Genomic DNA, 72,089 nt, shown 5'->3' on the forward strand with positions numbered 1-72,089 from the left:
TTCTCAAAGGAACAGGTTGTACATATTGTTATCTATGAAATATAACCAGTAGTTTAGTTTACTGCATTGTTGTATCGTATTATTTGGCTTTCTATCACTTGGGTCCATAAACCCTGGTTAAATAGAATCTCTGCACAATAGAACTACTTCAAAGTGTACAAATTTTGTTTTTCTTGTTCCATTATTTATTATCTCACATTAAAATAATCTATCATTAATTGGCCCATTTGCTGAATTAGTCCAGCTCCCTTTGAATGCTATCAATCTCCGTTATTCACTATTTGGCACATTTTTGTGACCTTCTTCAAACTTTTTATGATTAGTTTGAACAGTAGGGGACCCAGATAGATCCCTGCAGAACTTGACTAATGACTGCTCCCTTGCCAGAGCTATTTCCAGTTTTATAACTTTTGCCGTTGTATTGTTAAGCCAATCCAGCTAGTTAATGGTAGCGCATCCAAAACCTGGGGAAGCAGAAGTCCGGCCGAATATAACGGCAGGACCTCATTAGAATTTTCTTCTTCCATTTCCTGCCCGGCCACTGGTCAAATTGACAGGGTGACCGGCTGCTGGGCAGGAAAACCAGCCCAGCAATCGAGAGGGAGGGAGGGATCAGGGCTTGAGTGGGGGGAGGTCGCCGTTTGCGGCAGCGAGGAGAGGCTGCGATCAGCAGAAGAGAGGCTGTAGGCTTCCATGAGGGGCTGGGGGGAGCATTCCAGCTCCTCCTGGTCCACCAGGTGGGCTATAAATGGCACTAATCTACTGGAGCCGGCAGCTCCCACCTCCATTTCACTGCCGGGTTTCTCCCGGGAAATTTAAAGCAGGCTCTCAATTGCACTGTGGGAGCCTGATTTAAATATGTTAATGAAGTGTCCCGCCTCTCCAAGACGGGACTCTTGCACATCACGCAACCCACCACCGTAAAAATGGCGGCAGGCTCGTATGCAGCGGGATGGGGTCGCGTTCCTTGATTTAAAATCTTTAATCACCCCCCTGACCCTCTCCAGCCTGTATTGGTGGACAAATGTAAGGAATCTTACAACACCAGGTTATAGTCCAACAAATTTATTTTAAAATCACAAGCTTTCGGAGATTATCCCCTTCGTCAGATGAATGAGTGAAAAGGTTCTCAAATCGCATATCTTATACTAGGCTGGGACAGCATCACACCAATCAAAAGGTGTCGTTGTTATTCAAACAGGCCAGTCACGGAGAACAGCACGTCCCAGTACACTGGATATACATTGTGTCAATTACTCAGACAGGCAGAAAGAAACCCAAAATGGCAGAGAGAGAGAATATTAAAAAACATATTTTTTCCCCCCCTTTTTTTTGCATATAGACTTGCATAGACTTGCATATAGTAGTCAAATCTACATTCAGTCAACTGGCCTTAGCAGCTTTGGCCTGCACTGAACCCAAGAGAAAAGGCCCAAAGCCGGTAACAGCAGTCAGAGTCCAGTATTGGGGGGGGGGTTACTATCGAGGCCAACGATTTTAAATCTTCTTTCAAAGCCTTACTTGCAGAATTTTATTAAACACCTTCTGAAAATCAAAGTAATTTATATCAATTGAATAGCCCTCATTCACTAATTTCGGATTTGCTGGCTACTTTTAGAGAAAAAAGTAGACTTGGCTACAATGCCCTTTATACTTATGCCTACTTTAGCCTGAAGTTAGCTTTTAGTTATATCCATAAAGAGTTTCTATGTATTAATGAGGCACACATCCTGGCTACTCCTCATAATCGCTGTATTTATTAGCTGAACACTGATAGCATCCCTTATAATGCTCAAGCATTTTTCCAACCACAAATGTTAGGCTAACTGATCTATTATTCTCAAGGCCATGTCTCACTGCATTTTTTTGAATATCATGGTAACATTCACTACCCTATAATCCTCAGGTACAGCTCCTTATGAGATACTTAAAAATATAAACCAGATGCTCACCAATTTCATCATTCATAACAAAAGCTGGAGGCAACTATAGTCACATCAGATGTCTTATGAAATTGACCTTGATGGTTGCTGAGGGCGCAGAAAGATTTGAAGGCTTTGCAGTGGTGTGCCAAGGGCAAGCCTGGGGCTCTGCTGTGTTCATCATGAACGCATCAGTAACTCTGCTTCAGAAACTGATGGTTAACTCTATGTTCGAACTTCTGCACACAAGGTACAAAGTTTCAGACAACGACACTTTCCTCAGGCAGGAGAAGTGGTGTGAAGCTCTGCTGATGTCCTGTGCAAGTTTTGCTGGGTTGTTGAGGTATAGCCTGGCAATTCTTGTTTTCTCGAGAGAAATATAAAGGCCTGGTCCAAGCACTATCAACTCTTGTGCTGCTGTTCTGATTGTGGGTTTATTGCAGGCTAGACTAGTTGACTGAATGTGGATTTGGCGAGGACCTGGCTACATCTCTCAATGTATAGGCAGTAGACTTGCATATAGTAGTCAAATCTACATTCAGTCAACTGGCCTTAGCAGCTTTGGCCTGCACTGAACCCAAGAGAAAAGGCCTAAAGCCGGTAACAGCAGTCAGAGTCCAGTTTCTAACCCTGTTCTTCAAAATATTGATGTGGAGATGCCGATGATGGACTGGGGTGGACAAATGTAAGGAGTCGTACAACACCAGATTATAGTCCTCCTCCTGACGAAGGAGGAAAGCTCCGAAAGCTTGTGATTTCAAATAAAGCTGTTGGACTATAACCTGGTGTTGTACGACTCCTTCAAAATATTGAAAGACGTGACAATGCAAATATTGACATACCAATAAATCTAAACAATAATCATAGAACTAGAGGACACAAATACAATGCCAACAAGCTTTAATAAGTCCAAAAATAAGAAGAACGTTTCCCCCCCCCCCCAAATATATCGATTAGACTCTCAGTAGAGTCCAATGTACTCCTTTAAGGCAAGTTCAGAGCGGACTGGGGCGAGCGGCAGCTGCAGGAATCTGCTTGCATCCAACAGAACACAGAGGTCTTGAGGCAAGTCATCATCTCCACACATGCAGGCTTTGAATGGTGGTGTTCACGCCCTGGATGACAGAATGGAGAGCACAACTTCTACTGGAATCTGAGTTCTCCACTGCACCATCTCAGAGGGTTTGCAGGGTATTCCATAAACTCCCTCTCAGAAATATTAGTCATTCCATAATGTCTGTTCTCCCACAGATCAGTGGCAACCAGTATCCTGATCCCATGCCTCATGGGAGAGCAAGAGATTGCTCTCAGGATTATGCCTTCCCCCAGTACAGCAGCACAGAGTGTTCTCTGCTCAGTCCCCTGAAATTCCTTAACGGGTGGAAGAAAAATAGCAAGGCAAGGCTATGGGGACTCCAAATCTAGAGAAGCATGACTCAGTGATATGGAATATCTTTAAAGAAAGAAAAAGAAAGAACTTGCATTTATATAGCGCTTTTCATGACCTCAGGATGTCCCAAAGCGCTTTACAGCCAATGAAGTATTTTTTTGAAGTGTAGTCACTTTCTTTCTCTCTTTTTCTTTCATTTTCTCTTTCTCTCCCTCTCTCCAGAGGATAGTAGACCTATGGAACAAGGTGCTGATTCATTACATATCTTCAAAAGAGAGCTGGACCAGTTTCTGGCTGGGGCAGAGATCACAGCATACAAAACGTAGGTGGAATACTAAGCAAAATATTCATGGTCAATGTGGACTCCTGGATTAGTTTTGATCGCCTAGTAGGGGTCGGAGAGGAATTTTCCAGATTTATTTCTCCCCAAATTGGACTTGGGTCTTTTATCTGGTTTTCCGCCTCTCTGAGGAGATTACATGACTGCTGGTGGGTGGGGGTGTTGTGAATCATGCATCACTGTGTGTGGGAGGCTCAATGGACCAACTGGTCTTTTCCTGCCCATCATTTTATATGCTGTATGCGAGGAGGGCCACTTCCATCCCGAGAAGTTCACAGTCGTATACAGGAGCCTCATTTCAGACAACACCTCAGATGGCACTTAGAAGAAGTGTTAGAAAAAGATTTTTGTTGTCAGAATGTCGTTATGATGTTCATGATTATTTTGTTATAAAACATAAAGTTGGACTGAAACTGAAAAACGCATTTGTGGCTTTCTGATTTTAATGGTGAACAGAGTGTTCTGAAGGGTATAGACTTAAATTATGCAGAGCAGCCTGGTTATTACAGATGTTGTATAGCTATAACACCAAGAGACATTACTGAAAGTCTCTCTGATGAGTTTGCCTTGCAGCTCTCTCCCAGCAGCAGTCTGTGACCTCCTCATATCCAAGTTCCTCTGTCCCAGGGGGTTCAGCTTCGGACTTGTGGCTGACACAGCAGACCACCACAGTTCATGGTACTATATTGGGAGTATACTGGAGGGAGCCCCCGCACCTATTGAGGCCTCTGAATCTTTTCTTCAGTACGCCAAAAGCCTGTTCAAGTTTAATTTACTACAAAATGCTGTGGTACAGAGGGATCTGGGTGTCCTTGTACATGAAACACAAGAAGTCAACATACAGGTGCAGCAGGTAATCCAGAAGGTAAACGGAATATTGGCCTTTATTTCTAGGGGGATGGAGTATAAAAGCAGGGAAGTCATGCTACAACTGTACAGGGTGCTGGTGAGACCACACCACACAGTTCTGGTGCCCTTATTTAAAGAAAGACATACTTGCATTGGAGGCAGTTCAGAGAAGGTTCACTAGGTTGATTCTGGGTATGGAAGGGTTGTCTTATGAGGAAAGATTGAACAGGTTGGGTCCATACTCATTGGAGTTTAGAAGAATGAGAGGAGATCTTATTGAAACATACAAGATTCTGAGGGGACTCGATAGGGTAGATGCTGAGAGGATGTTACCACTCATGGGGGAATCTAAAACTAGGGGGCATAGTCTCAGAATAAGGGGTCGCCCGTTTAAGACTGAAATGAGGGGGAATTTCTTCTCCCAGAGGGTCGTGAATCTTTGGAATTCTTTACCCCAAAAAGCTGTGGAGGCTGAGTCATTGAATACATTCAAGGCTGAGTTAGACAAATTTTTGATCAGCAAGGGAGTCAAAGGATATGGGGAAAAGGCGGGAAAGTGGAGTTGAGGTAAAAATCAGATCAGCCATGATCTCATTGAATGGCGGAGCAGGCTCGAGGGGCTGAATGGCCTACTCCTGCTCCTCTCTCTTATGGTCTTTATGTCTTATAATTTGATTGTGGATGTGAACCTCCTTGTAGCATTCCTTTGCTTCACTAGAGGTCCTTCCCAATTGCATCAGAAGCCAAGGTAGTATCAGATTCCCCTTATTGGGAATTTTAACCCCCGAGAACGAAAGTTTAAAATAATTGAATTTTACAGTGCGACCGCAACCCAGCTCCAATGCGCCCACTTCCGGGTTTAACGGAGGTGCGTTTGGATGTGTGCAAGTAACTTACTCGACGCAGTCGGGTCCCTAATTAGTGCAAGTGGGTGGGTAGTTATCAGAGAAATTAACGTCATTATGAGACTTTAATTAGGTTTTTTTAATTGATTTTCACAGACCTTTAAATTTAACACCTCCAGCACGGGTTTCCCGGGCCTTGGGAAACTCGCCAGTGAAACAGTGGCGAGATTGAGCCGCAATTCATGGGGGTATTTAAAGTTCTGATTGCCCGATGTGAATAAAAGTTCAGTGATTACAGCTGGTCTCTCAGTTCCCTCTGGCAAACATTTGGCAGAGAGTTCTTGTGGGGAAAAAGAACCATTAAAACACTCCCACCACCACGAACCCCCACCCCTTTGCACAAAACAGTCCTTCAACCACTCATACACCCATTGCACATCTGCCCAATCGGTCCAGTCATGTATTGGCATTCATCATGAAGCAAATGAAAGAGCGAGTTGGCACTCGACGCAGTAATGGGCAAGACCATGGAAATAGTGCTAATCAATAAATTTTATGTGCTGATATAAAACAAGGAAGTTTCACAACGTAACACAATACTCCAGGTGTGGTCTCACCAAGGCCCTGTATAACTGTAGTAAGACATCCTTGCTCCTGTACTCAAATCCTCTTGCAATGAAGGCCAACATACCATTTGCCATCCTAACTGCTTGCTGCACCAGCATGTTTGCTTTCAGTGACTGGTGTACAAGGATACCCAGGTCCCTTTGTACATCAACATTTCCCAATCTATCACCATTTAAATAATACCCTGCCTTTCTGTTTTTCCTTCCGAAGTGGATAACTTCACATTTATCTACATTATACTGAATCTGCCATGTATTTGCCCACTCACTCAGCTTGTCTAAATCGTCTTGAAGCCTCTTTGCATCCTCTTCACAACTCACGATCCCACCTAGTTTTGTGTTGTCAACAAACTTGGAAATGTAACAGTTGGTTCCCTCATCCAAATCATTGATATATATTGTGAATAGCTGGGGCCCAAGCACTGATCCCTGCGGTACCCCATTAGTCACTGCCTGCCACCCCGAAAAAGATCCATTTATTCCTACTCTCTGTTTCCTGTCTGTTAACCAATTTTCAATCCATGCCAGTATATTACCACCAATCCCATGTGCTTTAATTTTGCACACTAACCTCTTATGTGGGACTTTATCAAAGGCCTTCTGAAAATCCAAATAAACCACATGCACTGGTTCTCCCTTATCTATTCTACCAGTTACATCCTCAAAAAACTCCAGTAGGTTTGTCAAACATGATTTCCCTTTCATAAATCCATGTTGACTTAGTCTAATCCCGTTGATATTTTCTAAGTGTCCTGTTATGACATCCTTTATAATAGACTCTAGCATTTCCCTACTACTGACGACTGGTTTGTAGTTTCCTATTTTCTCTCTCCCTCCTTTTTTAAATAGTAGGGTTACATTTGCCACCCTTCAAGCTGCAGGAACTGTTCCATAATCTATAGGATTTTGGAAGATGACAACTAATGAATCTATTATTTCCATGGCTACCTCTTTTAGTACTCTGGGATGCAGATTATCAGGCCCTGGGGATTTATCGGCTTTCAGTCCCATTAATTTCTCCAGCACTATTTTTTTTTACTAATACTAATTTCCTTTAATCCCTCCTTCTCACTAGACCCTTGGTTCCCTAGCATTTCTGGGAAGTTATTTGTGTCCTCTTCCGTGAAGACAGATGTTTAATTGCTCTGCCATTTCCTTGTTCCCCATTGTAAATTCTCCTGTTTCTGACTGTAAGGTACCTACATTTGTCTTTACTGATCTTTTTCTTTTTACATACTTTTAGAAGCTTTTACAGTCCACTTTTATGTTCCTTGCAAGTTTACTCTCATACTCTATTTTTCCCCTCTTAACCCATGTCTTGGTCCATTTTTGCTGAATTCTAAACTGCTCCCAATCCTCAGGCTTGCTACTTTTTCTGGCAACTTTACATGACTCCTCTTTGGATCTAATACTATCCTTCATTTCTTTTGTCAGCCATGGTTGGGCCGCTTTTCCTTTTGTGTTTTTGCGCCAGAAAGGAATGTATAATTGTTGCAATTAATTCATCTGTTCCTTAAATGTTAGCCATTGCCTATCTATCATCATGCCTTTTAATGAAGCTTCCCAGTCTATCATAGACAACTCACTCCTCATACCTTCGTAATTTCCTTTATTTAGAATTAGGACCCTAGTTTCGGATTGGACTACTTCACTTTCCATCTTAATGAAGAATTCTATCATGTTATGGTCACTCTTCCCTAAAGGACCCCGCACAACAAGATTATTAATTAACCCCTTCTCATTGCACAATACCCAATTTAGGATAACCTGTTCCCTGGTTGACTCCTCAAAATACTGGTCTAAAAAACCATCTCGGACACACTCCAGGAATTCATCCTCCACAGTATTATTGCTAATTTGATTTGGCCAGTCTATATGTAGATTAAAGTCACCCATGATTACTGTAGTACAATTGTTACATGCATCTCTAATTTCCTGTTTGATGCCGTCCCCTGCATTACCACCACTGTTTGGAGGCCAATAGACAACTCCCGCCAGAGTTTTCTGCCCCTTGGTGCTTCTTAACTACATCCAGACTGATTCTACATTCAGGAAAATCAGACAGGGAGGAGTGAATGCCTCAAGAGAGTGTGCCCGCTCCTTCATCTATTTAAATTGACGTGCATAAAATTGGGCAGGCCCCATCAAAGGCCCTCTGGCCCAACTAATCCAAGACGCCCATACCAGAACAGGAAAATCTACTACAGTCTCTTTTAAGAAAGATTGTGAAGAATATGCCCATTAGAAAGAAAATACCCATAACCGTGCCAGTCAGGGATAAGCATGACAGCTTACCTTCACTGTCTTCACAGAAGAGGATGCAAATAACTTCACAGAATTGCTTGGGAACCAAGGGACTAATGAGAAGGAGGAATTAGAGAAAATAAGTATTAGTAAAAAAAATAGTGCTGGAGAAATTAATAGGACTGAAAGCCGATAAATCCCCAATCTGCATCCCAGAGTACTAAAAGAGGTGGCCATGGAAATAGTGGATGCATTAGTTGTCATCTTCCAAAATCCTATAGATTATGGAACAGTTCCTGCAGATTGGAGGGTGGCAAATGTAACCCCACTATTTTAAAAAGGAGGGAGAGAGAAAACAGGGAACGACAGACCAGTTAGCCTAATATCAGTAGTAGGGAAAATGCAAAGAGTCTATGATAAAGGATGTCATAACAGGACATTTAGAAAATATCAACGGGATTAGACAAAGTCAACATGGATTTATGAAAGGGTAATCATGTTTGACAAACCTACTGGAGTTTTTTGAGGCTGTAACTGGTAGAATAGATAAGGGAGAACCAGTGGATATGGTTTATTTGGATTTTCAGAAGACCTTTGATAAAGTCCCACATAAGAGGTTAGTATGCAAAATTAAAGCACATGGGATTGGTGGTAATATACTGGCATGGATTGAAAATTGGTTAACAAAGAGTAGGAACAAATGGGTCTTTTTCGGGGTGGCAGGCAGTGACTAGTGGGGTACCACAGGGATCAGTGCTTGGGCCCCAGCTATTCACAATATATATCAATGATTTAGATGAGGGAACCAAATGTAATATTTCCAAGTTTGTTGACGACACAAAACTAGGTGGGATCATGAGTTGTGAGGAGGATGCAAAGAGGCTTCAAGGCAATTTAACCAAGTTGAGTGGGTGGGCAAATACATGGCAGATTCAGTATAATGTGGATGAATGTGAAATTATCCACTTCGGAAGGAAAAACAGAAAGGCAGAGTATTATTTAAATGGTGATAGATTGGGAAATGGTGATGTACAAAGGGACCTGGGTGTCCTTGTACACCAGTAACTGAAAGCAAACATGCAGGTGCAGCAAGCAGTTAGGAAGGCAAATGGTATGTTGGCCTTCATTGCAAGAGGATTTGATACAGGAGCAAGGATGTCTTACTGCAGTTATACAGGGCCTTGGTGAGACCACACCTGGAGTATTGTGTGCAGTTTTGGTCTCCTTACCTAAGAAAGGATATACCTGCCATAGAGGGAGTGCAGCGAAGGTTCATCAGACTGATTCCTGGGTTGGTAGGACTGTCGTATGAGGAGAGATTGGGTCGACTCGGCCTGTATTCACTCAAGTTTAGAAGAATGAGACGGGATCTCATTGAAACATATAAAATTCTGATAGGGCTAGACAGACTGGATGCAGGGAGGATGTTTCCCCTGGCTGGGGGGGTCCAGACGAGGGGTCACAGTCTCAGGATACGGGGTAGGACATTTAGGACTGAGATGAGGAGAAATTTCTTCACTCAGAGGATGGTGAACCTGTGGAATTCTCTACCACAGAAGGCTGTGGAGGCCAAGTCACTGAATATATTTAAGAAGGAACTAGATAGATTTCTAGACACAAAAGGCATCAAGGGGTATGGGGAGAGAGCGGAATATGGTATTGAGAAAGAGGATCAGCCATGATCATATTGAATGGCGGAGCAAGCTCAAAGGGCCGAATGGCCTACTCCTGCTCCTATTTTCTATGTTTGTATCCCTGGATCACACAAACGGAAAAGTTGTTGTCAGAAATGTTTCATTATTTCAATGCCCAGCCGAACATATTCCATTTCCTTTTACAGTCTAATATTTTTGAAGAATGCAGTGAGTGTGGCACTCTCATTGTATATAGTATCTAAGTACTTTTATAATTCCTAGTCACGGACAGGATGATTTATAATGAGTTCATGTATATGCTGAATTGTTTAACTTAGACAGTTTAGAGTAAGAAAATGTTTGAAATGCATTATGAATTCAATGATTAAGTACCACTAAAGCATTCAGCTGCCAGTGACAACAAAGATTGAACCCAATATCGTTCACAGTAAATCAGCCACAAAATTCACAATGGCTGTGCCCAAAGAATTTACTGGTGACTTCCATTAGTTATTCCATGGAGTGCCCTGACCTCTCTCTCAGTCATCTAACCGAATATATACTGCATTGAAAATAAACACACACTTCCATAGCTTCACAACACAGTCTCATTTTAGGTTTGATGTGGAGATGCCGGTGATGGACTGGGGTTAACAATTGTAAACAATTTTACAACACCAAGTTATAGTCCAACGATTTTATTTTTAATCCCACAAGCTTTCGGGGGCTTTCCCCTTCCTCAGACCTTTTCCACACTGCCCCCGAAAGCTTGTGGGATTAAAAATAAAATCGTTGGACTATAACTTGGTGTTGTAAAATTGTTTACAATCATTTTAGGTTGGTTGAAAGAGACATTGAACAGTTAATAGTCCATCTCAAACACTGGCTTTTGAAAGAATCCTGACAAATTGGGCTTGTAAGTTCAAAGGAGACTACAATATACACCATTTTTGAACGTTCTTACCTCTCCCCACTCATTGCCACTTTCTCCATTATTTTAATTGATTCACCATTCATTTTTTGGTTTGTATCTGTGACCATTTTTCTACACATACTTTCCATGCAAAAGCACTTTTCTTTGACATTTGCAAGTTACATGTCATTTGCAAGTTACATCCCAATGTAAGCTCACTCTAACTGGCTGGTGCAATGTTAATCAGAATCTCCATACGACTGCAGGATAACTAATATTTTATTTCATGGAGAATTTATCATATGGATAGTTTCTATGAGGAAGGCTGTGCAAAATTGACTTGAAATCTTCTTAATGCCATTTCACAATTAGAACTTCTGGGCTGCCAAAACCGAAAGAGATGAGAACCAGAGCCTGATGTGTAGCAGGCCTTGGATAAAATTAAAATCTGCAAAGCCTTTTTTCCCATGAGAAGGTGCAATTGCAGATTACTGAGCTGAGTGGGAAATTGCCAATGCAATGAGGCTAATACTTAACCCTTCAAGTGTCAAGTGCAACATTCAAATTTCAAGGTATACATAGGTTTCTAAGTATAATATCTTCAACACTGATCATTCTAAAAATGGCTGATGCTGAATATAATAAAACAACAGGGGAGACATGTAAAATTAGCCCGATTCTTCACTCAGCAAATTTGTGAATAAACTGAACATAACCGGGCAGAGTAAACTTTCTTTCTGGCAGATGTTTCCTTATCATTCAATCTATAACTGCATCATTAAATTTGGACATGTTCATCCTGTGGATTTTTCATGTTACTATGACAGCAGCACCCTCCCCTGTGACCTCTACCACCGAGAAGGAGGAGAACAGCAACGGTGTGGGAACACCATCACCTCCAAGTTCCCCTCCAACACACATACACCATCCTGACTTGGTCATATATCACCATTCTTTTATTGTCCCTGGGTCAGTATAATGGGAATCCCTACCTAACAAAGACTGCAGTGAATAAAAGAGAAGGCCCACCACCATCTACTCAAGGCAACAAGGGATGGGCAATAAATGCAGCCTTGCCAGTGTGGATCGCATCCTGAGAACAAATAAATAAATCATAGACTATTGCTGGAGGAATGAATGGGCAGTAAGTCAACTAAGCTGCTTACCTTCTTACAACTCAATCATGGAAGGCACCAAACACTGGATATAGGAGTGTGTGTTCTCATGCTCAGATTCTAGGTAATGCCTTCTCGCAACTGGTGTCCCAAGTATCAGAATTTCTTTAGCAACTATACAGTGAACATCTGTCTCCACTGTGGTGGAAGGACTTACACAGGGCAGCTTGCATCGTACCAAACACCTTGATGTTCTAAATATCCAAATCTAATGCTACATTCCTTAACCAATTGCTTAATTAAGGGGTAATCTAATTAAGGGGGTTAGGCTGATTAAAGGATTTGATAGGGTAGATAGAGAGAATCTATTTCCTCTGGTGGGGGAGTCGAGAACAAGGGGCACAACCTTAAAATTAGATTCAGGGGTGATGTCAGAATGCATTTCCTCACACAAAGGGTAGTGGAAATCTGGAACTCTCTCCCCCAAAAGGCTGTTGAGGATGGGGGTCAATTGAAAATTTCAAAACTGAGATTGACAAATTTTTGTTAGGGAAGAGTATAAAGGGTTAGGGAATCAAGGCGGGTAAATGGAGTTAAGATACATATCAGTCATGATCTAATTGAATGGCGGAACAGACTTGAGGGGCTGAATGGCCTACTCCTGTTCCTAAGTTCCTAATCCAGGCCTTTGGCAGATAGATGTGCCCACCACAAGATTACTGGCCCTCAGAATACTCACTGACAGGTCAGTGAAGGCTGAAGCTTTCCCTCCCTGCAACTGCTTCTCCCTTCTTGTCACACGTTGGTACTGGATCTCACCCATGGGACAAAAGAAGTCCTTCTGCTGCATGCCTAGGAGCTCTGAACCATGAAGGAGAATTGTTTGGAATTATGCACCAAAAGCTTAATCCCCATCGGTATTTTGCTGTCGTTAACAAAAAAAAAGAAAGACCATGGCACCTTTGCCCCTTCTTAGCGCAGTCCCGGAGGACTGTGACTAGGCTAAAATAGGCATTGACCAATGACTCCCAGGATCTGACTTAAATCAACAGTTTCAACAAATGTCCTTTGGTGCAATCACTACCATGGAGATCCCCCCTTGCACCTTGCAAGATCAAAATCCTGCATTTGGGGGCTAACCAGCACCATATACCACTGGTTAGTCCATTATTCAAAATAGTGAGTAGGGCACACCAGACCCCAGGTGAGTCCACCAATGTCAGAATATTATCTGCAAAAAGGAGAACCATAATACATTCAGAAATGCTTGGAACAGACGCTCCAGGTCTATTCATTATGATGCCATCCAACACATCATTGGTGAAGACATCGAATAGGGTGGGTGACATTGGACAACCTTGCCTCACTTTTCTTTTGGGGCAGGTGGGGTCAATGAATCTCACATCTACCTTTACAAAGATCTTGAAGCTGGAATACTTATCCTGCATCAACTCTAGAATTTGGCCATGTACTCCTATAGCTTCTAGGTTCTTCATTTGGGTTGAATGACGAACTCGGATGAAATCCTTATGAAAGGTGATTACAGCAACTTAAGTAAAAGAGAAGGAAAGACTTGCATTTACATGGCACCTATCGCGACCTCAGAACATCCCAAAGCACTTTACAGCTAATGAAGTAATTTTGAAATGTAGTCACTGTTGTAATGTAGAAAACGCAGTAGCAAATTTGCACACAGTTCTCCCAAGCCTTTTTGATGCCGACTTTCCTTGCTTAACTCTGGAATTATATTATATGTACTGTTTACTATTTCATATACATTGATGAGGCATTCCCTACACCTTCCTTTCTGTAGATTGTAGAGATTGAGTTTCTCTAACATTTCCTCATAGCTCACCCTCTTTAAACTTGAGATCACTTTTGTTGCATTTCTCAGCAACCACCCTGTGTACATGTTTTTTTCTGACTTGGGTGAACAGAATTGAACGCAGTTATCCAAGAATGCTCTGCTCAGTGCATCATAAAGTTCCAGAATAACCACTAGAGACTTGGGGGCAGAAATTCCTGGGCTCGGGGAGGGTAACGAACCCTGATCTGGCGGGCTTATGCTCTCTGTAAACAGTGCTGGAAATTCCAGACTGGGAGTGGGGGGGAGTGGGAGGAATAGCTGAGTCCTATGCCTGTCCCCCTTCACCAAGTTGGCATATCTAGGGGAATTCCTGGGAATTACTCCACTTATGAAGAAGTCACCATGTTAGTGGATGAGGGTAACCCAGTAGACCTTGTCTACCTGGACTTTCAGAAAGCCTTTGATAAGGTTCCTCACAAGAGGCTTCTCTACCAGATAGAACTTTGGGGAATTAGTGGCAATCTTCTGCAGTAAATTAAAAATTGGCTGAATCACTGTAGGCAGAAAGTTGTTGTCAATGGATTTGGATCTGCTTGGAGATCAGTTACCAGTGGGATCGGTGTTATGACCTATGCTCTTTACTATTTTCAGTAACGATCTAGATATAAGTGTTAGGGTAATGATCCTGCAGGCGATAAGAACATAAGAAATAGGAGCAGGCATAGGCCAGATGGCCCCTCGAGCCTGCTCCGCCATTCAACAAGATCATGGCTGACCTTCTACCTCAACTCCATTTTTCCACGACACCAAGATATGTGTGAGTGGTAGGACAGTAGAGGATGCTCAACCACTGCAAGCAGATCTCGCGGTGTTGGAGGAATGGTCCTGTGTTTGCTAAATAATGTTTAACTTAGAAAAGTGTGGTGTTATGCACAGGTCTAATGCTAAATATCCATACACCTTACAGGGAAAAGAATTAAAGTCTGGTGAAAGAAAGAGATCTGGGTATTTTATTACATCAATCTTTAATAGTTCATAGAAACATAGAAAATAGGAGCAAGAGTAGACCATTCGGCCCTTTGGGCCTGCTCCGCCAATCAAAATGATCATAGCTGATCATCTAATTCAGTATCCTGTTCCCGCTTTTTCCCCATATCCCTTGATCCCTTTAGCATTAAGAAATATATCTGTCTCCTTCTTGAAAATATCTAATGACACCACTGCCTTCTGTGGTAGAGAATTCCAGAGGTTCACCACCCTCTGAGTGAAGAAATTTCTCCTCATCTCGGTTCTAAATGGCATACCCCGTATCCTGAGACTGTGACTCTTGGTTCTGGACTCCCCAGCCATCAGGAACATCCTCCCTGCATCTAGTCTGTCTAGTCCTGTTAGAATTTTATATGTTTCGATGAGATCACCTCTCATTCTTCTAAACTCTAGTGAATATAAGCCTAGTCGACCCAATCTCTCCTCATTCGTCAGTCCTGCCATCCCAGGAATCAGTCTGGTAAACCTTCGTTGCACTCCCTCCATGGCAAGGACATCCTTCCTCAGATAAGGAGACCAAAACTGCACACAATACTCCAGATGTGGTCTCACCAAGGCCCTGCATAACTGCAGTAAGACATCCCTGTTCCTGTACTCAAATCCTCTTGCAATGAAGGCCAACATACCATTCGCCTTCCTAACTGCTTGATGCACCTGAATGCTCGCTTTCAGCGACTGGTGTACAAGGACACCCAGGTCTTGTTGCACCTCCCATTTTCCCAATCTATCACCATTCAGATAATAATCTGCTTTTCTGTTTTTACAACCAAAGTGGATAACCTCACATTTATCCACGTTATATTGCATCTGCCATGTTCTTGCCCACTCACCCAACTTGTCTAAATCACATTGGAGCCTCTTTGCATCCTCCTCACAGCTCACATTCCACCCCAGCTTTGTGTCGTCTGCAAACTTAGAAATGTTACATTTAGTTCCCTCATCCAAATCATTGATATATATTGTGAATAGCTGGGGCCCAAGCACTGATCCCTGCGGTACCCCACTAGTCACTGCCTGCCACCCGGAAAAAGACCCGTTTATTCCTACTCTCTGTTTCCTGTCTGTCAACCAATTCTCAATCCATGCCAGTATATTACCACCAATACCATGTGCTTTAATTTTGCACACTAACCTCTTGTGTGGGGCCTCATCAAAAGCCTTCTGAAAATCCAAGTACACCACATCCACTGGTTCTGCCCTATCGATTCTACTAGTTACTTCCTCAAAAAACTCCAGTAGATTTGTTAAGCATGATTTCCCTCCCATAAACCCATGCTGACTTTGTCCAATCCCGTTAATGCCCTCCAAGTGTTCTGTTGTCACAGCTTTTATAATAGACACTAGCATTTTCCCCACTACTGATGTTAAGCTAACTGGTGTGTAATTCCCTGTTCTTTTCTCCCTCCTTTTTTAAATAGTGGGGTTACATTTGCCACCCTCCAATCTGTGTGAACTGTTCCAGAGTCTATAGAATTTTGGAAGGTGATCACCAATGCATCCACTATTTCCAGGACCACTTCCTTTAGTACTCTGGGATGTAGATTATCAGGCCCTGGGGGTTTGTCAGCCTTTAGCCCCATTAATTTCCCTAGCACTATTTTTTTACGAATACTGGTTTCCTTCAGTTCCTCCCTCTCACTAGATCGTTGGTTCCCTAACATTTCTGCCAGGTTATTTGTGTCCTCCTTTGTGAAGACAGAACCAAAGTATGTGTTTAATTGTTCTGTCATTTCTTTGTTCCCCATTATAATTTCCCCCATTTCTGACTGTAAGCGACCTACATTTGTCTTCACTAATCTTTTTCTCTTGACATATTTATAGAAGCTTTTACAGTCAGTTTTTATGTTCCCTGCTAGTTTACTCTCATACTCTATTTTTCCCCTCTTAATCAATCTCTTTGTCCTCCTTTGCTGAATTCTGAACTGCTCCCAATCCTCAGGCTTGCTGCTTTATCTGGCAATTTTATATGTCTCCTCTTTGGATCTAATACTATTCCTAATTTCTTTTGTAAGCCACAGTTGATCCACCTTTCCTGTTTTATTTTTGCGCCAGACAGGAAGGAATAATTGTTGTAATTCCTGCACACGTTCTTTAAATATTAGCCATTGCCTATCCACCGTCATCCCTTTTAGTAAAGTTCCCCAATCTATCATAGCCAACTCGCACCTCATGCTTTCGTAATTTCCTTTATTTAGATTCAGGACCCTAGTTTTGGATTCAACTACTTCACTTTCCATCTTAATGAGGAATTCTATCATATTATGGTCGCTCTTCCCTAAGGGACCCCGCACAACAAGATTGTTAATTAATCCTTTCTCATTGCACAATAACCAGTCTAGGATCGCCTGTTCTCTAGTTGGTTCCTCAACGTATTGGTCTAGAAAACCATCACGTACACACTCCAGGAATTCCTCCCTCACAGTATTATTGCTAATTTGGTTTGACCAATCTATATGTAGATTAAAGTCACCCATGATTATAGTTCTACCTTTCTTGCATGCATCTCTAATTTCCTGTTTAATGCCCTCCCCTACATCTCCACTACTGTTTGGGGGCCTTTGGAGAACCCCCACCAACGATTTCTGCCCCTTGGTGTTTCTTAGCTCCACCCATACAGATTCCACATCGTGATTTTCTGAGCCAATATCCTTCTTCACTATTGCATTGATTTCCTCCTTTACCATTAACGCTACCCCACCTCCTTTCCCTTTTGGTCTGTCCTTCCTAAATATTGAATACTCTTGGATGTTCAGTTCCCATCCTTGGTCACCCTGCAGCCATGTCTCCGTAATCGCAACTATATCATAACCGTTAATTCTATCTGCGCTGTTAATTCATCTAGCTTATTGGGAATGCTCCGCGCATTAAGACACAATGCCTTTAGACTTGTCTTTTTAAGATTTCTAGTCATCTTAGTTTTATTTTGCACTATGGCCCTATTTGTTTTTCGCCCTTATTTTCTCTAACTTCCACTATTGCTTCTTCCCTTTCTTTCTTTTGTTTCTATCCTTGTTTCCCCCTCCTCTGTCTCCCTGCTCAGGTTCCCATTCCTCTGCGATAACCAATGCTGTGAAGCGATAGCCAAAGCAAACATGGTACTAGGTTGTATACATGAGGACTATTCACTATAAAACAAAACATACCATTTTGTCCTTGTACAAGACCACGGTTAAGCCTCGGTTAAAATACTGTGTCCAATTTTGGTCTCCTCATCTGGTGGTGGATATTGAGGCTTTGGAAAGGGTGCAGAGAAGGGCCACAGGATTGATTACCATTTGAAACACCTTAGCTACCCAGATAGGCTCAAAGAGCTGGGTCTCTATACTTTAGAGAAGCGTAGACCCGGGTGATTTGATCAAAGTTTATAAAATAATGAAGGGACTACATTGTGTTTACTTGGACGAATTATTTCAATGGGACAGGTTAAGGAGGACCAGGGGTTATGCTTACAAGTTATGTAAGGGCAGAACCAGGTTGGATGTTGGGCAGTTTTTCTTTTCCCTGAGAATAGTGAGCGGTGGAACAGGCTGCCAGTTCGTGCGGTGAACACTGTTTCGCTGTATTCCTTCAAGCGAGAGCTGAATCTGATACTAACTGGGGTGCAGATCATCTCGTACGAGAGGTAGAAATCCTGTGACATAAATCAGGATCAATGTTGCCTCCTGGACTAGTTTCGATCGCCTATAGATGACGAAGTCTTTTTTCCTAATTGGCCTGTGTTTTAAACAGTTTTTTTCGCCTCTCCCAGGAGATTCCATAGCTCCTGGTGGGTGGGGAGTGTCTGAGAGCTGGTGAGAAGTCCATTCAAGGCCTAACAAAGGACTCAAAAATTACTAGAACAAAAGTAACTGATTCATGAAGAAAAGGCCCATTTTCTCATCTTCCTTCAGCCCATCCCGGGCACGATGCAGCTCTGGTATTCCTACCAGCTGTCAGGGTAGGTGCCTCTGACGTTTCTTTACAGGCATTGGCCAACCACCCCAATTATGGACGGGGCCTATGACCTACTCCGTAGCCTAGGCCTATGGCAGTTCCACTCCCCTCCCTCCGCATTTCTCCTGGAACTTTTGGCCCTTGTACAGTACTTTGGCTGTTTTCTTTACAGATCTAGGAGACTTGCGTATAAACATGAGATTAAAAACATCGGTTAGCAATATAATAAAGCACTAAGAAAAATGCTATGAAATCTGTCGTGTAAAATCGCATCCTCAGACAATTTTTTTATGTCTTTTAAATGTAGAGGAATAATTGGGTAAAATAGAATGATTTATACCCCACTATAAATAATTTACAATGTGTATCTCACAATACCACGAACAGATAGCAGTGTTTTTTTCAAGGCAGGAGTAGCAGAAATATTCTATTGTAGCAAAATGAAAGATTGTTTTCCAATACAGACAACTTAATGAAAATCGGTTGTCCAAATTTTACTAAACTCTGCATTTAATTTCCAAGCATACTATATATCATAGGAACAGTGAAGGATTTCATGGTCTCGGTTCAGTGAATTTTAAACAGTTCAAGAAAATGGCAATCATTTTTCCTTGATTTGTTGGCCCATTCCCTTGTCTTTTTCTCGTGCATTTGCCGCTGTATTGGATGTCTTCTTACGGTTTTTGGTTACAAGTAAAACGCTATTTGAGCTTGCAGCTATTTTCATTTACTTCATATCCAGAATGTTGAATGCTCACCCTCTGGGTGCAGCTGAAATTGGAAAAAATTATATGAACGATAAGAGTTATTCGTACAAATTTGAAAGGTGCAGAGCCCTGATCTGCGGAGGACCCATAAAAAAAAAAGAGCAATTGCCCTTTTAAATCCAGTCACTAAACAAAAGCAGTTTAAAAAACAATGAAACGATAGGCTTGAGCGAAGGAACCAAGTGGTGTCATTTATTCAGTTAAATACAGGACACCCTGTAGATATCGAGTCAATTGTGAAAAATCCAAACAAGCCACAGCAATCAGTGAAAGGATAGTTGGATCTGTTCATGGAGTTAGCAGAAGATATCTAAACAATTGGGAAACTGTGCTGGAAAAGACAAGATGGACTAATTAGCTCCAGTAGGCAGAAAGAATCTAAAAAGTGAGATGTTTATAAAAGGTTTCTACAAAAGAATAGTTTAGTATTACTATTTTGTCTACTGGAGGAGTTAGATACAAGATTTCCTAGTGTAATTATATAACTGTAGTCTATGGCCGACAAGTTGGTTTCGTGCCGGAAACCAGCGCGAAGTGAGCAGCGGGTCTGAAGATATCGGCCCGAGGCTCGGTCTAAATTGGGCCGCAGGTCTCGTTTCCGTCAAATCGGTGAGCTGTGGACATCAATTGGGCATTCTATCAGAGTATTTCTGAGCTGAGGTCTCCAGAGTCTGCTCACGTTTATTGCTTGGAAAATTTCATTCTAGAGGATTGGTTTGGAGATTATTACCTTGCAACCTTTCCATGAGGAACTTTTATCCAGTAAAACAAGATACAATTACAACAATATAGAATTTAAACCATGATAACATGTTATGAGCGCTATTATCATGATTTAGACCTTTATTATAGAAAAAAATGAAAGACTTGCACTTATATAGCGTTTTTCATGATTTCAGGATGTCCCAAAGCGCTTTACAGCCAATGAAGTATTTTAAAGTGTAGTCACTGCTGTAATGTAGGAAATGCGGCAGCCAATTTGCAAGGTCCCACAAACAGCAATATGATAATGACCTGATAATCTTTTAGTTGATGTTGGTTGAGAGATAAATATTGGCCAGGACACTGGGGAGAACTTCCCTGCTCTTCTTCAAAATAGTGTCATGGAAGGGATAGTTCCACCTGAGAGAGCAAACGGGACCTCAGTTTAACGTCTCATCCGAAAGAAAGCACTGCCTAAAATGCAGCTCTCCCTCAGTACTGCACTGGAGTGTGAGCCTAGATTTTGTGCTCAAGTCTCTGGAATGGGAGTTAAACCCTCAACCTTCCGATTCAGAGGTCAGAGTGCTACCTACAGCTAACACACAAGATGAACTAGTTTCTGTAACAATCGAAAAGACGTGTGTCACCTTGTAGAGCCCAAATGTTCCTATTAAAAGTACTGATAAAATTATTTGGACAATCTTAATTCAATTTAATTTCCAAATAGTGCACATTATGTATTTCCAGTCTGTCACACTTTTCTGTCACAGTTTCAGTGTCACACACCACTATCTGCCTCACATCTATAAATGAAAGAACTCTCCAGCAACACAAATAACCACAGTGAAGAGAAATGGCCCCAGACCTGAACCCTGTAGGACACCACCATCCACTTCCAAATACTCTGAAAAACTGCCCTTAACTACTACTTTCTGTTTTCTCCCTTTTAACCAATTTTTAATCCAGGTTTGATATCCTCCCCATAATTCCTTACCCCTTAATCTTCTCTTGCAATCTCCTTATCAAAGGCTTTCCTAAAGTCCATGTACACTACATCCACTCCATTTCCCCCATCTACCATGTCTGTTACCTCGAAGAATTCCATGAGGTTTGTCCAGCACGATCATATCTTTTAAATCCTTGCTCGCTACGTCAAACTATTTTCTCTTTATCTCGACGTGATAATTCTATCCTTAAAGTCTCTAAGATCCATTTACTAGGTCATTTAAAGTATTTGACACAGAGCAATTAATTACGCCATTATATTCAATTCAAACATCCTATGTTATTGACAATTTGTCCATCTTATGTAGTTGAGAGAAATACAATTTTAGTGAGCTTTGTTTCAAAATACCTTTGAAGGATTTGAACATTATATTGATGGCTGCTTTTTTCCCCAGTCAGCATTCAATTTGAGGAAGTCAGGGCCACGAAGCTAAAGAGTTTTACCACATAAAAAGCAATTGACCAATTTGATGTTGAGGGCTAATCCAAAACCTGACTTTGTTGTTTTGATACTTTGAGGAGAATAATAGCAAACAGCAATGTTTTTAAAATGACTACATAATCTAGGCTAACATTCCAGTGCAGTACTGAGGGAGTGCTGCACAGACAGAGGTGCCGTCTTTTGGATGGGACGTTAAACCGAAGCCCCGTCTGCCCTCTCAGGTGGACATAAATGATCCCATGGCACTAATTCGAAGAGGATATCCCCAGTGTCTTGGCCTATATTTATTCCCTAACCAACATCACTGAAAAAGATTATCTGGTCATTATCAGCCAATTTGCAGGCAGCAAGCTTCCACAAACAGCAAATAAATAAATGACCAGAATATCTGTTTTAGGTGTCGGTTGAGGGATAAATGTTTGCCAGGACACCAGGGTGTATTCCCTATCTCTTCTTCGAAATAGTGCCATGGGATCTTTTACATCCACCTGAGAAGGCAGATGGGGCCTCGGTTTAACATCTCATCGGAAAAACGGCACCTCCGACAGTGCAGTACTGCACCGAAGTGTCAGCCTAGATTATGTGCTCAAGTCTCTGCAGTGGGGCCTGAAACCCATTCTGACTCAGAGGCGAGAGTGCTACCAACTGAGCCAAGGCTGATACAGTTCAGTTTTCGATTTAGCAGTTTACAGGTTAGTCATCCCCAATTACTCCCTTTCTATAATTACTGTATATGTTGATTCTCTTTTCTCTCTCTCCTTCCTCTTTTCCTCTCGATTTTTTCCAACCTCCCTGGTGTGCTGCCCAGCTGGAAAGGCTCCCCCCTAAAATCAGATCGGTCAGGTTTACTGGCCTGTACTTCACTTTTTTACAAACTGATGCTCCTATTGTCTTCCGATTACCAATACAATTCCTCAAAATGCCCAGCAGGTTGTGATTGATTTTATAGCCAGTTGTCTTTGATTTGTTGTACACTACAGCACAGGGAAACTGTGGAGAAAGGTTCTTCTACCCTTCGTAGAGTGTTATGAGCTGCCAATGAAACAAGGTTCAGAAATCATAAAACTAATATGAATTTAAAAGCCTACATAGAAAGCATGTATAATAGAATTGTTCTAAGTGAATGTAATTATCTTTCTGCCAAATGTGCACTTTGTATATTTATTCCTACCTTCTAACATTGCCACAAATATATAGGGGATGAAATTGGCCAGTACCAGCCTATCGTGTTGTGGTATTACTGGAGGCACAAAGATCACCTCTCACAATAGAAATGTCTTGAGAGGTGACTTTCCTGTCTGATCACTGTTCACTTAAATACTTTCACAATCAGTGCCAAATAGTTTGCATTTCAATTTTCACCTCTCACACACAGGGAGGCAATAAGTGGAGAACAATAAAGGAAAAAATATGCTTATGTCCAAAAGAAAAGCAATTTCTAAACATGCCTCCAAACTGTTTGTGGCCTTTTAAATGCCTCTAGTAAAATCAGGGCCAATAACTCCAACTCAGGTCAGGTGCATCGTGCATCAGTGGGCAATATATTGCATCTGATAGAAAATAGCTGCAATCAGCAATAAGAGCCATTAGGAAGGCCTCAATTTAGCAGTCGGTTCCAAAATAAGGCCAGAATGTTACTGCTAAGAATTTTTTTTTCCCACAAGACACTCAGTCGAGCAATGAAACTGCCAGCTGATCCGACCCATGCTCGTTTCTCAGTCTTTCATCCCTTTTGGCACAACAACTTGCAGTTATATAGAAATAGAAATACATCCCATGACATTTCACAGAGATGTTAATCAGACAGAAATGGACGTTGAGTCTAAGAAGGACATAATAGGAAAGGTGACCTGAGGCTTGGTCAAAGAGCTGGGTTTAAGGAGGGTCCATCTTCCTTCTCCAACTCTGGCCTCTTTGACCCACCACTGGCGGCCGTGCCTTCAGCTGCCCAGGCCCCAAGCTCTGGAATTCCCTCCCTAAACCTCTCCACCTCCCTCTCCTTCTTGAAGACTCTCCTTAAAACCCACCTCTTTGACTAGGCTTTTGGACACCCCTCCTAATATCTCCTTCTTTGGCGCTGCACCCATTGTTTCCTGTGTAAAGTACCTCAATGTGTTAAGCACTGGAAATAGGTGCAGGCCTTAAAGTCGTCCGCAGTCTGACATTACTGCTCGTTGCGAGGCCTGTAGGTGGTGCGTTGATATGGGATTTCCAATGTAGTTCAGTGTTCTGATTGCATTCTGCTTTTGAACTATCATTATGCAACAGGCTCCCCTTAACTAGCTCTTATTTTGCAGTGAGTACGTATGGTCTGTCAGTCTACCGGCAGTTGCACGCTCTGGCCACCGGTTGTCTCTGCTGAGCTTTCTTTTCCTTCTGAAGCTCCAAAGGTTTTCTTCGTGCAGATAAATTAGTTATTTAACACTTTATTGTCTTGTTCTGTTCACATTCAGAACGTGTTATTTTCCCACCTCCAGATGCTCTTTCCCTGTTCCTGGGATGATCTCCTCCCACTGGTTAGCGTCACTCTGCAGCTCGATGTTGCTTGAGCACCCAGCACACAGACTTTCCCACAGCCCTCCATCCTCAAACCTCCTCCCCTCCAGCGGACTCCGGTGCCTCTACCTGCCCCATGGCCCATTCTTGGCTGCAGACTGCACCTTATCACCTTGAGTATCATCCTAATCCCACCCCCACCCCCCGCATTCTCAGCACTCATTATCTTAGACCCCTCGCCTGGCTCTCCGCTATCTTCGATCTCCTCCAGCCCGTGCTGCACTCCTCTCAGCAGCTCTCCCCCTCAACCTTCTGCCCCACACCCAGAGGCATTGCTCTTGTTTCACACTGCCGTTCCCCTAGTTTCGGGTTAGATTTGGGGCAGGAGGAAGGGGATAGGAATGAGGGGGAAGGGGAACATCGGGGGCATGTTTAAGATCAAGAGGGGTTGAAGCAAGAGGGGAATTATGAAACAGTAGGGAAGAAAATACAGGGAAGAAGCAGTAAGAGTGAGCTGCAGGGCCAATATAGGCGACAAGATGTGAAAGAGGAGATTGCTATGGGTTAGCAAACGATCCCTGGCACAAGCCCCTAACCCACCCACTGAGCAACAAAAGCTTTCCTGGTTTATCCACCCCCCCCCTCCCCCCCGCATTGAGCAATGGAACAAGCCTTGTTAAAGCAGTGTTCCACACACAAAGCTGACCCTTTAATAGATAATTCCTCTTCTTTCAATGAACAGCAGAACCAAACCTTTGGCAGTGCACCTCCCCTCACCCCCAAACACATGTACAGCACACATTCATCTCTCCCCCTCTCTCTGTCCTCCTTTTTTACCTCCCATTCTCTCCTCCTCTCCCCTCCTCTTCTGCCTCCTGTCTTCTCCCCATCTCCTCCTTTCCCCATTTTCCCTTTTTTCCTTCCCTTCTCTTCTCTCCTCTTCCTCTCCTCTCCCCCCCCCCCCCACTTTTCCCCCTCCGTCTTCCTCTACCCTAACACCAGCCCCTCCCCGCCTAAGTCCAATTGTGCCCCACAACCCTGCTAGACCTAAAACTGCACTTGGCCTTGACTCCCCATGTGGAACTTCATGGGAGATCAACTAGTAATATGTTAAAAACATTGCTTTGTAATGTCACATTGAAATCCATTCCATTGAATCAATGGGCTATGCTGTAATAGTAACACCTGTTGTTGCCTGTCACAACAAACAGAGTCAGCAGAGATACTATTTCCTCCCACTAACCATGAGCAACAGGACTCCAAGAGGCAATGTTGATTAGTAGGTGATGTGCTTCATGTCACTTGAGACTTCCATCTCATCAAGAGATGCAAAAACCATCTTGGGTTGGAAGCACTGTATGGAGCTGTCATAGTGATTATGTGAGAGATATTCATTGGACAATAAGGGGTTTATGTCTTAACAATAGATTATCTCAAATTGTTCCGAATGTCAGGATTCAAACAATAAAAAAGGGACATTAACAAGACTGAAAGGGTGAAATTCATCATTGGTGAGGGCACAAAATAGGCAGTAGTGGATTGGACCCCCATTATACACCCCACCCCATTGAAGACAATGGAAGGGAAATGGGGAAGCAGCCAGAAGTGCCGAGAGGATGATCCATCTCGGCCTCCTCCCGATACCCCCACCATCACAGAAGCCAGTCTTCAGCCAATCCGATTCACTCCACATGATATCAAGAAACGGCTGAGCGCACTCGATACAGCAAAGGCTATGGACCCGACAACATCCCGGCTGTAGTGCTGAAGTCTTGTGCTCCAGAACTAGCCATGCCTCTAGCCAAGCTGTTCCAGTACAGCTACAGCACTGGCATCTACCTGCCCATGTGGAAAATTGCCCAGGTATGTCCTGTCCACAAAAAGCAGGACAAATCCAATCCGGCCAATTACCGCCCCATCAGTCTACTCTCAATAGGAACATAGGAACAGGAGTAGGCCATTCAGCCCCTCGTGCCTGCTCCGCCATTTGATGAGATCATCAGCAAAGTGATGGAAGCTGTCATCGACAGTGCTATCAAGCGGCACTTACTCACCAATAACCTGCTCACCGATGTTCAGTTTGGGTTTCGCCAGGACCACTTGGCTCCAGACCTCATTACAGTCTTGGTCCAAACATGGACAAAAGAGTTGAATTCCAGAGGTGAGGTGAGAGTGACTGCCCTTGACATCAAGGCAGCATTTGACCGAGTGTGGCACCAAGGATCCCTAGTAAAATTGAAGTAATGGGTATCAGGGGGAAAACTCTCCAGTGGCTGGAGTCATACCTAGCACAAAGGAAGATGGTAGTGGTTGTTGGAGGCCAATCATCTCAGCCCCAGGACATTGCGGCAGGAGTTCCTCAGGGCAGTGTCCTAGGCCCAACCATCTTCAGCTGCTTCATCAATGACCTCCCCTCCATTATAAGGTCAGAAATGGGGATATTCGCTGATGATTGCACAGTGTTCAGTTCCATTCGCAACCCCTCAGATAATGAAGCCGTCCGAGCCCACATGCAACACGACCTGGACAACATCCAGGCTTGGGCTGATAAGTGGCAAGTAACATTCACGCCAGACAAGTGCCAGGCAATGACCATCTCCAACACAAGAGAGTCTAACCACCTCCCCTTGACATTCAACGGCATTACCATCGCCGAATCCCCCACCATCAACATCCTGGGGGTCACCATTGACCAGAAACTTAACTGCACCAGCCATATAAATACTGTGGCTACAAGAGCAGGTCAGAGGTTGGGTATTCTGCGGCGAGTGACTCACCTCCTGACTCCCCAAAGCCTTTCCACCATCCACAAGGCACAAGTCAGGAGTGTGATGGAATACTCTCCACTTGCCTGGATGAGTGCAGCTCCAACAACACTCAAGAAGCTCGACACCATCCAGGACAAAGCAGCCCGCTTGATTGGCACCCCATCCACCACCCTAAACATTCACTCCCTTCACCACCGGCGCACTGTGGCTGCAGTGTGTACCATCCACAGGATGCACTGCAGCAACTCACCAAGGCTTCTTCGACAGCACCTCCCAAACCCGTGACCTCTACCACCTAGAAGGACAAGAGCAGCAGGCACTACCTGCACGTTCCCCTCCAAGTCATACACTGTTCCGACTTGGAAATATATCGCCGTTCCTTCATCGTCACTGGGTAAAAATCCTGGAACTCCCTTACAACAGCTCTCTGGGAAAACCTTCACCACACGGACTGCAGTGGTTCAAGAAGGCGGCTCACCACCACCTTCTCAAGGGCAATTAGGGATGGGCAATAAATGCTGGCCTCGCCAGCGACGCCCACATCCCATGAACAAATAATAAAAAAAAACAGCAGATGATCCACTACCACTTGTTTTGTGCTGCCGCTGAAGTTGAAGTTCATCCCATGATTCAATGAACAGTTCATTGTCTCAAATTAGAACAAAGATGAAAGACTGTGTTCACTTCAGCAGCATTAACAAAAATGGCATGGCCCCTGCACAAGGCAGACAGAAAAATTAATGACGTAACACTCAGCAAAGTTGCATTCCAGTGAGAAAGAAAGACTCTAGGGGAAGAACGTACCATCCGTGGCTAACTAAAGAAGTTAAAGATAGTAACAAATTGAAAGAAAAAGCATACAATTCTGCAAAGATTAGTGGCAGGTCAGAAGATTCGACAGAATATTAAAAACAGCAAAGAATGACTAAAAGAATAATGAGGAGGGAGAAATTAGCCTAACATCAGTTGTGGGGAAAATGCTGGAGTCTATAATTAAAGATAGGGTGACTGAACACCTCGAGAATTTTCAGTTAATCAGAGAGAGCCAGCATGGATTTGTGAAAGGTAGGTCGTGCCTGACAAACCTGATTGAATTTTTTGAAAAGGTGATTAAAGTAATGGACAGGGGAATGTCAATGGATGTTATTTATATGGACTTCCAGAAGGCATTTGATAAGGGCCCACATAAGAGACTGTTAGCTAAATTAGAAGCCCATGGAATCGAGGGAAAAGTACGGACTTGGTTAGGAAATTGGCTGAGCAAAAGGCGACAGAGAGTAGGGATAATGGGTAAGTATTCACATTGGCAGGATGTGACTAGTGGAGTCTCGCAGGGATGTGTCTTGGGGCCTCAATTATTCACAATATTTATTAACGACTTAGATGAAGGCATAGAAAGTCTCATATCTAAGTTTGCCGATGACACAAAGATTGGTGGCATTGTAAGCAGTGTAGATGAAAACATAAAATTACAAAGGGATATTGATAGATTAGGTGAATGGGCAAAATTGTGGCAAATGGAATTCAATGTAGACTAATGTGAGGTCATCCACTTTGGATCAAAAAAGGATAGAACAGGGTACTTTCTAAATGGTAAAAAGTTAAAAACAGTGGATGTCCAAAGGGACTTCGGGGTTCAGGTACATAGATCATTGAAGTGTCATGAACAGGTGCAGAAAATAATCAAGAAGGCTAATGGAATGCTGGCCTTTATATCTAGAGGACGAGAGTACAAGGGGGCAGAAGTTATGCTGTAGCTATACAAAACCATGGTTAGACCGCACCTGGAGTAATGTGAGCAGTTCTGGGCACCGCACCTTCGGAAGGACATATTGGCTTTGGAGGGAGTGCAGCGTAGGTTTACTAGAATGATACCCGGACTTCAAGGGTTAAATTACAAGGAGAGATTACACAAATTGGGGTTGTATTCTCTAGAAGGTTAAGGGGTGATCTGATCGAAGTTTATAAGATATTAAGGGGAACGGATAGGGTGGATAGAGAGAAACTATTTCCGCTGGTTGGGGATTCTAGGAGTAGGGGGCACAGTCTAAAAATTAGAGCCAGACCTTTCAGGAGTGAGATTAGAAAACATTTCTACACACAAAGGGTGGTAAAAGTTTGGAACTCTCTTCCGCAAACGGCAATTGATACTAGCTCCATTGCTAAATTTAAATGTGAGATAGATAGCTTTTTGGCAACCAAAGGTATTAAGGGAAATGGGCCAAAGGCAGGTATATGGAGCTAGATCACAGATCAGCCATGATCTTATCAAATGGCGGAGCAGGCACGAGGGGCTGAATGGCCTACTCCTGTTCCTATGTTCCTTTGTTTCCTAAGAGAAAGCTAGCTAGAAATATAAAAACAGATAGTAAGAATTTCTACAGGTATTTAAAAAGGAAAAGTGTAAGTGAAGTGAGCGTTGGTCCTCTAGAGAGTGAGTCTGGGGAATTAATAATGGAGAATAAGGAAATGGCAGATGAATTGAACAGATATTTTGCATCTGTCTTCACTGTAGAGGATACAAATAACATGCCAGAAATAATTGTGAATCAAGAGGTGAAAGGGAGGGAGGAACTTAAAACATTTACAATCACCAGGGAAAGGGTTCAGAAAAAATTATTGGAACTAAAAGCTGACAAGTCCCCAGGTCCTGAAGGACTTCATCCTAGGGTTTTAAAAGAAGTGGCTACAGAGATAGAGATGCATTGGTATTAATTTTCCAAAATTCCCTGGATTCTGGAAGGGTCCCATCAGATTGGAAAATAGAGAATGTAACTCCTCTATTCAAGAAAGGAGGGAGACAGAAAACAGGAAACTACAGGCCAGTTAGCTTAACATCTGTCATAGGGAAAATGCTAGAATCTATTATTAAGGAGGTTATAGCAGGACACTTAGAAAATCTCAATGCAATCAGGCAGAGTCAACATGGCTTTGTGAAAGGGAAATAGTGTTTGACTAATTTATTAGAGTTCTTTGAGGAAGTAACAAGCAACGTGGATAAAGGGGATCCTGTGGATGTGGTGTACTTGGATTTCCAGAAGGCTTTTGACAAGGTGCCACATCAAAGGCTACTACACAAAATAAGAGCTCATGGTGTATGGGGTAACATGTTAGCATGGATAAAGGATTGGTTAGCTAACAGGAAACAGAGAGTAGGCATAAATGGGCCATTTTCAGGTTGGCAAGATGTCACGTGTGGAGTGCCACAGGGATCAGTGCTTGGGCCTCAACTATTTACAATCTATATCAATGACTTGGATGAAGGGACCAAATGTATGGTTGCTAAATTTGCTGTGACACAAAGGTAGGTAGGAAAGTAAGTTGTGGAGAGGACATAAGAAGTCTGCAAAGAGATATAGATAGGTTAAGTGAGTGGACAAAAATTTGGCAGATGGTGTATAATGTGGGAAAATGTGAACTTGTCCACTTTGGCAGGAGGAATAGAAAAGCAGTATATTATTTAAATGGAGAGAGATTGCAGAACTCTGAGGTACAGAGTGATCTGGGTCTCCTAGTACATGAATCACAAAAAGTTAGTTTGCAGGTACAGCAAGTGATTAGGAAGGCAAATGGAATGTTGTCATTTATTGCAAGGGGAATGGAATATAAAAGTAGAGATGTTTTGCTACAGTTGTACAGGGCATTGGTGAGACCACATCTAGAATACTGTGTGCAGTTTTGGTCTCCTTATTTAAGAAAGGACATAATTGCTTTGGAGGTGGTTCAGAGAAGGTTCACTTAACTAATTCCTGGGATGAGGGGGTTATCTTATGAGGAAGGGTTGGCCAAGTTAGGCCTATATACACTGGAGTTTAGAAGAATGAGAGGTGATCTTATTGAAACATATAAGATCCTGAGGGGACTAGAAGGGGTAGATGCTGAGAGGATGTTTCCCCTTGTGGTTGACACTGGAAATAGGGGCCACAGTTTAAAATTAAGGGGTCTCCCATTTAAGACGTTGATGAGGAAAAACGTTTTCTCTCAGAGGGTCGTGAGTCTGTGGAACTCCCTTCCCTTGACAGCGGTGGAGGCAGGGTCATTGAATATTTTTAAGGCTGAGTTAAATAGATTCCTGATTAACAAGGGAGTCAAAGATTATAGTTGGTAGATGGGAAAGTAGGGTTGAGGTCACAATCAGATCAGCCATGATCTTATCAAATGGCAGAGCAGGCTCGAGGGGCCGAATGGCCTACTCCTCTTAATTCATATGTTCGTCTGTATGTTTGTATGAGGCATTCCTTATAAAGAAACAAAGGAACTCTGACAATCACCATGCTGCACTTTGGATTGTGTTCTATCAAATGTTGAGACAAGTAAAACATCCAAGTGCTAGCCTGCACGCCCGTGAGTTTCTCCACTGCCAGTTCTTGCTTGGTAACCCCAATATACCCCCAAGATACCCCCAATGTGTCTGATAGAGCAAAAAGTGTGTGATTCTGTAAACTACTGTGCCCTTTATAAAATATTGATTGAATGAAGTGCAGTGGGAAGTAAGACTTCCTTCCATTCCACAGAACTACAAAATGTTCAGTTGTCCCTCTTTTAAATTGTAAATGATAGATTACTCGGTATCTGTGATTGGCCTTTACAGTGTAAATAGAGGCTTTAGAAATGTTCCTTGCTTCATTGTGAGTACAGCATTCCCAGTTTTACGTCAGGTGCGGATTCTAAACTATGGTCCACTCCGGTGGCTGCTCGAATTTGACCGATGGGATCAGTCACCTAACAATGTGCATGACCATGAAATGCATTAAAACCATGGCACAGACATTCAAATCACATCACAAGATGGTGACAGGAATGTGCTGGCATCAGCCAGAGCAACAAAAATACTGCTTGAATATAGCTCAACTGTCAACATTTTTTAATGGCTATACCTCTCAAGAAGCCCTCAAGGAATACGTAAACCCGGTCCTTGTGTTAAAATATACTGCAACCTGTCACACTGACACATTTACACATATATAAGGCACTGGGATTGAATTTGAGACAGGGTTGTCCTGATTGTCAGCCGTACCTGTGATGGAAGATCTGCAGAAGCCCTAGAGAAATGGAGTAAATGATGGTTAAGCCTTTTCTCTGGGGTTTCCGTGGACTTTCTACAGAAGTGACGGTGAACGATCAGGAGAGCAGCCCCTCCCCTCCCAGAAACCTAACCCCACTGTATACTGGGGTGCAGTCCTGCAATAACTAAAACTAAAGAAGCAAAACTAGCTTAACATGGTGGATAATCAACCTCGATGATAAGTTGCCAGTGTTAGGAAAGAATTAATCAGACTGTCCTGAAGACTACTAATGTTATACTGCTATTGATTAATCTTTATATTGTAGTCATATTAACCTTTAGCCTTTGCTTGATAAGCAGGGAAGTAAGTATAAGTCAATTTAAAGTAGTGACCACTGAGCTGACTTTACAGCAATGGTCAGTCCGTAAACTTTATTAAAGACTCCCCATTGCACACTGAGTCATGAGTTTCAAAGAACTTTAGCCATTTGATAACAAGTGTGGGAAAACAGTTAGATCTGCAAAGGAAAACATCTGGGCATACATCATCCTTTTTAATTGGTACAAATGATTCAGAAACAAAGACAGACTTATAATCAAAGATCTTTGCTTGGTGGAATAGCAATATTATGTACAAGTGTGAAACTATTGATAAGATAACAATATAAGGAGTTATATCGATCTCGTTATCCCAATGGAAAAGGAGCTCGTCACGTAAGAAAATTAGTTTATTAACTAAAGTTATTGATAAAGGACAAGTTCAGTTAAATTCTCTATATATGGAGTTGTATTTTAACTTTTGTATAATCATGTACTGTTGAAACAGTGGATTGTCATGTTGAGAGCAGTTTGTAATGAGTATTTGGATTCGTAAAGGCCTATGTTATTGTGCTCAAAACTGTAATGTGTTTGAATCCCCAACCAACCATCATCAGGTGTGGTTGTATGTACGATCTTTTAAGTGCATGTTTAAGTACTATTGCCTGTAGGGTATATTTAATAATCTATGGCACTTCAATTCAAAGAACCTTATTGATTCAAGGAACAGATAGAATATCTAATCATAAATAAAACTATCCTCTAAGACAAGTACTCTTGAAGAATAGTGTTTTTGAACAGCTGACATAGACCCACATATACTATTAAAATGATCAATCTACCACATACAATACTCTCATAACCCCAAAAGCAAGTAACAGATCTCTAAAAGGATTTAAATTAGTCACTAATAGGGAATTTTCTTAATAAAAATCAAACCAAAATTACGAGTGAGAACCAAATGTGATACAACAATCCTCATTGACTAGCTGATGAAATGAAGAGACGAGTACATACATTCCTCAAGATGAACTCAGTACAAGTCTCAGAAAACTGTTATTCTCAGCAGCAAACGTGATGTAATAAAATGTAAAGCACTGACAGATATCTACAGTTCCACAGTTATCAGTGCACAACAGGCAAAGACTTTTACTTAAAAGCATTTGGGGTGAGTGGGGAGAAATGATAACTTGGAATGCACATGGAATTGAATGAGAATACCTGGGCTAGAAATGACTCTGACACTGACTTTAACAGCTTGGTTCATATGAATTAATGACTTTATTACAATAGCACACACAAATTTCACACAAGGCGGTAACGTCACTAAGGATTGTACGGAGAATAATTTACGACCTCCTGAAGAGGGACCCACAGCCACATACGGGGTAGATTTCCTCTTCACCACTTAGGCCAAATAAAAATTAGGCGGGTTCTAAAAAGGAATAAAACTCAGGCAAGTTCTATAAAGGACGGGCGATTTTCCCCGCCACGTTACCGCACATAAAAGTTCAAATCCGTGTTCCCATTGATTTGTAGATATCACAAGTTGCTGATACTAACAGACCTTGGTGTTCTGTTTCAGAATTTAACCTCCAATGAGGTAACACTGCTAAAAATAGACCTTTCCAAATTTCCAATCCCAAGAAATTCAAACAGGATAAACATGCAAATAAGAAATCTAAACATAAATGGACTTTGGTGACTCGTTACCTGAATACCAAAGGCTGAAATGGCAAGGCTGGAGGGCAGCACATGGGACTTGAGCCATGGGTTTGAACTCCCTGCTGTAGAGTACAGAAAATAACAAACACAAATAAGGATTACCACAAATCAATATATGTGCAATTAAACCACAAGCATTAATAAATATACCTACAATATACCTGTTCACCTACAATATATTAAAAATCTTCTAACTATGCACACTTCCCATCTACAAAACCTACCCTTTATAAGATGTGATCTTCTTCCCAATCAGGAACTGGTCCAGCGTTCTCTTGAAAGCGAGCGGAGAGCCCACCTTACTACCCATTGCCATGTTTTTGTCACACTTTTCTGTCAACTTTCCCTTATAAATTCCAATGTCCACATTTGGAATGCTGTAATTGTACCCTCCCACCAGTCATGGTGCTGTAACAGCTCTGTTAGCTCCTCAGCCTGTATTGCCCTATGTTTTTTTTATTTGTTCAAGGGATGTGGGCATCGCTGGCAAGGCCAGCATTTATTGCCCATCCCTAATTGCCCTTGAGAAGGTGGTGGTGAGCCACCTTCTTGAACCACTGCAGTCCGTCTGGTGAAGGTTCTCCCACAGTGCTGTTAGGTAGGGAGTTCCAGGATTTTGACCTAGCGACGATGAAGGAACGGCGATATATTTCCAAGTTGGGATGGTGTGTGTCTTGGAGGGGAATGTGCAGGTGGTGTTGTTCCCATGTGCCTGCTGCCCTTGTCCTTCTAGGTGGTAGAGATCGCGAGTTTGGGAGGTGCTGTTGAAGAAGCCTTGGCGAGTTGCTGCAGTGCATCCTGTGGATGGTACATACTGCAGCCACTGTGCGCCGGTGGTGGAGGGGGTGAATGTTTAGGGTGGTGGATGGGGTGCCAATCAAGTGGGCTGCTTTGTCCTGGATGGTGTGGAGCTTCTTGAGTGTTGTTGGAGCTGCACTCATCCAGGCAAGTGGAGAGTATTCCATCACACTCCTGACTTGTGCCTTGTAGATGGTGGAAAGGCTTTGGGGAGTCAGGAGGTGAGTCACTCGCCGCAGAATACCCAGCCTCTGACCTGCTCTTGTAGCCACAGTATTTATGTGGCTGGTCCAGTTAAGTTTCTAGTCAATGGTGATCCCCAGGATGCTGATGGTGGGGGTTTCGGTGATGGTAATGCCGTTGAATGTCAAGGGAAGGTGGTTAGATTCTGTCTTATTGGAGATGGTCATTGCCTGGCACTTGTCTGGCGCGACTTGGTGCCACACTCGGTCAAATGCTGCCTTGATGTCAAGGGCAGTTACTCTCACCTCAGCTCTGGAATTCAGCTCTTTTGTCCATGTTTGGACCAAGGCTGTAATGAGGTCTGGAGCCGAGTGGTCCTGGCGGAACTCAAACTGAGCATCGGTGAGCAGGTTACTGGTGAGTAAGTGCCGCTTGATAGCACTGTCGACGACACCTTGCATCACTTTGAGGATGATTGAGAGTAGACTGATGGGGCGGTAATTGGTCGGATTGGATTTGTCCTGCTTTTTGTGGACAGGACATACCTGGGCAATTTTCCACATTGTCGGGTAGATGCCAGTGTTGTAGCTGCACTGGAACAGTTTGACTAGAGGCGCAGCTAGTTCTGGAGCACAAGTCTTCAGCACTACAGCCGGGATGTTGCCGGGGCCCAAAGCCTTTGCTGTATCCTGTGCACTCACCTGTTTCTTGATATCACGTGGAATGAATCGAATTGGCTGAAGACTGGCGTCTGTGATGGTGGGGGTATCGGGAGGAGGCCGAGGTGGATCATCTACTAGGCACTTCTGGCTAAAGATGCTTTCAAACGCTTCAGCCTTGTCTTTTGCACTCACGTGCTGGACTCTGCCATCATTGAGGATGGGGATGTTTACAGAGCCTCCTCCTCCCGTTAGTTGTTTAACTGTCCACCACCATTCACGACTGGATGTGGCAGGACTGCAGAGCTTTGATCTGATCCATTGGTTGTGGAATCGCTTAGCTCTGTCCAAAGCATGTTGCTTCCGCTGTTTAGCATGCATGTAGTCCTGAGTTGTAGCTTCACCAGGTTGGCACCTCATTTTCAGGTACGCCTGGTGCTGCTCCTGGCAAGCTGTTCTACACCCCTCATTGAACCAGGTTTGATCCCCTGGCTTGTTGGTAATGGTAGAGTGAGGAATATGCCGGGCCATGAGGCTACAGATTGTGCTGGAATACAATTCTGCTGCTGCTGATGGCCCACAGCGCCTCATGGATGCCCAGTTTTGAGCTGCTAGATCTGTTCTGAATCTATCCCTTTTAGCACGGTGATAGTGCCACACAACACGTTGGATGGTGTCCTCAGTGCAAAGATGGGACTTCGTCTCCACGAGGACTTTGCGGTGGTCATTCCTACCAATACTGTCATGGACATATGCATCTGCGACAGGTAGGTTGGTGAGGATGAGGCCAAGTAGGTTTTTCCCTCGTGTTGGTTCGCTCACCACCTGCTGCAGGCCCTGTCTGGCAGCTATGTCCTTCAGGACTCGGCCAGCTCGGTCAGTCGTGGTGCTACCGAGCTACTCTTGGTGATGGACATTGAAGTTGCACCCCTCTCAACCAGTACCCCCAGTGCTGCCTCCTCTTCAGGTGCTCGAATCTGCCCCTGCACAGTCTTTGGAGGGGTCCTCACGGGCACCGAAACCCAGAGGGCGTCCGCGCAAAGCATCTCATCGGTCAGGGCATGGACAAGAGCAACCTGCCACTACCTCTGCTGAAGCCACAGGGGTAGCACCACGAAGGGGTTCCTGTAAGCATAAGGCGAAGGTTTTGTGAGCACAAAGGGGATGCACAAGGGTGTATGACAGAATGTCATTTATTTCATTTAGTTTTGTTTGTTTTGCCAAGCACATTAAAATTTGTTTTTACCACTACTGCCACGTCTTTGCAAATCTTGTCTGGTTTGTGCAATAATGCCCTTTCCTGAGGATCACCATGAAGACACACACCTGATGCCACCGATTGTGTCACTGCAGAGTGGGTGTAGGTGTATTTGCAGGGCTCTTTTGTGCAGACGACTGAGAAACACCGGCGATGTCCCCGGTGGCACCCTGGAAGGATACGGAGGAGAAGTTGTGGAGGGCAGTGGTGACTTTGACAGCGACAGGTAAGAAGATGGTGCTCGGGCCAGCTGGGAGCAACTCAGCATGAAGGAGGCTGCAGATGTTCACGACTACATGTCAAGTGACTCTGAGCCTACGTGTGCACTGCTGCTCAGAGAGGTCCAGGAAACTGAGCCTCGGTCTGTAGACCCTGTGGCGAGGGTAGTGCCTTCTGCGACGCATCTCTCTCTGCGGTTGCCCTCCCTCCTGCTGGTCAGGTGGATGTGTCACAGCACTGTGTTGTGGAGCTCCATCTGTCAGAGGTGGACGGCGTCGCCGGCGAGGCTGGTGATGCTGTTCGCCCTACGAGGAGGCCATGACTGCAGCTACGGCGGCCCCCATCCGGAAGATGTACGTTTGAGGGGGTCCGTGAGGTAAGTAAATGTGTCTGCACACCGGGGTTGAGGTTCCAATGTTGTGAATTTTATTGTTAGGAGGAGGGTGGTGGAGGCCAAACTTTGTCCAAAGTGACAGAGTGGCCTCCTGCAATGAGTGAGGATCTCACCCCACCACCTGTCAAATGGACCTTTGCAACAGCCACAGGCTGGTGGCTGCAACACATCTGTTTCAACTGGGAGTGTTTCCCCCCGTACGGCAAACACTCTCAGTTGATATGAAAATCTCACCCCTCCTAAAATATCCTCCCAATCAGGTCTGCAAACGACCTGAACTATCTAATTAATTGGTTTATGTGGGATCCCGCTGGCTTTAATTGCCGGCGGGAGTCCTGCATGCAGGGGCTGCGCACGCATCGAAGCGCGTCATTGGGGAACCCAGAAGTGGGCGGGTTGGCGCCAGGTTCCGGACCCGCCCCGGGATTCCCCAATTTTAGCCCCTCCGCCACGAACGTACCTGCTTGGCCATCTGAAAATCAATCCCTTTGTGTTCTCCTCACAGCTTACTTTCCCACCGAGCTTTGTATCGTCAGCAAACTTGAATACATTACACTCGGTCCCTTTATCTAAGTCATTAACGTAGATTGCAAATATTGTAATGTAGATTGTAAATTCAGCTGATGAATCAGTCCTCCGCCATGTTGAGCACCACTTGGAGGAAGCACTGAGGGTAGCAAGGGCACAGAATGTACTCTGGGTGGGGGACTTCAATGTCCATCACCAACTGTGGCTTGGTATCACCACGACTGACCAAGGTGGCCAAGTCCTGAAGGACATAGCTGCCAGACTGGGCCTGCGGCAGGTGGTGAGCGAACCAACATGAGGGAAAAACCTACTTGACCTCGTCCTCACCAATCTACCTGTTGCAGATGCATCTGTCCATGACAGTATTGATAGGAGTGACCACCGCACAGTCCTCGTGGAGATGAAGTCCCGTCTTCCCACTCTGGACACCATCCAACGTGTTGTGTGGCACTATCACCGTGCTAAATGGGATAGATTCGGAACAGATCTAGCAGCTCAAAACTGGGCATCCATGAGGCGATGTGGGCCATCAGCAGCAGCAGAATTGTATTCCAGCACAATCTGTAACCTCATGGCCCGGCATATTCCTCACTCTACCTTTACCAACAAGCCAGGGGATCAAACCTGGTTCAATAAGAAGTGTAGAAGAGCATGCCAGGAGCAGCACCAGGAGTACCTAAAAATGAGGTGCCAACCTGGTGAAGCTACAACTCAGGACGACATGCATGCTAAACAGCGGAAACAACATGCTATAGACAGAGCTAAGCGATTCCACAACCAATGAATCAGATCAAAGCTCTGCAGTCCTGCCACATCCAGTCGTGAATGGTGGTGGACAATTAAACAACTAACGAGAGGAGGAGGCTCTGTAAACATCCCCATCCTCAATGATGGTGGAGTAAAGCATGTGAGTGCAAAAGTCAAGGCTGAAGCGTTTACAACCATCTTCATCCAGAAGTGCTGAGTGGATGATCCATCTCGGCCTCATCCCGATATCCCCACCATCACAGAAGCCAGTCTTCAGCCAATTCAATTCACTCCACGTGATATCAAGAAACGGCTGAGTGCACTGGATACAGCAAAGGCTATGGGCCCCGACAACATCCCGGCTGTAGTGCTGAAGACTTGTGCTCCAGAACTAGCTGCGCCTCTAGCCAAACTGTTCCAGTGCAGCTACAACACTGGCACCTACCTGACAATGTGAAAAATTGCCCAGGTATGTCCTGTCCACAAAAAGCAGGACAAATCCAATCCAGCCAATTATCGCCCCATCAGTCTACTCTCAATCATCAGCAAAGTGATGGAAGGTGTCATCGACAGTGCTATCAAGCGGCACTTACTCACCAATAACCTGCTCACGGATGCTCAGTTTGGGTTCTGCTAGGACCACTCGGCTCCAGACCTCATTACAGCCTTGGTCCAAACATGGACAAAAGAGCTGAATTCCAGAGGTGAGGTGAGAGTGACTGCTCTTGACATCAAGGCAGCATTTGACCGAGTGTGGCACCAAGGAGCCCCAGTAAAATTGAAGTCAATGGGAATCAGGCTGAAAACTCTCCAGTGGCTGGATTCATACCTAGCACGAAGGAAGATGATAGTGGTTGTTCGAGGCCAATCATCTCCACCCCAGGACATTGCTGCAGGAGTTCCTCAGGGCAGTGTCCTAGGCCCAACCATCTTCAGCTGCTGCATCAATGACCTTCCCTCCATCATAAGGTCAGAAATGGGGATGTTCGCTGATGATTGCACAGTGTTCAGTTCCATTCGCAACCCCTCAGATAACGAAACAGTCCGTGCCCACATGCAGCAAGACCTGGATGACATCCAGGCTTGGGCTAATAAGTGGCAAGTAACATTCGTGCCAGACATGTGCCAGGCAATGACCATCTCCAACAAGAGAGAGTCTAACCACCTTCCCTTGACATTCAACGGCATTACCATCGCCGAATCCCCCGCCATCAACGACCTGGGGGTCACCATTGACCAGAAACTTAATTGGACCAGCCATATAAATACTGTGGCTACAACAGAAGGTCAGAGGCTGGGTATTCTGTGCGAGTAACTCACCTCCTGACTCCCCAAAGCCTTTCCACCATCTACAAGGCACAAGTCAGGAGTGTGATGGAATACTCTCCACTTGCCTGGATGAATCCAGCTCCAACAACACTCAAGAAGCTTGACACCATCCAGCCTGCTTGATTGGTACCCCATCCACCACCCTAAACATTCACTCCCTTCACCACCGGTGCACTGTGGCTGCAGTGTGTACCATCCACAGGATGCACTGCAGCAACTCGCCAAGGCTTCTTCGACAGCACCTCCCAAACCCGCAACCTCTACCACCTAGAAGGACAAGGGCAGCAGGAACATGGGAACAACACCACCTGCACGTTTCCCTCCAAGTCACAAACCATCCCGACTTGGAAATATATCGTCGTTCCTTCATCGTCACTGGGTCAAAATCCTGGAACTCCCTTCCTAACAGCACTGTGTGAGAACCTTCATTACATGGACTGCAGTGGTTCAAGAAGGCGGCTCACCACCGCCTTCTCAAGGGCAGTTAGGGATGGGCAATAAATGCTGACCTCGCCAGCAAAGCCCACATCCCATGAACAAATAAAAAAATAGCTGAGGCCCAAGCACTGATTCTCCCAGTGTATCATCTTGATATCAAGTGCAATATATGGAATTACCCTGTGTAATCGGCCACAAATTATTTTCAAGTCAACTTGCAGTAGTGGTGTCACAGGGGGGGTGATATCCTCCTCTTGATGAAAGATACCTCAAGAGGAAAGGACCGTAAGAAAGCACGGAATGAGAAAAGCCCTCCCAGCTCTCAAACCCTTGTTCTGCACATACCATCTGCAGTTTGTCCTTTCATGGACTCTGCTCAACTTGCTCAGACTTCTGAGGGAAGCAAATTCGCAGAGGCACCTCTGAGCAGAGGTAAAGCTCCCCTGATTTTTTCCTTAACTTCAGATGTAAATCTAGGTATTCATGATTGTATAAAAGTGGAGATCGCAGCGAGTGAATTAAAGGCTGCAAGCTCCGCTTGATAGTCGGTGGGACAACCAGCCTCACGGTTGTCTCTTGTTGCGCATCAAGCAGCAGCCTGTGAGTAGGTTCAATTTTTGGTGTTGACTCTAATGTATCAAGGTCGTTAAGAATTTTAATTAGCGTCAATGATCCGTTGGATAAATGTACTCCGTGGCAATGTACTGAGCCAAACAGAACAGATAGGGCTTAGGTTCAAACCCTCAGCTGGCTGTTGTCAGCTAAGTAGGCAGTGGAGGGACAATAATTGTTTTTTATGTTCGAGACAGGTTTTCAGTAACATACTCAGGAAACAGAACAAACCCTGTCTGGTAATATTTTTAGGCACTGAACTTGTGCTTTGATTCTGGTCTTCGAAAACATCGCATCAAACCTTGTTTTACGTTTAAAATATAACGGAAATGTATTTTACAAAAGATGAACAAGCACACAAGGAGCAGTGATATTATACTTACATATTTACAGGAGACACTAACTCATCATTGGATAAAATATTTTAAAATTGCAACTTTAAAAACAAAGTAAATAACTTTCGAATACATAGTGTTTTTCCTTTATTTCAGGAATATCAAACTAGTTTCTCTGAGAATCCAAGCTGCTTCCTCCTATGGTATGTCCCAAATACCCCCAGTTTGGACAGAATCAGGCTTCCTATATCCTGGAAGAGTTACTGGAACTTCCCCGGATTTTGAACAGCTAACCAATCAAATTGTAAAAGAAATGTATAAAGTGAACCAATTATAGCGCCTTTTGAAGTTTGAATTAAACTCCTCTCCAGCTTATAACTGACAAAACTTGCAGCCTTGTGTCAAGATAAGTTTGGTACAGGGTTCTGAACGGCAGCCATTTTTTAAAACCAGATTATGTTTTGTGATTGGATTTGAAGGAACAAGAACCAAACTAAAACGAGACAAAAAAAAACTTCACTTTTGACACATAGGCAAATATGCGAGTCAGCTAAGAACACAGTTGGTCTTAGCCGTGATGCTTCAGAAGTCAAATAGCCTGCCAAAATTCAATGAGGCACTAAAGGGCTTTCTGCGCCTATGGAACCATACCTCAGCAAGAGTAGCCAGCTGCTAGAGAGTGAAGATAAAGAGGAGAAAATCAGAGGGGAGAATAAAAAAAAGTAATAATGAAATGTGAATTAGATATTCAATAAATCCTTGAATTTCTAGAATCTTGAACCTGCATGGTGAACAAAAAAAGGACAGGATTGACAAAAATGAACAGTAGCTGAAACGTAAAGTCAGGCATTTTCTCCTTCCAGCAAAGAAGGTTAAAGGGAGATTTAATAGGAGTGTTCAAAATTATGAGAGGTTTCGATAGAGTGGATATGGAGAAACTGTTTCCACTGGCGGGAGGGTCGGTAACCAGAGGACACAGATTTAGATAATTGGCAAAAAAATCAGGTGAGAGATGAGGAGAATTTTTTTTACTCAGCGAGTTGTTCTGATCTGGAATGCACTGCCTGAAAGGATGGAGGAAGCAGATTCAATAGTAACTTTTAAAAGGGAATTGGATAAATACTTGAAAAGGAAAAATTTGCAGAGCTATAGGGAAAGAGCAGGGCAGTGGGACTAATTGGATAGCTTTTTCAGAGAGCTGACACAGGCATGTTGGGCCAAATGGCCTCCTCCTAATGCTGTACGATTCTATGAATTTATAAAGGAGGATTATTTCATCTGGAGTTCAGGACTGTTTTGGTATCAACATTTCAGATTCATGGCTTTAGGAAAATACAGTGTTGACAATCAGACACTGGGAACTGTTGATGCAGAAACAGACTTGTCTGGCTAGATCACATCACTCTGTCCGTATGAGTTAAAAGTAATATTTCATCATGCGTTCAGAAGTATTTGTTTCAGGCATAATTATATTCAGAATGTATCTGCAAAAGTAACTTGTTTTATTTCTGAGCCTATTCTGCAGTGATCAATGAATCATTTGTAATTGAGCGGGAAGATCTCGAGCCAAGCACCTTGGTAAAAAATTGGCCAATCTCAAATGAACGATCTGTCAAATTATTTCTTTGCAGGATTTAGGTGTCAGCCATGGCTCAATGGTAGCACTCTCGCCTCTGAGTCAAATCCCACTCCAGAGACTTGAGCACATAATCTAGCCTGACACATCAGTACAGTACTGAGGGAGTGCTACACTGTCAGGGGTGCCGCCTTTCCCACAGCACTATTCAAAGAAGAGCAGGGGAGTTCTCCCTCGTGTCCTGGCCAATATTCATCCCTCAACCAATAACATTAAAAAAACAGATTATCTGGTTTTGTATCTCATTGCTGTTTGTGGGACCTTGCTGTGTGCAAATTGACAGCCTCATTTCCTACATTACAACAGTGACTACACTTTTTTTTAAAAAGTACCTCTTTGGCTGTAAAGTGCTTTGGGATGTACTAAGGTCATGAAAGGCACTATACAAATGAAAGATTTTTCTTTCTTTTTCATAATCCTTGCAACTGAGTCCAACTTAGTTTAGAAAAAAGAACTGCCTCCAACATCCACCACTGAGGCTGGGGCAGGAACACAACTTTTAACTTGGTAACATAATTAGATTGTTTTATATTCCAGGTCAATGATTCTTATATAAGTCTACAAATTATATTGTGATATATTAGCATGTAATGTGTTCATCTAACATCAAGCACCATAGATTCTAGGCTACAATTTTATACTGTACCAATAATGCATCGTTATATGATGAATGACATTATTCACATTTGCACCAGTAAATTCCTCGGGAATTCTCCCAATCGGCCGCTGTAATTTCGGCGGAAGCCCTGAATAGATGGTTTCCACTGATCATCCAAGGGGATTACGTTCTTATGATTGAAACTCGGGCGGTGTAGATAATGGGCGGCCAATTCAATGCCCCTGCCAAAGTTGAAAGTTACCGCCAATGTGTGAATAGGGCATGCTGCACCACCAACAAGAACATGCATTTAAATACAGCCCTCACTGCTTACAGCGGGCTTGTTGGACGGTGTATCGTCTTTTAGGAACACCGACAGAGAACAGGAACAGAGAAGGAAACAAACAGCTGATTGAGTTCCAATTCCATCCCCACGGTTATTGGAAACAAAATTTAACATGGAAAGGGATCAATAGGTGGATTGTCTGGGATTTGAAACAAGACTTTTCCAATGTTCCCAAATTACCGATTGAAGAATCGGGAGCTGGTAACATGCAGGAAATTGAGGAGGGACAGGATTTCTTAAACCTCTGCAGCAGTTACTGGTAACTGAGCTGTGGGTGGGATTCTAGTTCAGAACCAGATAATTGTTAACAATGAGAGATCGAGGACTCGAAAGACACGGACACGGAATGATCCATGGAAGGATTTAAATACAAATATGATAATGAGGTGCCAAGAACTTATTGAACTGCCCGAAATAGTCGGTGCACTTAATATGTTATAAGTGGAGCATTTGCAATGGATTCCTGTGGTAATGGCAAATGGTTAGCATTATTTCCCCGATATATGCGGTTGCCCCTGATAAGTGTGGATGGTGTAAGTGGTGGGGTCTCTCGTACCTTTAACATAGAAAAACACCTCAAGACACTTCACGGAGACTTAGTCAAAGAAAGAGATAATAGGAGGGATGAGCAAAAGCTTGGTCAAAGAGGTGGGTTATAAGGAGGAAAGAAAGAGAGATGGGTTTAGGGAGAGAATTCCAAAGGATGAGGCCTTGACAACTGAAGGCACGATCGCCAATGGTGGGATGAAGGGAGGGGGAGACGCACAAGAGGCCAGAGTCAGAAGAATGGAATTTGAGGCAGGGGGAGGCGTAGGGCTGGAGGACGTTACAGAGATAGGGAGGGACTAGACTATGAAGAGATTTACATATGAGGATGAGAATTTTATAACTGAGACATTGGAGATTGGAACCCAATACAGGTCAGCGAGGACAAGGGTGATGGGTGAGCAGGACTTGGTATGGCATAGGATAAGCACCTATGGAGGGTGGAAGCCACAGATGAATTGTGCCATCTCCTCGATCAGACCCACAGCCAAGGAGCAACATCAGCACTTTACTGCCAGTTGCAGTAAAAATGACGATGGTAGTCCCCTTTTCTTTTGCCACATGCTCCTTCCAGGCAACAGTTGAAGACTTGACAAGAATTAGTCAGCTTGCAGTTCACCACTGTATTACCAGTGCCATAGATACCCTGTTTGAAGATACTTATAAATATAATTAATATTAGCACCAGGATGTGGCACTAGGACAGGTTGACAGGGCTTGGCATTCTAAGAGTACAAATTATCACCAACTGCACTCATGTGGCCATCCAAGCACCTTTGCAGCATCCCATGGTGTTCATCAACAGAAAAGGTACTTGATGAACATCCAAGTGGTCTGCAGATCACTGCCAAAGAACTATGATTGTCAATGAACATTTTCCAAGGTGTGCCTTCGACACCACATCGTAAGGGAATCCAGCATTTCTCACTTTCCAGAGCAACAAGAGGTTGAATGGCTGGTTCCTCAGAGATAAGGATTCCCTACTCAAGAATTGGCTCATGGCAAAGCTGTGAACCTCCCAGAACCCCAACAACTAACCTTCTATGCAGCACGTGAGCGGAAGCAGTATCATTGGACAGGCACTCGGAGGCCTCTGTTTGCATTCACCCTGTCAAACAGTTTGAATAATAAATCCTCTAATTCACCTTTTGGACATAATGACTGAACAAAGTAAGACCGTTCAAAGAAAGCAGCATTAGACTTGTTTAAAACTCATTATATAGAATTACATAGAATTTACAGCCATTCAGCCCAACTGGTCTATGCCAGTGTTTATGCTCCACACAAGCCTATCCTGCATTAGATCCTCTGTTTGGACCTGGCTGTTCTGATTCACAGTATGCTAATGCTCAGCTGTAATAGCAAAAAGTAACAGCCAGGTTTTTCCCTGTTCTGTGGTAACTCCTCTCGATGAAGCTTTGGATGCTGTTGTTGTTGGGAGAGGAGGAGGAGCAGAGCAGGCAAGAGTGCAAAGACTGAATTTATCTCCAGGATTGGGCAATTTACGAAGCACATCACCTTTATGTTATTATTCCAGGCACAAATTATCTTTCCACTCAAGATGTCTCTGTCTGTCTGCCAAAGCAACTTTCTTTTCAAGTGAGATAAATGCAATAATTTATCCCCTGGGATATGAATTAGCATTCTTACAAAGAATAGAGTTATAAGTAAGAAGGTGTTTACTTGTACAAACAAATCTTATTGTGATCAAACATGCACTTGAATGATTTTGGGTTGATGTTCCCAATAGAGATAATAAATCAGGATACAATGAAAGCTAGCAATGTTACCAGTGTTCAATCTGTGGAGCTTTGGTGGTTTTGACAAAGAGATTTGGAATAGTGCATAAATACAATCCATGAGGAGGCTGAATAGTATGTGACATTCTCAGATTTGGATGAATAAATCGCCATACATCACACAAGCTTTGTTTTAGGCAGGGAGATGAGTAGAGGGGACTTCCATTGGGTGCCTGCCTGTTTTGCCTTGAAAAGTAGGCTCTAGGACCCTGAAAATCAGCTTGCAATCTCGTGCCCCTCTTCAAGGCTGCGACCAACGCCATTTTGGGACAAGCCTTTTAGGTGCCCAGGTGCCTGCCTGAAATCGGCAGGCAGCTATTTAATCATGCACATGAGGTTCTTGCACATTTTTAGGACCCAAATGCCATTTTGAACTGCTCCATTTCCAGAAGGTGACATCAGCAACACTAGCTGTGCATGTCTGCATCAAGCAGGTGACTGATGTGCTATTCGCCAGAGCCAGCAACTTCATATTCTTCCCTATGGAGGCCACGAAGCAGGAAGACAGGGCTCAGGGTTTTGCCAGAATTTCAGGCTACCCCCAGTTGCGGAGCATCATCAACTGGACAAGCACATAGCATTGTGTGCTCCAATAGAAGATTCTGGAGTCTGGAGTGTGCAAGAACACTCAATGAACATGCACCTGGTATGTAATGTCATGCAATGCATCATGCTGGGCTGCTCCAGGTTTCCTGGCATCTGCCATGATGCCATCGTCCTTTGCCAGTCCTCAATCCTCCCTCTCTATCACCCAGAACAGAGGTTCAGAGCCTGGCTGCTTGGGAACTTGGTTCACAAAACCTCTCAGGAACTTGAGCCGAGAGGGAGAGTTGAGATATAATCGGAGCCCTGCCTCCATTAGAGCCCTGATAGAGCAAACCCTCGAGACCTGACGGTGTCCTGCAGTATAGCCCCCCAGAGAGTTTGCAGGACCATCGTTGTCTGCTGCATGCTCCACAACTTTGCCACCCAAAGGGACCAACCAATCGAGCCACCTCCTGCGGAGGAAGATGTGGAGGCAGAGAAGCACAAACTGCAGGAAGAGACAGAAGATGAGGAGGAAGAAGAAAGCCACCTATCCCGTGGCGGGGGTGGAGATTATTAAATTCATCCGACATCAGGTTTTGAGATTTTTCTGTATTTACTGACTTGTTATTCTATTGCTGTACACTAATGAAAATTGTTTTCTGCAATGATAACCCTGGTTCAATTGGGCAGCAGACACATAGAAGTTAGAATGGTGGAGATCCCTAGAATAGTGACATTATTTTGAGGGGTGGGGGGCACCATACAGAAAAGTTTGAAACCTACTGCACTATTCAAGCAATAAACTAACAGAAACAGATATGGCAAGAAAAAAAATGCTGCCTTTATATAGTCTTATCAAATTGTGCAAACATCTCAATGCATCTCACACTGTGAGCTCTTTTTTGGAGTACGATGCCTGTCGTTATGTAGATAAATTAAAGAAAGAACTAGCACTATGTCACACCTTTCATGATCTCAGGACATCCCAAAGTGCTTCACAGTCAATTTGTAGTACTTTTGAAGTATAGTCAATGTAGGGAAATGCAACAGACAAATTGTGCACTGCAAGGTCCCACAAACAGCAATGATCAGATAACCTGTTTCTAGTGATGTTGGCTAAGCGATAAATATTGGCCAGGACACCAGGAGAATTCCCCTGCTCTTCTTCGAATAGTGTCTTGGTTTAACGTCTCATTTGAAAGACCTCGAACAGTGCAGCACTCCTTCAGTACTGCACTGAAGTGTCATCCTAGATTATGTGTTGAAGTCTCTGGAGTGCGGCTTGAACCTACAACTGTCCGACTCAAAGACATAAGTGATAGCACTGAGCCAAGCCTGACACCTAGAGATACATCTGTGAGAAAAATCCAGGATTGCCTTTGGTTAATAAGGCATAGATTATGAATTATTAACAGGGAGGGATTGAGTGAGTCCCTGAGTCTCTTGTCATTCAGAGCTTTGAGAATTAACTACATCTGAATTCATTGAGGTGGATAAAGAGATGAAATTACAACCCATCCTGAGCTGCATCTCTTCTTGCCTGAGGCAATGGGCACACAGGGACCCCAGCATAACCCTAAATGACTTGCTGCATGTAGATCTGATTTGAAACATCAAGGTTCAAGGAACCAAGCACAGGGCAGGCACACAAAGTAATTTTTTGAATTCATCCTCCTGATATAGAGACCTGTCAGGGACACATATTGGCAACTCGTGAACACGCTGCCACAATACTGCGGCTGTTAAAAGGCTGGCAGTGCCAATTCGAAAAATTAGGCTTGCTGTAAAAAAAAACGACACCAAGCAATCGTGGCTTCAAGCAAGATTTTACTTTAGCGTTATAGAACACCTTTGCTTAAAGCTCAACCTCCACTCAATTGTTTACTCATTTGATGAACTGACAGAGTGTCAGCTTGGCTCAGTGGTAGCACTCTCACCTCTCAAGCCCCACTCCAGGACTTGAGCACATCGTCTAGTACTGTACTGAGGGAGTGCTGCATTGTCCAAGTACCATCTGATATGACTTTACACCAAGGCCAAATCCACCTTTTCAGGTGGGTGTTAAAGGTCCCAAGGTCATATTCAAAGAAAAGCAGGAGAGTTCTCCTAGTGTCCTGGCCAACGTTCATCTCTCAACCACCAACAAAAAAGATTGACTGGACATTTATCTCATTGCTGTATGTGAGACCTTACTGTGTGCAGATTGGCTGCTGCCTTTGACTACACTTTAAAAGAGGCTGTGAAGCACTTTGGGACGTCTTCAGGAGATGATAGGTGCTATATAAAAACAAGTCCTTTCATTATATTCTCATTTTATTGTCTTATTAATTACACATCTGGTACACATCTCTTCATTCAGATTCTGCCCACAACATGTACCCCTTACAAATGCACAGGATTATTACACGTAGCATCAAAGCAGTGTCAGTACACCCACAAACAGCATATCTTAGAACAAAATGAACATCAGCAGCAGTTCCCCAATGGCTCAATTAGTAAAGACGCTGCGTACCTTAGAAACATCGAAGTTTACAGCACAGGCGGCCATTCAGCTCATCCGTCCCACACTTTCCCCCAGCCCTTTATTTTCCCCATCTTCAAAAGTTTATCTACTCTTCCCTTGAAATATCTGATGGTGTCTGCCTCAACCTCTCCCTGTAGCAAAGCATTCTGTGCTCCAACAATTCTCTGCACTAAGTTTGTACTAACCTCGCTCCTCACTCTTTTAGTAACAATTTTAAATTGATGATCTCCTCGTCACTGACTCCTCAACCAAAGGAGAGTGGGATATAAATATAGACATACAAACCAGGAGGCTCCAGGTTCAATCCCATTCTGTACTGAGTTAGCCAACTACATGCCCGAGAAGCTACTATTGGTCTTCAGTGCTCTTATCTTTCCACTCCGGATTGTTTCCTGCTAGAAGTTCATGCATGTGGACATTGGGTGAGGACAGGATGGGATCGACTTTGACTTTTGGGCGACCGATCCATGAACACACTGGTCAGCTGTCCCCATTCCCGCGGCAAAGAGGCCTCCACCATTTTGAGGCCCTGGCCACATTTAAATTTGGCTGGTGAGCTGCAGGGCGCTAAACAGGCATCCCATTGCACCTCGCCAGATTGAGGCCTCAAGATTGGGCCGGGGTGGCCGGCAGCAAGATAAGTTGTGGGAGGTGGGGGTGGCGAGTGGGGGTGCTGGAGTGACAGTGGCCCAGATTATTATTATTATAGGCCCCACTCCTGCTCCTCCCGGGCCCATAAAAATAATTCAACACTTACCTTTGTCGGGCCTCTTTGGTTCCATTGCCCGTACAACTGGTTGGAGTGTGCACGGAGCAGGCTCTGACCAGCTCTGACCTAAAATGGCAATTGGGGTCCTATTTACGTCATAGGTCCCCAGTTTCCATATTAAAAGGGGCCTATCACCTGAAACGGATGGGTGCTTTGGACACCCTGCAATTGGCCCCTTTCAAAATGGAGCCGGCCGTGTTGCCAGTGTTAATGGTGGCGGTAAGGACATTGACCCCATTGTCAGTCCGTTATCGCCCCATTAACGCCGGGCGAAGCCAGTAGAAATACAGATTGGTCAAGTGGTTGAGATACTGGATTGTGCCAGTGGATCTGTAGCTCTGTAGAAAGTCAATGCCTTCAGCGGAGAACAGAAATGGAGAAAAGTGGTCGAAAAAGGAGGGAACAATGAAAGGAAAATACAGAACCAATATAGCGTCTATGAGTAATAAATGTTATGTACAAGTCTCAAAGTTTGCCTGCAAGGAGAATGCTACAAATTCAAATCCATCCAGTACCGGCACTGGGATTATAAATGCTACAGTCTGAATTACTCCTCCAGGACTATAAAGTCAGAATAGTCCAAGTTACATCATTTTCTGGGAATATGAAGATAATAGCTGCCAGTGACAACAGATGTCAGAATTGGCTGAAGTATCACGATAAAAAGTGGACGTACATATTTGTGAGCTTTTTCTATACACTGCTTGTAATTAATGAATTCTGCTGATTCCCTGAGTAAATGGTGTGAAATCTCTGTCTGTACAGTTTAGCTACAGCTGAAGAAAATATCACCATCATTCATCAGTGTGCAAGAAGTACAGATGAACAATTCTAACAGCACAGAAGGAGGCCATTCGGCCCATTGTGCCTGTGCCGGCTCTTTGAAAAAGCTATCCAATTAGTCCCACTCCCCTGCTCCTTCAAATTTTTCTTTTTCAAGTATTTATCCAATTCCCTTTTGAAAGTTACTATTGAATCTGCTTCCACCACCCTTTCAGGCAGTGTATTCCAGATCATAATAATTCCATTATTAGTAATTAATTTAAATGCTTGGCTCATTACTTTTGGTTTTAGACATTGATCCCACCATATTGACCCTAAACCAATGTGCAAAGCAGGAATTGTGAAAAAAGTAGCAGAATCAGAAGCACAGCTCCTGTTACAGTCAGTGACAACAATCTGGCCTGACCCTGCAAAATTAAGTAATTAGATAATCAATATTCTGGGGCGGTGCAAGTTTGGGACTTCAGTAGGCGCAAGTAACACACCTTGGGGTAGATCTTAACTCTCAGTGCTGGACAGTGAACTCAGCCTTTGTGGATCAGCTTCCCATTAGACACCCCGCCCGATTTCTCTTGCCATTGAAGTCAATGATAAAGAAAATCAGGTGGGGTGTATAACGGTTCGTAAAATCTACCCCACCTGTCATCTAACAATGAACAGACAGATCAACATTCTAAAGAATGTTCACACCCATTTTACCACTCATAGTGCAATGGCAATATTGATGGAATTGAATTTTTCTTGGCTCAATGGTATCACTGTCACCTCAAATCAGTAGGTTGTGGGTTCAAGTCCCACTCTAGAGACTTGAGCACATAATCTAGGCTGGCACTTCTGGCAGTACTGAGGGAGTGCTGCACTGTCAGAGGTGCCTTGTTTCAGATGTGATGTTAATCTGTTCTCTCAGATGGACATAAAAGATTCCACAACACTATTTCGAAGAAGAGCAGGGGAGTTCTCCTGGTGTCTTAACCAACATTTATCCCTCAGTTGGTCATTTCTTTTATTGCTGCTTGAGAGACCTAGCAATTTGGCTGCCGCATTTGCGATACTACAATTACTACACTTCAGAAAGTACTTAATTGGCTGTAAGCCGCTTTGGGCTGCCCTGAGGTTGTGAAAGGCTCTATATAAATGCAAGTGTTTCTTTCCTTCTTTTATACAGCTGGTAGAATCTGGTCTAGACAGCATCAAAATACAACTGTTTCACTCCAGGATGAGAGATATGGGGACACATCGTGCCCCCTTTGACTGATGTAACTCTGTATGTTTTGCAGGTACAGTAGTGGATGACCTCACCCTTTTGTGAAGCTACTGTACCGAGGATCATTCAAGAGATTTATCATTTCCTAGGCACTTTTGTATTGTAAGCTCCACAATTCCCTTGGATGTTGATTAGCACTCAACATAGTGGAAACGGTGCCCACCCTGCTCCTTCCATTATTTTTTCTCCTCCTCTTCAATCTCTTCTACAGAAAAGATGACAGCATCTTCTCCTAAGGTTTGGAGAGGATGATTCATCTGAAAGCCTGATTTGTAAACTTAATGGTTGAGGAATGTACATCATCTGAGGAGATTTTTGTGAAAAGCCACTGCCTGATGGATCAATTTATACCATAGTAAAAGCGGAGAAGAATGTGGTATGGAGATTTCTTCTATCGTCTGTAGCGTATTATTAGTTTCAGTGTCATATTAGCCTATATTACATGTGGTTTATAGTTTTCAACTGTGAATGACATTACAAAGATATCTTAACAGAATGGGAAAACTCAGTGATGTCTCTGCTCACTCACTGCTGAATGTATTACTTCCACAGCGAGTCAGGGACTATTTCTCCAGTCGTGCCCCTGGCCCCGCTCTTGCCCCTAGTTCCTCGCTGCTATGTTTTCTTCTATTGATTTTTGTGCCCCTGCTCCTGTCGATCTCACTTTGTGCTACAAACAGGGTGGTTTTAATATTTGGAGGGTCAAAAATCAAGTGCACAAAATTACTGCTTGCAATGTCTCTGTACTATAAAGGAGTTATTATTATTACTGAATTCTTATTGAGGTTTACCTCAGTTATGGCAGCAGAAAATGAAATCCTATTTTTTGACGAAGATTGTTGGGTCTTGTCAACGTACGGGAGCATAGTGGTTATGTTACTGGGCTAGTAATCCAGAGGCCTGGACTAAAATCCAGAGTCATGAGTTCAAATCCCGCCACGGCAGCTGGCGAATTTAAATTCAATTAATTAATTAAATTCAATTAATTAAATAAAAATCTGGAATTAAAATACTAGTATCAGTAATGATGGCCATGAAACTACCGGATTGTCGTAAAAACCCATCTGGTTCACCAATGTCCTTTAGGGAAGGAAACCTGCCGTCCTTACCCGGTCTGGCCGAAATGTGACTCCAGACCCACAGCAATGTGGTTGATTCTTAATTGTCCTCTGAAATGGCCGAGCAAGCCACTCAGTTGTAAAATCTCGCGACGAAAAGTCATAATAAGAATAAAACCGGACGGACCACCCGGCATCGGACCACTAGGCACCGGACACGACAACGGAAAAACACCAAGCCCAGTCGACCCTGCAAGGTCCTCCTTACTAACATCTGGGGACTTGTGCCAAAACTGGGAGAGCTGTCCCACAGACTAGTCAAGCAACAGCCTGACATAGCCATACTTACAGAATCATATCTTTCAGCCAACGTCCCAGACTCTTCCATCACCATCCCTGGGTATGTCCTGTCCCACCGGCAGGACAGACCCACCAGAGGTGGCGGTACAGTGATATACAGTCAGGAGGGAGTGGCCCTGGGAGTCCTCAACATTGACTCTGGACCCCATGAAATCTCATGGCATCAGGTCAAACATGGGCAAGGAAATCTCCTGCTGATTACCACCTACCATCCTCCCTCAGCTGATGAATCAGTCCTCCTCTATGTTGAGCACCACTTGGAGGAAGCACTGAGGGTAGCAAGGGCACAAAATGTACTCTGGGTGGGGGACTTCAATGTCCATCACCAATAGTGGCTCGGTAGCACCACTACTGACCGAGCTGGCAGAGTCCTGAAGGACATAGCTGCCAGACTGGGCCTGCGGCAGGTGGTGAGCGAACCAACACAAGGGAAAAACTTACTTGACCTCGTCCTCACCAATCTACCTCTTGCAGATACATCTGTCCATGACAGTATTGGTAGGAGTGACCACCGCACAGTCCTCGTGGAGATGAAGTCCCGTCTTCGCACTGAGGACACCATCCAACGTGTTGTGTGGCACTACCACCGTGCTAAATGGGATAGATTCAGAACAGATCCAGCAGCTCAAAACTGGGCATCCATGAGGCGCTGTGGGCCATCAGCAGCAGCAGAATTGTAATCCAGCACAATCTGTAACCTCATGGCCCGGCATATTCCTCACTCTACCATTACCAACAAGCCAGGGGATCAACCCTGGTTCAATGAGGAGTGTAGAAGTGCATGCCAGGAGCAGCACCAGGCGTACCTAAAAATGAGGTGCCAACCTGGTGAAGCTACAACTCAGGACTACATGCATGCTAAACAGCGGAAATAACATGCTATAGACAGAGCTAAGCGATTCCACAACCAACGGATCAGATCAAAGCTCTGCAGTCCTGCCACATCCAGTCGTGAATGGTGGTGGACAATTAAACAACTAACGGGAGGAGGAGGCTCTGTAAACATCCCCATTCTCAATGATGGCGGAGTCCAGCACGTGAGTGCAAAAGACAAGGCTGAAGCGTTTGCAACCATCTTCAGCCAGAAGTGCCGAGTGGATGATCCATCTCGGCCTCCTCCCGATATCTCCACCATCACGGAAGCCAGACTTCGGCCAATTCGATTCACTCCACGTGATATCAAGAAACAGCTGAGTGCACTGGATACAGCAAAGGCTATGGGCCCCGACAACATCCCAGCTGTGGTGCTGAAGACTTGTGCTCCAGAACTAGCTGCGCCTCTAGCCAAGCTGTTCCAGTACAGCTACAACACTGGCATCTACCCGACAATGTGGAAAATTGCCCAGGTATGTCCTGTCCACAAAAAGCAGGACAAATCCAATCCGGCCAATTACCGCCCCATCAGTCTACTCTCAATCATCAGCAAAGTGATGGAAGGTGTCGTCGACAGTGCTATCAAGCGGCACTTACTCACCAATAACCTGCTCACGGATGCTCAGTTTGGGTTCCGCCAGGACCACTCGGCTCCAGACCTCATTACAGCCTTGGTCCAAACATGGACAAAAGAGCTGAATTCCAGAGGTGAGGTGAGAGTGACTGCCCTTGACATCAAGGCAGCATTTGACCGAGTGTGGCACCAAGGAGCCCTAGTAAAATTGAAGTCAATGGGAATCAGGGGGAAAACTCTCCAGTGGCTGGAGTCATACCTAGCACAAAGGAAGATGGTAGTGGTTGTTGGAGGCCAATCATCTCAGCCCCAGGGCATTGCTGCAGGAGTTCCTCAGGGCAGTGTCCTAGGCCCAACCATCTTCAGCTGCTTCATCAATGACCTTCCCTCCGTCATACGGTCAGAAATGAGGATGTTCGCTGATGACTGCACAGTGTTCAGTTCCATTCGCAACCCCTCAGATAATGAAGCAGTCCGAGCCCGCATGCAGCAAGACCTGGACAACATCCAGGCTTGGGCTGATAAGTGGCAAGTGACATTCGCGCCAGATAAGTGCCAGGCAATGACCATCTCCAACAAGAGAGAGTCTAAACACCTCCCCTTGACATTCAACAGCATTACCATCGCCGAATCCCCCACCATCAACATCCTGGGGGTCACCATTGACCAGAAACTGAACTGGACCAGCCATATAAATACTGTGGCTACGAGAGCAGGTCAGAGGCTGGGTATTCTGCGGCGAGTGACTCACCTCCTGACTCCCCAAAGCCTTTCCACCATCTACAAGGCACAAGTCTGGAATGTGATGGAATACTCTCCACTTGCCTGGATGAGTGCAGCTCCAACAACACTCAAGAAGCTCGACACCATCCAAGATAAAGCAGCCCGCTTGATTGGCACCCCATCCACCACCCTAAACATTCACTCCCTTCACCACTGGCGCACTGTGGCTGCAGTGTGCACCATCCACAGGATGCACTGCAGCAACTCGCCAAGGCTTCTTCGACAGCACCTCCCAAACCCGCAACCTCTACCACCTAGAAGGACAAGAGCAGCAGGCGCATGGGAACAACACCACCTGCACGTTCCCCTCCAAGTCACACACCATCCCGACTTGGAAATATATCGCCGTTCCTTCATTGTCGCTGGGTCAAAATCCTGGAACTCCCTTCCTAACAGCACTGTGGGAGAACCGTCACCACACGGACTGCAGCGGTTCAAGAAGGCGACTCACCACCACCTTCTCGAGGGCAATTAGGGATGGGCAATAAATGCTGGCCTCGCCAGCGACGCCCACATCCTGTGAACGAATATTTTAAAAAATCACATTATCACAGCTGACGTTCCACTCTGATCAGCTCATTTGCTGCCAGCAAGGCTTTAATACGAAAAGAGGGGAAAGTGTTACGCAGTATCTGAACTGTTTCAAAACAAAAAAATAGACCTCTGAGCAACTCCTTTTGAAAACAATTTCTGGACAGCCCAGTGAAAAGTAAGACAAGTGGCATTCCAAGGGAGAAGCACCAATATCTACTTGCAGCACAGAAGCAGGTTAGCATCCAAAGCAAAATATGCATCATGGAACACATTAACGACAATAACCTATCAACACATAAAGAACTGAAGCCTGGTCTTCCAGGAATGGCAACTGGTGCAAAATTGGTGAAATGTTGCACTCAATAGGATCCAATTTTCATGGTTGCTTGAATCAGTAATTTTCACATGGATGTCACTCATGGAAATATCACTGAGTTATCACTGAGTCCTCATCACACTCCTACCAGCAGTTATAAATTTCTTGGGACACAGGAAAGATGCCACAGCTGATCATCCAATGTTTGTAAAGCAATATTTTTGCTGCTCAAAACCATGATGCAGATTTAAGGACTTTTATTTTATTGGGTATTATTTTGCACCTCTTGCATACCATTGGAATGGGCGATAGGATAGAGTCAGGTTTTGAAAGTGAAGGCCTCTTTTTTCATTCATTCTCAGGATGTGGGTGTTGCCGACATTTATTGCCCATCCTTAGGCAATCGAGCACTTAATTTATGCACAGGCAGTGCACACAGACATAAAACTTTTAAAATGTACTAAATGTTAAAAGTATATTGAAACTTTTAAAATATACTAGCTGATGAAAGTATATGTAAACTTTTAGAATACAGTAGAAGTTAAAAGACTTGTGCTCCAAAACTAGCCGCGCCTCTAGCCAAACTGTTCCTGTACAGCTACAACACTGGCATCTACCCAACAATGTGGAAAATTGCCCAGGTATGTCCTGTCCAAAAAAGCAGGACAAATCTAATCCTGCCAATTACCGCTGCATCAGTCTACTCTCAATCATCAGCAAAGTGATGGAAGGTGTCGTCGACAGTGCTATCAAGCGGCAATTACTCACCAATAACCTACTCACCGATGCTCAGTTTGGGTTCTGCCAGGACCACTCAGCTCCAGACCCCATTACAGCCTTGGTCCAACATGGAAAAAAAGAGCTGAATTCCAGAGGTGAGGTGAGAGTAACTGCCCTTGACATCAAGGCAGCATTTGACCGAGTGTGGCACCAAGGAGCCCTAGTAAAATTGAAGTCAATGGGATCAGGGGGAAAACTCTCCAGTGGCTGGAGTCATACCTAGCACAAAGAAAGATGGTAGTGGTTGTTGGAGGCCAATCATCTCAGCCTCGGGACATTGCTGCAGGAGTTCCTCAGGGCAGTGTCCTAGGCCCAACTATCTTCAGCTGCTTTATCAATGACCTTCCCTCCATCATAAGGTCAGAAATGGGGATGTTCGCTGATGATTGCACAGTGTTCAGTTCCATTCACAACCCCTCAGATAATGAAGCAGTCCATGCCCGCATGCAGCAAGACCTGGACAACATCCAGGCTTGGGCTCATAAGTGGCAAGTAACATTCACGCCAGACAAGTGCCAGGCAATGACCATCTCCAACAAGAGAGAGTCTAACCACCTCCCCTTGACATTCAACGGCATTACCATCACCGAATCACCCACCATCAACATCCTGGGGGTCACCATTGACCAGAAACTTAACTGCACCAGCCATATAAATACTGTGGCTATAAGAGCAGGTCAGAGGCTGGGTATTCTGAGGCGAGTGACTCACCTCCTGACTCCCCAAAGCCTTTCCACCATCTACAAGGCCCAAGTCAGGAGTGTGATGGAATACTCTCCAATGGCCTGGATGAGTGCAACTCCAACAACACTCAAGAAGCTCGACAGCATCCAGGACAAATCAGCTTGCTTGATTAGCACCCCATCCACCACCCTAAACATTCACTCCCTTCACCACTGGCTCACTGTGGCTGCAGTGTGTACCATCCAGAGGATGCATTGCTATAACTCACCAAGGCTTCTTCGACAGCACCTCCAAAATCCATGACATCTGCCACCTAGAAGGACAAGGGCAGCAGGCACATGGGAACAGCACCACCTGCACGTTCCCCTCCAAGTCACACACCATCCCAACTTGGAAATATATCGCCGTTCCTTCATCGTCGCTGGGTCAAAATCCTGGAACTCCCTACCTAACAGCACTGTGGGAGAACCTTCACCACACGGACTGCAGCAGTTCAAGAAGGTGGCTCATCACCACCTTCTCAAGGGCAATTGGGGATGGGCAATAAATGCTGGCCTTGCCAGCGATGCCCACATCCCATGAATGAATTTTTAAAAATAGCATGCACTTCCTGTTGGTGTCACACTCACTTCCTGTCACACTTTAGACATCACATAATTCAGTGTATCTTCTGCTTCACAAGGAGAAACACCATGGGGGATCTGCTGGTTTACAAATAAAAAACCTGGGAGCAATGCAACTTTATGATGAATTATCGCTGGAATTGGAAAGCATGTTAATCAAGTTACGTGATAGAGGCCCAAACACTAATATAGACCTCCTAATAGAAAGATGACCTAATCTTTCTGAAATATTGGCCCAGAATTCCCTGCAAGGGTGAGATCGACGACATAGACCATAAATTTCACCGGATTGTGCACCGATCTTGCTAACTTACGCCATAATTTCCTGGGTTCCGAATTAGCCAAAGTCCAAATTGTGTTTTGCAAATTTAGACACATCCAAGATGCTAGGATCGGACTCAGAACAGGACAACATTAATTTAATGTTTCCATAAAAGTAAAAGAGCTAAACAATTTGTGTAGGTTTCACATTTACATATTTTAAAAATATTTATACCTCTACTTGAGTTGATTTACATAAAGTTACTTTTTTCTTATTTTGTAATTAATTCTCATTGCTTGGTTTTACATTTAAGATATTGTTTTAATTTCTTTCGATTCCGTTTATAATCGAGACAGTGTGAAAGGACATCAATCTCCTAAAACAAGAACCTCTCATTCGTCGCAAGTACCTTTAAAATCTGAAGTTGATAGGGAAAATTAATGGCTTGAGGATTAGAAAAATGATCCTAACAAAATGTTAGTTTACGGCTGAATATTCACCAAAAGATTTTATCGCCTTGAAAGATAATCAACAGAATGTTACAAGAAAATTTTCTGGATTTTGATTATATTGTAATCTATTTCAATTCACCATTATTGACCTGTTTTATTGAATGAAGATGGGGATTTTAGTATTTAGAACTAGATTTAACCAGCTTCAACTGGATAGTAGTGGCAGATCCTTCAGAAACATTTTTATACAATTTGATTCACTTGGGTCTGTTGTAGACTAATTGATAGAGATTGATTGCTATGATTAGTCAACAACTCCATTACCGTTGTATCATCTAACATTAGATCCGTAAAAACCCTAAATACAAAGAATTTTTCATATACAATAGATTTATGCAGAAATTTTTTTAAACAAATCAAAAAAAGGAGAAAAAAACGAGACTGAGAGGATATTGTAGATGAACGGACAGGAAGTAGGGGATCGGAAGATACAAATGGATCATCATTGTATCACGCGAGTACCAAGATGGTAGAAGGGTAATGAGATATACCTTAGTCTCTTTCGTCTAGAAATTCCTATGTTCCTTATATGTGAAAATAACCGCCTGAAATTTCTGTGGAAGTTTTCCTGATCTACTGCCATAACTTCAGCGGGAGAAACGATGCAAACAGATGAACACAGACGTTTACGCCTTTTCTCCAGGATTTCCACCAAGGTTACGGCAGGAAATTGGGAGAACCTCCGTGGAAATTCTCCCTAATGACTGTTAGAAAGATCTTGGCAAATTTATCTAGGGAGAGAAAAATGTAAGACCTTTCATTTTATGGAACAAAAAGCCTAAATGTCTTTGGTGTAATAATCCGCCATCTTGTTTTTGCACTAATAGTGACATCTTCCATTATGGTCTCCTCTTAAATGTTGCATCCTAAAATCTCTCTTTTCTAGTCACCGTTTTTTGGGGTAACACATAGATTTGTAACCAGCTTAGTCAAGGTGACAGATAATAATTTGTTTCTTAGGAGCTGCAGCAAAAGGAAACTCTGAATGAGTGCACCCAACACCTTTATCCATTGTAATGCATTCAGAGCAAGATTGTGACCCTTACTTAAAATGCTTACAGATGATAGCATTACACAGGTCTCTAACATCAACAACAACTTGCATTTATATAGCGTCTTTAATGTAGTAAAACGTCCCAAGGCACTTCACAGGAGCGTAATGAGACAAAAGTTGACACCGAGCCAAAAAGGAGACATTAGGACAGGTGACCAAAAGTGTGGTCAAAGAGGTAGGTTTTAAGGAGCATCCTAAAGGAGGAGAGAGAGGCGGAGAAGTTAAGAGGGGGAATTCCAGAGCTTAGGGCCTAGGCGGCTGAAGGCATGGTCACCAATGGTGGGACGAAGGAGGTGGGGGATGCAGAAGAGGCCAGAATTGGAGGAACACAGAGTTCCTGGAGGGTTGTGGGACTAGAGAAGGTTACAGAGATAGGGTGGGGTGAGGACATGGATGGATGTGAACAGCTACAATAACTTGTACCTGTCCACCATCTGTTCTGCTGTCGCTGTTACTCCCTGGCAGATTGTTAACAATATCTTGCAGTGTTGCCATGTTATGCCAGCTGCAACAGACAATAAAGCTCACATTGCAATCTGTCCTTTGTGCAATCTAAATATTTAAAACTCAGCTTTAATGTTTCAGAAGGGCTATTGTCTTCATGGTCAAGTTTGAGGATTTAACACAGGAGCCCTGAGCCAAAGCTTCAATCCATGGGGTTAACGATTATTGTTAAACCTCTCTCACTACAAAAAAAAGCAAAACCCATGCACACAGATATCCATAGCTTAGTCTGTTAGCTCGCAATCTCCACCTGTTAAAGTTCCTCTCGTAAACATCCCACCTAGTTTAAAATTGGTAAGAATGGTAACCAGAAAACAGCCATAATATTACATCACGTAGCATCTACTGATTAGCAGCAGGAATCATTATTTTAGCCAGCTGTATAATGGGCCCATGGGCGCAATCCAGGGAACCTAAGATCCAATGAGTGCTGGGAGCACTGGCTGCTATGGCTTGGAGTTGAGTGCAACAAATTGCGTTGCCCAGCTCGATGAACATAACTTCACAAAATGAATCGTTGCTGCTAAGGAAGTGATCTGTCATTTTCTTACACAACAGTCTATTAGCAAATGACCTTAGTCCCATACCAGTGATCTGTGAGAAGAAGGCTGTATGATATTTTACATAGCGAAAGTAATAAAATGAAATTTCAATAATTAAAAAAAAAGATTTCTGAGCCCAGATTATTGATGACAGGAAATGTAATTAAAAGTGGTTTTGTTTATAACTATAATAGAACTGTTTGACCCTGAGTATTTTTAGCTGCAGAAATGCATTTTAGTAACAAAGGAGCAAATGCTTTTCTGTAGTGCTACTATAGACAAAAAGAGACCTCCGGGGCCAGGGGTAATGAGTGGGGAGGATAGGGGGAGAAAAGGAAGAAGATTGGGAGGTGCCAAAAATACAGTGAAAAAAGAGAGTCTTAATAATGCAAGGAGGGAGGCAGCAAGGTGGAACTGCTGAGATGGGGGAGATCCAGAGGGCTGGGACAAGATGCCTGAAGGAATTACCATCGCTGGTGGAGCGGAGGGAGCTAAGACCGAAAGTAGGCCAATGTTGTGTGACGGGATTGAGAGCTGAAGGAAGATGATTGGAAGGCAACCAGGTGTTCCAGGATTTTGGAAAGAAATAGAAGGTTGGGAATGGGCTGATGGTTGGAGGGATTGAGAGGAGATTTTTTTCAGGATGGAGTGATAATAGCAGTTTTGAAAGATGCAGGGAGGATATTGATATATTGATCGTGGAACTGAGATGGGGAAATTGAGTGGTCAGGAGCTGGGATGGGAAATGGTGGGCTTGATTTGAAGAGATGAGTTTAATGGTAATGGAGGGGAGAGGAATGAGAAGTGACTATGGAGTAAGGGCAGGGTGGATACCAAATGTTATCTTCACAATTAAACCCCAAGCAAAACCATCCAGGTAGGTGACTGGCTGGTAAGTATTACAGCTTTTTTTTCCTCTCTCAGTTAGGGCAGGGGGTAAAATTAAAATTGGGAGAATAAAACTGCTATTACTTTATTAAATTAATAACTTAAAGTAGATTATTAACTAGATTAATAAAACTATTAATAACTGATTGAATAAAAACATTTAAAAAACTAATTAAATAAAGCAAGGTTAGATAGAGATGGCAGGACAGGTGGTGTGTCATAACTGTGGAAGTTGGTGGAGACCAGTGAGATCCCGAGCAACCACATTTACAGTAAATGTCTGCAGCTCGAGGAACTTCGGCTCAGAGGTGTTGAGCTGGAGTCCCAGCTGCAGACATTGAGATGCATCAGGGAGAGGGAGAGTTATCAGGACACTTTGATCCAGGAGGCAGTCACACCCCTTAGGTTAGGTAGTAGTTTAGATTCATTCAGTGGTCAGGGACAGGAGGGTGTGACTGTGAATCAGGCAGGTATGGGGACAAAGGATGTAGTGATGGAGGAGCCTCAGCCTTTGACCTTATCCAACAGGTACAGGGTACTTGCTACCTGTATGGATGAGAGCAAAAACTGCAGGGAGGATGGGCAATTTGACCACAGCACCATGGTACAGGAGGCCATTCAGGTGGGGGGAGTAAAAGGGGATCGTATAGACGGGGGATAGATACTGTTCTGTGCAGCCGTGACCAAGAATCCCGAAGGCTGTGTTGCCTGCTCGGTGCCAGGGTTAAGGATATCTCCTCGCGGCTGGAGAAGAACTTGGAGATGAGGGGGAGGATCCAGTTGTCATGGTCCATGTGGGAACCATCGACACAGGTAGAACTAGGAATGAGGTTCTGCCGAGGTAGTTTGAGGAGCTAGGGTCTAAATTAATAAGCAGAACCTCAAAGGTAATAATCTCTGGATTACTACCTGAGCCACGTGCAAATTGGCATAGGGACAAACAGATCGGAGAGTTAAATGTGTGGCTCAAAGAGTGGTGTGGGAGACAGGGGTTTCAATTCATGGGGCACTGGCACCAGTACTAGGGAAAGAGGGAGCTGTTCCACTGTGACGGGCACCACTTAAACTGGACTGGGACCAGTGTCCTGGCGAATCGAATAACTAGGGCAGTAGAAAGAGCTTTAAATTAAAAAGGGGGGAGGGGGCAGATGAGGGGGAATTTAGAAATCTAATGAGAAAAGTCAAGGCAACAAAGCAGTGTAGTGATTTAGGTAATGGTAAGCAGAGTGTGGCAGGAAGGGACAGAGCTTAACAGTAATAGTGCATCAGCAAATAAGGTCAAAGCAGGAAAAAATGGTAAAAAGTTAAAATTAAAGGCTCTTTATCTGAATGAATGGAACATTCGTAACAAGATAGATGAATTAGTTGCACAAATAGAGATAAATGGGTTTGATCTAATAGCCATTACAGAGATATGGTTGCAAGATGACCAAGGTTGAGAACTAAATATTCCAGGGTACTTGACATTCCGAAAAGACAGACAGAATGGAAAAGGAGGGGGTGTAGCCCTAATAATAAAAGATGACATAAGAAAGGATCTTGGCTCAGAAGATCAGGAAGTAGAATCAGTATGGGTGGAAATAAAAAATAACAAGGGGCAGAAAACACTGGTGGGAGTAGTTTATTGGCCCCCTAATAGTAGCTCTCCATTGGACAGAGTATTAATCGAGAAATAATAGGAGCATGTAACAAAGGTAATGCAATAATCGTGGGGGACTTTAATCTTCATATAGACTGGGCAAATCAAATTGGCAAAAGTAGACTGGAGGACAAGTTCATGGAATGCATTCGAGACAGTTTCCTAGGACAATATGTCATGGAACCAACCAGGGAACAGGCTATTTTAGATCTCGTACTGTGTAATGCGACAGGGTTAATTAGTAATCTCACAGTAAAGGTTCCCCTGGGGAAGAGTGATCATAATATGATAGAATTTCACATTGAGTTTGGGAGTGATGTACTTATGTCAGAAACTAGAGTCTTAAACCTAAATAAAGCCAATTACATAAATATGAGGGACGAGCTGGCAAAGGTAGACTGGAAAATTAGATTAAAGGGCATGACGGTGGTTAAGCAATGGCAAACATTTAAAGAAATATTTAATTATTCTCAACAAATATACATTCCACTGAGAAATAAAAACTCCATGTGAAAAGTGATTCATCCATGGCTAACTAAAGAAGATAAAGATAGTATTAGGTTAAAAGAAGAGGCCTATTATGTTGCCAAGAAGCCTGAGGATTGGGAAAGTTTTAGAAACCGGCAAAGGATGACCAAAAAATCAATAAAGAGGGAGAAAATAGAAGATGAAAGTAAACTAGCAAGAAATATAAAAATGGATTGTAAGAGCTTCTACAAGTATGTAAAAAGGAATAGAGTAGCAAAAGTAAACATGGGTCCCTTAGAGGCTGAGACAGGAGAAATTATAATGGGAAATCAGGAAAGGGCAGCAACGTTAAACAAATATTTTGTATCTGTCTTCACTGTAGAAGACACAAAAAGCATACCAGAAATGCATACCGGAGCCATGGGGTTAGTGAGAGTGAGAAACTTAAAGTCATTAATATCAGTAGCGAAAAAGCTCTGGAGAAACTAACGGGACTGAAAGCCAATAAATCCTCTAGACCTGATGGCTTACATCCTAGGGTTCCAAAAGAGGTGGCTGCAGAGATACTGGATGCATTGGTTGTGATCTTCCAGAATTCCCTAGATTCTAGAACGGTCCCAGTGGATTGGAAGGTAGCAAATGTAACCCCACTATTCAAGAAAGGAGGGAGAGAGAAAACAGGGAACTACAGGCCAGTTAGACTGACATCAGTCGTCGGGAAAATGCTGGAATCCATTATTAAGGAAGTGGTAACAGGGCACTTAGAAAATCATAATATGATTAGGCAGAGTCAGCATGGTTTTAGGAAAAGTGTTTGACAAATTTATTAGTTTTTTGACGATGGTAACTAGCAGGGTAGATAAAGAGGAACCAGTGGGATGGCACTGATAAGGTGTCATATAAAAGGTTGTTGCACAAGTTAAGGGCTCATGGGGTTGGGGGTAATCTATTAGCACAGATAGAGGATTGGTTAAAGGAAAGAAAACAGAGAGTAGGGATAAACGGGTCATTTTCAGGTTGCCAGGCTGTAACTAGTGGGGTGCCGCAAGGTTTGGTGCTTGGGCCTCAGCTATTTACAATCTATATTAATGACTTAGATGAAGGGACCGAGTGTAATGTATCCAAGTTTGCTGACTATACAAAGCTAGGTGGGAAAGTAAGCTGTGAGGAGGACACAGGTTAAGTGAGTGGGCGAGAAGGTGACAGATGGAGTATAATGTGGGGAAATGTGAGGTTATTCACTTTGGTAGGAAGAAGAGAAAAACAGATTATTTTTTAAATGGTGAGAAACTATTAAATGTTGGTGTTCAGAGAGATTTGGGTGTCCTTGTACAAGAAACACAAAAAGTTAGCATACAGGTACAGCAAGCAATTAGGAAGGCAAATAGCATGTTGGCCTTTATTGCAAGGGGGTTGGAGTACAAGAGTAAGGAAGTCTTACAGTTGTACGGGGCTTTGGTGAGACCACATCTGGAGTACTGCGTACAGTTTTGGTCTCCTTATCTAAGGAAGGATATACTTGCCTTGGAAGTGGTGCAATGAAAGTTCACTAGATTGAATCCTGGGATGAGAGGGTTGTCCTATAAGGAGAGATTGAGTAGAATGGACCTATGCTAGCTGGAGTTTAGAAGAATGAAAGGTGATCTAATTGAAACATTTAAGTTTCTGAGGGGGCTTGACAGGGTAGATGCTGAGAGGTTGTTTCCTCTGGCTGGAAAGTCTAGAACTAGGGTGCATAGTTCTAGGATAAGTGGTCGACCATTTAGGACTGAGATGAAGAGTAATTTCTTCACTCAGATGGTTGTGAATCTTTGGAATTCTCTAACCCAGAGGACTGTGGATGCTGAGTCATTGAGTATATTCAAGGCTGAGATGGATAGAATTTTGCACTATAGGGGAATCAAGGTATATGGGGATAGGGCGGGAAAGTGGAGTTGAGGTCGAAGATCAGCCATGATCTTATTGAATGGCGGAGCAGGCTCGAACGGCCATATGGCCTACTCCTACTCCTATTTCTTACATTCTTATGTTCAACTGCTGCTACTCAAAGAAAATTACTTATTTGGGGAAGTAGTGAAAGCTTTTGTGACAACTTCCAAAGATATCTCCATGAAACCAAGATAAAAAACAATGAAAGAAAAAAAAGACTTGCATTTATGCAGCAGCTTTCATGACCTCAGTATGTCTTAAAGTGCTTTACAGCCAATGAAATACTTTTGAAGCGTAGTCACTGTTGCATTGTAGGAAATGTGGCAGCCAATTTGTGCACAGCAAGATCCCACAGACAGCATTAAGAAAATGACCAGATTCTTTTTTATTATTCGTTCATGGGATGTGGACGTCGCTGGTGAGGCCGCCATCCCTAGTTGCCCTTGAGAAGGTGGTGGTGAGCCGCCTTCTTGAACCGCTGCAGTCCGTCTGGTGAAGGTTCTCCCACAGTGCTGTTAGGAAGGGAGTTCCAGGATTTTGACCCAGCAACGATGAAGGAACGGTGATATATTTCCAAGTTGGGATGGTGTGTGACTTTCAGGGGAACGTGCAGGTGGTGTTGTTCCCATGTGCCTGCTGTTCTTGTCCTTCTAGGTGGTAGAGGTCGCGGGTTTGGGAGGTGCTGTCGAAGAAGCCTTGGCGAGTTGCTGCAGTGGATCCTGTGGATGGCACACACTGCAGCCACAGTGCGCCGGTGGTGAAGGGAGTGAATGTTTAGGGTGGTGGATGGGGTGCCAATCAAGTGGGCTGCTTTGTCCTGGATGGTGTCAAGCTTCTTGAGTGTTGTTGGAGCTGCACACATCCAGGCAAGTAGAGAGTATTCCATCACACTCCTGACTTGTGCCTTGTGGATGGTGGAAAGGCTTTGGGGAGTCAGGAGGTGAGTCACTCGCCGCAGAATACCCAGCCTCTGACCTGATCTTGTAGCCACAGTATTTATATGGCTGGTCCAGTTAAGTTTCTGGTCAATGGTGACCCCCAGGATGTTGATGGTGGGGGCTTCGGCGATGGTAATGCCGTTGAATGTCAAGGGGATGTGGTTAGACTCTCTCTTGTTGGAGATGGTCATTGCCTGGCACTTGTCTGGTGCGAATGTTACTTGCCACTTATCAGCCCAAGCCTGGATGTTGTCCAGGTCTTGCTGCATGCGGGCTCGGACTGCTTCATTATTTGAGGGGTTGCAAATTTGTTTTTAGTGATGTTAGTTGAGGGGTGAATATTGGCCTGGACACTGGGGAAAACTCTTCTCCGATATAGTGCCATGGGATCTTTTACCACCTGAGAGGGCAGACGGGGCCTCGGTTTAACATCTCATCCAAAATACAGCACCTCCAACAGTGCAGCACTCCCTCAGTACTGCACTGGAGTCTCAGTCTAGATTATGTGCTCAAATTATCAGAGGCGAGAGGTCTACCACTGAGCCACAGCTGACACCTTGAAGATACCTTTCAAATAAGAGACGAGGAACGATTGGGCATTAATGAAAATGTGAATAGACTGCTTGGTGCTGTGGTTCACTGTGAGGCGGATTGCTTCATTAGTGCCGATGTTAATGAACTGCTCGGATAAAAATATTTTGATTGATGATTTGCTTAAGCACATGCATCGGCTGGAATACTGATGACAAGGGGATTCATAACTAAACTGTGTGATGATCTTGGAAAGCTACAAGAGTTGTCAGTAACTGCTGATGGATAGCAGCATTGACAGTTTTAGGCACTTGTAGTCATTTAACAACAAGTGTACAACTTATTTTTCATCGGCAATTAACAGTCTCAAATTCAAAGACTAGAGTGGGGCCTGTGTCTCTGTGACCAGCCAGTGTTGTAACTTGCCATTGCCTATGCTGTTAAAAACCAAGATGCATTTTACTTTGTCCCGAGGCAATTCTCCATTAGCAGCATGAGAGTGAACTGAAAGATTTGGCACAAGGGTTGATTACTTGATACATGTACATTGGGTCCGACATGGATACATTAAATGCAGCAACAAAATAGAACTTAAAGCAATGAGTTAATCACAGGACATTCTGGGCAAGTTTTTTTAAAATCAGAACGTGCTGATATTCAACAACTGTTCAAATGATATTGGTGTATTAAGACCACCTACTTCCCTTACCCGGGATCGGGGTTAGCTATGGCCCAAAAAGGTGAGCTTTATGAACTCTTTTTTACTTTCCTTGTGGGGCCCGGAAGAGCAGGAGTGACTGTCCGGGCCCCACAAGGAAAGCTCAGGCCTCCCCTGCAACAAACTCCCCCCTCCCTCCTCCTCGATCGTGAGACACCACTGCCTCCACATTCTCTGTGGGACGGTACCAGCAGTTCTTAGGACAAAGGAAAATGCATCTGGATTTTTGACACAGCGTAGGCAATGGCAAATTACAACAGAAGCTGGTCACAAAGACACAGGCCCCACTTTGGTCTTTTAATTTGAGACTGTTAATTGCCAATGAAAAGAAAGTTGTACACTTACTGTTAAATTACTACAAGTGACTTAAATCATCAATGCTGCTATTCATCAGCAATTTCTGACAACTCATAGCTATCCAATGATATTGTAATTGCTTGTAAATACTCAGCACAGATATTTGTTAAGCAAATATACATAATGAAGTACATTTACCAGTATTCTGTGTAAGGTGTTTTCTACTAAAGTTAGTGCATGTGGCTAAATGTCTCAACCTAGCCACACCTGTGGCTAGTCGCCAAATTCTATTGGACACCACTGGTCTACTAAATATTTCTATTTTAATAGGCTCACTTTTTGCAAGAAAGAAAGAAAAAACTTGCATTTATCTAGCGTCTTCCACGACCTCAGGATATCCCAAAGCGCTTTACAGCCAATGAACTACTTTTGAAGTGGAGTCACTGTTGTAATGTAGGGAACCAATTTGTGCACAGCAAGATTCCACAAACAGCAATATGATAATGACCAAATAATCATTTTTAGTGATGTTGGTTGAGGGATAAATATTGGCCAGAACTCCCCTGCTCTGTAGTGCCATGGAATCCTTTACATCCACCTGATAGGGCAGACAGGGCCTCAGTTTAACGTCTCATCTGAAAGACTGGATTATGTGCCTAAGTCTCTGGAGTGGGACTATGAACCCACAACCTCTGACTCAGAGGTGAGAGTGCTACCACTGAGCCATGGCAGACTCGTCAGAAGTGCTTTGCTTCCTAACAGTATTCCTTTGACTCCCCCCACCCCACATACTTTTGTTGAAGAACAGGAGAAGGAAAGGGAATCCCAGCTCAGTAAAGGTTGGGAATGGACACTCAAAGGCATGCGGGGCAGCAAGATTGGGAACCGGAGAAATGTAAATGCCTGCGAATGATGTAGGGGTCCCATTGGTCTACGCTAATGGCACTATACAGGCTTCCTTTCTAAACTTGCTACACTTAGTGAACCCGAATAAATCAAGCACTCGAGTGCTTGATGCCCAATTGAGCATCTGAAATTTGAATTCCAAGAATGCCTTGTCACCTCAACTCACATTTCTCTTTTGCCCATGATTTTCTAGGCTGGCGAAAACTAATTTATCTCTTTTCTCCTACCTGTGGTGTACTGACCGTGAAGCTGGAATGCAGTAGCCGTGAGAAAAGGTCACAGCTGAATCCAATCAGCTCTCTCCGCTCCATATTTGCTCATAATGTATTACTACCAGAGCCACGTGCTAATTGGCATAAGGATGGGCAGATCAGGCAGGTGAATGTGTGACAGAAAGAATGGTGTGGGAAGGAGGGGTTCTATTTCATGGGACACTGGCACCAGTACTGGGACAGGAAGGAGCTGTACCACTGGGATGGGCTCCACCTGTGCTGGAATGGGACCAGAGTCCAAGCGGAAAGGATAAATAGAGCTGTCGATAGGACTTTAAACTAGTAAGATGGCGGGAGGGATCTGGTGAAGATAACGTAAGTCTGAAGAAAAAAGAAATAGGAGATGAGAGTAAAGGTCAGACTAAGGTAAGGAATAAGGGTAACATAAACAGTCAGGGAATAAATACAGTTATAGAACATAAGTACAAAACGACTTTTAGAATCATAAAATCATAGAATTGTTACTGCACAGAAGGAGGCCATTCGGCCCATCGAGCCTGTGCCGGCTCTTTGTAAGAGCAATCCAGTTAGTCCCATTTCCCCGCTCCTATGGAATAAGTTGAAAATAAAGTGAGGGGAACAATTACTAAAAAATAAATTAAATTGCCTGTACAGCAATGTGCACAGCATCTGAAACAAAATGGGAGAACTGGAGACAATAATTCATAGCAAGGAGCCAGATGTGGTGGGGATAACTGAAACTTGGCTACATAAGGAACAGGACTGCAGGATATAACATATTTAGAAAGGATAGAAAAGGAAGGGGGAGGGGGTGGGATAGCTGTACTAATTAGAGACATAACAGCAACAGAAAAAAAGGGACATAAGTAACATTAAGGTAGAAATAGAATCCATATAGATTGAGACAAAGGATAATAGGCATATTCTACAGACCACCTAATAGTAAAGGGAAGTGGAGGATGAAATATGTAAACAAATCTATGAAGTGAGTAAAAAACATAGAATAATAATCATGGAAGAGTTCAACTACCCCCAAATAAACTGGCAAGAAGAGGTAGGGAAAGGGGAAAAGGGAATGGAATTTTTACAGTGTGAGCAGGACTCCTTTCTTACCCAGTATGTGAGATGCCCAACAAGAGAGGAATCACTGCTGGATCTAGTAATGGGAAATGAACCAGAGCAGATAACAGAAGTAAGAAGATAACAGAAGTAAGCGTGGGGGAACATCTAGGCAATAGCGATCATAACATAATAACGTTTAAAATAATGATTGAGAAAGACATAAGTAAGACAAAGACCAAAGGAATAGTTTGATAAAAAGCTAATTTTGAGGGGATGCAAATGGAACAGGAGAAGGTAAACTCAAAAAACAATTTTGATGAAGAGATAGAACAGCAGTGGGAAATATTTAAAACGGTGATCAAGAGAGTTCAGGAGAAATATATTCCTCTAAAAAGCAATAACAAACTAGCCAATAATGAAAACCATGGATGAATAAAGAGGATAAATTTGAAACTAAAGAAAAAGACATACTCTAAGTACATAGACAATAAAGGAAAGGATGGCAAAAGGGAATACGAAGAAGTTAGGAAATAAATAAAAAAAAACAATTAGGAAAGCAAAGAGGAACTACGAAATTAAATTATCAAGGTATATAAAAACAAATAGTGAGGTGTTCTACAGACACAAATAACAAAAGAAAAATCAGGATAGGGATAGGGCCACTAAGGGATACACACAATAAACTCACAGGTAATGACAGTGAAATGGAAGAAATATTAAATAATTACTTGGCCTCAGTATTTACCAGGGAGACTAACATGGTCGGCATGACATTAGAAGAAGAGATCAAAAAATATATAAAAACATTTAAGATAGAAAGGGGGGAGATAATTGA

The sequence above is a fragment of the Heptranchias perlo genome, chromosome 11 (genome assembly GCF_035084215.1).
Source record: "Heptranchias perlo isolate sHepPer1 chromosome 11, sHepPer1.hap1, whole genome shotgun sequence".
NCBI lineage: Eukaryota > Metazoa > Chordata > Chondrichthyes > Hexanchiformes > Hexanchidae > Heptranchias > Heptranchias perlo.